A 72,089-nucleotide genomic window follows, 5' to 3' on the forward strand; every position below is an offset into this window, starting at 1 on the left:
GAATTGGACTAAGACGACGAGCGTCAAGGGGCGCATCGATTGGGACCGGGCGACATGAGTTGGCCAGAGGAGGAGGGCGACGACAAAAGCAATTCAAAGTTGCAGGAGAGAGGAAAGGGGGTTAGGGTTAGGGTTTCAACGAACGGGGGACGAATGAATGGGGTCGGTGGGCTGGCTCGGGGAGCTTGTCCAGTCTAACCAGATGGTTGACCTAACCAGCGGGCCTAGGGCATTTTTGTCTTTTCATCACTGGTTTAATTAAATAAATCCAGAAAATCCTTAAAACCCAAAAGCAAACCATAAAAATTCAATAAAGTAGGAATAATACACTAAAAATTATTTCCTATCTAAAAATAATTTTAAATGAATGTTCAATAAAAATTCTAAAAAGAAATTTAAATCTATTGAATAAGATTCATATAAAGAAATAAAAGTTTTTCCTATGAAAATTTATGAGTAATCCAAGAAAAATCTAAAATTAATAATTATTATATGTTAGATTTTTATTTTTCAAATACCATAAATACTTCAATGATATCCTAATAGTAACATTAAAACTATTTCTTACTTTTCTTAAGCAATAAGGAAAGCTACGAAAATCCTTAAATGAATTTATTTTCTAAATAGAGCAATATTTTTTTTACAGAAAGATTTCTTTAATTACTCAAAATAATTCAAGAGAAGCCTCAAATAATATTTTATAATTATTTAGAAGTGAAAATTAAGTCCTTAAACCTTAATAAATTCAAAATGTTCAATCACACTTAAATTATATGAAATTTAAAACATAAACATCACATAAGGGGGTTATACCAATCATGCATATATAATTATGAAACTTAAACTTAAACACTCAAGCATGCATTATTTGGATCTTTAACCATTCCCCTTACCGGAAAATGATGCTAATTTTCACAAATCGAGGAGCAGGGGCAGTCCAAACAATCCAATCGCACTACGTTGGAGTATCCAGGCAAGTTCATCGCTTGCTCTATGTTAATAAAATTACTTGTAAAGTATTATTCGTATTATTCTTGCATTACAAAGCGGTATTACTTTTACAATAATGACTATGACTATGTGGTGGGCCATGAAACAATGGCATGAGTTTGGTGGAGGTTCTATTGCAACTAGGTTATACCCATCGAGGATTAACAACATATGTCGTCTAGTGATTCTTGCACGCGTAACAACCATGTTAACCGTAAGCTCTGACATGGGATGGAGAAGTCAGTCCCGAGACCGCTCACACTCGCGAGAACCAGAAACAACCCAAACACAACAGACCGGTCCCGATGCCGCGCACGCCACGACCCGACGACACTTCAGTCCAACCAAAAAGGGACAAAACTAAAAAAGCACGAGAGTTCCAGAGCCGCCGCTCCAACGTCCACACAAAGCAAGCCAAAACTTGCATAGCAGAGTACCAGACCTCCAAGACATCGCCTCCAAGGGGGAGACGACGATGGCGCTGCTGATTCCCACTGTAGCAAAAGCTCAGGTTTTCACCCGAAGAGTCTGAGACTTCCCACGACAAGGGATGTGAAGGAGCTCCTCGACAATGCCTCCAACGAGGGGAGGGAAGTCCGAGGACGCTGAAACCAATCGAAATCGATGCAGTACTTTCGCTCGGAGTTCACCAAAACCCAAGTCGTTGAAGCCTATCACCAAAGGCGAAGTAGACAGGTTCGCGTCGCAACTCGCCGTCGCCGCGGTACCACGGTGATCCAAGACGCACCCCTTGGCCGACCACGCAGTCGTACACTGCCGCCCGCACGGCCAGCGCGGAGCAGCAAAAACCTCCTCGTCCCGGAGCCGCCGCTCCAGCCTTCACGCGCAGCAGCAGAGCAAACACCTCACGTTGAGTGGCGGGCGCCAGACAGCGCCCCGACCACCATAAGAGAGGCGTCGCCATGCCGCCGTCCATGAGCCATGGCACACCTCTATCATGGGCTGCAGGTGCCAGCAATAGCATCCTGCCACACGCAGTGGCCCACCGCAGCCGCCGAGTCACCGATAAATCAGGGGGCGGCCTCCACACAACCACCGCACAGTAGCACCCTCGATACCCACCGTCCTACATGTAACCGCCGCTTTGAGGCACCACCCGACCGCCAACCACAGGGCCGCCGCCCCGGCCTCCCCACCATCGCCACCGGCGCCAAGACCCTGAAGCAAGGTGGGAGAGGACCACCACGGCCCAGGACCACCGCCGGCTGCTGCACGCCGGCGAGCAAACGCCGCTGCTGCCAGCCGAGGACAGATAGGCCCCGCCTCACCAGCCGCCACCGATCTTGGCATACGCTCCCAAGATATGAGGCTGCCCCACAGTCCCGCGCAGGTATGACCTACCTACCGCCAGCATGCACCAATTGCCACCAAGTAGCAGCCAGCGTAGCTCCGCCGCTAGTCCGCCGACTAGGCATCCCCAAACTTGACTACCACCGCCACCATGACCTTTCATTGTTGGGAATGAAACCAGATAAACATCATCTGTTTGAAACTTTGCAGTTCCTCCCGCACACTTAAGAACACTACTAAACTTTTTGAACCACAACTCCAGCTCACAACAAGATGTTTTCACCTCCAGGCAACATACAGAAAATTAAAAATTATACAACTCACAACTAGATCTTTCACCTCCAGCCAACATACATAAAATTAAAACTCCTACCTCCAGGCAACATAAAGACAACTAAAAAACAGCAAACTATGTCCACCATCATGCTCTTCTTCTACTTCTTTTCTTCCCGCACACTTCGCCTAGCAAGTCTGAGCACCATCGGGCGCCCATCCCTTCTTCTTATTGAAGATTTCAGCTGCCACACGCAGTAGCATTCTTGCTCCTCTGCGTTGCAAGCCTCGTCGACCTTTGATCTGAAGAATAGCCCATGAATCCATCCAATGAGCCATTTGAGCAATTACACTAGTCGGATCATACGGACATATATTATTAAAACAGGTAGCATTTCTAGTTTTCCAAAAGTCCACATTACCGCAGTAACACTGGTTGCCACTAAACCTCTAACACTAGGCAGAAACATAAACACCCAACCAATAACGTCAGAAACTGATTTAAAATCAGTCTTGATATCAAAAGCACATTGTACAACCCCCAGGCATAATAGCCATCGAGCAGTGTACAAAAATATGATCGATACTCTCGTTCTCACTACAGAAGAGACATCTACCACTGCCCTCCTAACCTCTATGCTTCAAAACATCCCTAGTTAAAATACTTTTCTTAACAACTAACCACAAGAACACTTTAATCTTAAGAAGTACCTTAATAAACCAAAAAAATTTAAAAGGACATCTAACTTGATTAATTTTTAAAGCAGACTATAATTATTTAACCGTAAACTGATCGGATTTGTCCAACAACCATTTACATTTATCCCTCTGGTCAGTTAAAACAACCTCCCCACATAAATCCTGTAACTCCCTCCACATATTCGCAGTTTCCCCTTGCAAAGTTCTCCTGAACCTCACACAATTCCAACCTTCTTCAAAAACTTTAGTTACCCGAATACCAGCACTGAAAGTTAAATTATACAAATAGCAAAGTTTACATTAAAGGGGACTTCTCCTCCCAGAAACGAGTATTTAACCCATTGCCTACCACTTTCCTACAATATTTATAGAAAACATCTCTAACATCTAAAACACCATGGAAGAAGTGAGATTGACCAGCTTTTTTCTTAACTTCGACTAATAAACTACTTCTACAATATTTATTTAAAATCATTTTTTGGCACAAACCTTCTTCGTTTTCTAGTTTCCATAACCACTTGCTTAATAGACAAATGTTCATTACACCCAAGTCCACTATCCCTAGCCCTCCTTGACCTACAGGTTGACAAACATCTTTCCAATTAACTAAATGATATTTATTATCATCCTCCTTATCATTCCATAACATTCTTTTCCTAGGAATGTCCATCTACTCCTTTAGGTAAAGAAAACAAAGACATCATGTAAAACGGTACATTACTTAGACTACCTTTGATCAGAATCAACTTACCCCCATATGACATAAACTTCCCCCGCCATTTTTTCCTCCGCATTTTTCCAGTCTACATTTCTCAACCTAGTACTATGATCAGGTATTCCTAAATATTTCATCAGTAACGATCCTTCTACACAAGTAAAAAATGTCCTTATGCAGGTCACAATCCACCTTAGCCTGACCAAAACACAATATTTTTCTTTTATGAAAGTTAATCTTTAAACCCGGCAAATGTTAAAAGCAACACTATAGCATTTTCAAATTCCTAGCATTCTCCTCACTAGCTTAAATGAAAAAACCGTATCGTCTGCGTACTGAAGCATCATTAAACCTCCTTCTACTAAATCTAGGACCACGCCTTTTAACAGATTTCTATCCTCAACCCTCCTAATTAACACTTGTAAAACATCGACCGCAATATCAAATAAGATTGGTGAGATGGGTTCCCCTGCCTCAACACTTTCTTAGTCTTAAAATATGACACTAACACACCATTTATCATTATTGCTATTTTACTGCCACTAATTAACTCTTTAATCCAACTAATAAAATTTTCAGGAAAACCTTTGTTTTTTAACACATCTAAAAGGAAAGCCAAGTTAATATTATCATATGCCTTCTCAAAGTCAACTATTTCTTGCAAAGCTTTCTGTAAAATAATCACACCGTCTAAAATAAACCTCCCTTTTATAAAAGCGGTCGGAACTGAAGCCACTATTTTATCTGCCACTACAATACTTCTATTATTAATTACTTTGGTTATCAATTAAAAAATAACATTGCTTAAACATACTAGTCTAAACAACTGCAATTTAGAAGCATCACTAGCTTTAGGTAGCAAGGTGATGATACCATAATTTAACCCGGAGATATCTATTTTACCAAGATAAAACTCATAACAAAACTAACAAGCCATTTTTAACATGTGCCAAAAATGTTGGTAAAATTCAGCGGGAAGCCCATCTGGACCTGCCGCTTTATTATGCTTCATCTGAAATAAAGCTACTGTTATCTCATCTAAGCAAAATTCTTGTTGCAGAAAATTCCTATCTACATCTTCTAACACACAGTCTTGGCACATCAAGAGTAATATTACACACACTAGCAGCTAGACCAAAAAGAGATTTATAAAAACTAGTAGCAAAAAGCACGATATCGTTGTCTCCCTGAATTAGAACCCCATCCTGCTCTAAACTGAAAATTCTGTTTTTTCTCCGCCTACCACTAGCCTTAGCCATAAAGTAAGATGGCATGGTATCACCTTCTAATAAATCTTTTTTCTTTAGCTCGCTGAATCCACTTAATTTCTTCTTTGTTAATATAGTTCAAACGCTTCTCCATATCTCTTCTAGCCAAACATTTATCCATAACTAAACCTACCATCTCGCTTTCTCTATCAATTTTGTCTATTTCTTCTATCAAGAATTTTTTCTATTTCTTGAAAGCACTATTATAATTAATGTTCCATCCTTTTAATTTTTTTCTTAAACCTCTATCTCTATTTTGCCACATATATAAAATATTTCTACCAGGGAAAGACGTATGCCAAACTTTACTCACTACACTATTAAGATCTTCTCTCAGAAACCAAGCCAGCTCGAATCTAAAAAGACTTGGAACCTTAATGTTATCTATACATACATCCATAATCAAAGTAGTATGATCAGAAATAATTCTAGGAAATGTTCTTACTATAACCAAAGGAAATCACTCTCCCCTTTCATACTTACTAGGATCCTATCAAATTTTGCCATAATATTACTTTCTTGGTTATTAGACCAAGTAAAATTTCTACCAGATAACTCTAATTCCTTTAACTTACTGTTAATAATTGCATTAAACAAAGTAGACCATTTTGTTAACCTCCTAGGCTTATTAGTTTCACTACCTTTTCTAATGATGTTAAAGTCCCCACCAACAACATAAGGAAAAGAATTCGAATGCAGAACATGAACTAGTTCAATCAAGAAAACATGTTTATCTTTATCATGCGGTGCTCCATAAACTGACACTATGTCAACTTATATCTGACTAAGCATCTCACATAATAAATTCCACAGTCCATCTCCATAATATCGTCCAACTCATTATTTATACCAAGCAAAACTCCGCCCGCAAAACCCCTTGCCGGAGAACATCCCCAAGTAAAATAAAGATTTCCAACTAAAGAACTTAATAGAGAACTAGTGTAACTTGACTTTCTAGTTTCTTATAGACCAACAAAGCCTAGTTTATAATCTTTAACAACTTCAAAAATAGCATATTTTTTCTCCGGATCATTTAGACCCCTAGGATTCCAAAACATCCCTCACATAACAACTAAACAAATCACAATATTACCCCTAATTCTTTACCTCTACCATAATTAACATTAAATATACCTCTAGATCTACCTCTACCTCTACCTCTACCTTTACTAGCACTACTACACCCAATTCCAGCAAGAACTTTACATAGATCATCTAGATCTTCATCAGACGAATCCATACCACCACTATCTTTTCTTCCTCATTAGCATAGTCATTATCAGAGCCATTCTCCCTATCATCTATACCTTGCAGGCCCGAGACATTTTTATTTTTATTTGCCAAATACAGCTCACACCTAGCATTCTCTAGTTTTTGTATAGCAGCATTACTACTATACATCTCTATACTATCTCTACCCAAACTGACTCCAACTTTACTAGCAATACTATGAAATAAAGCAGTAGCTACATTAAGACTATTAGATTTGGAAATCATACCATTCACATGACCCAGATTTTTTTGCTTCACCAGATTCTCCGCTTTTTCCATGGTGTTCTTAGTTTCCACTTCGTCTCACAGTCTTCCAAGCTATCCCATATTTCCACCCTATCTTCTTTCTTCATTTCAGCTTCCACCGACTCATTGATTTTTCTTATAACCTGAGTACTTAAGCCTACTTTTCTGGTAAAATCATCTGGATCTTCATCATATGCATTATATGACATTTCATTCATATTACCTATTTCTCCACTACACTTATAGTCAACTTTCTCCTCCTCATCTTCCACATTTTCTATTTGCACATCATTCCTGTAGTTGCCAGCTACCTCACTAGTTTTCTTATTGTTCTGATTAGTTGCTTCAGAAGCATTTTTCCTTTGTTCTTCTTCCATCTGCCTATCAGTGTCGGCCTGACTCGAAGGGACTTCATCTATTTGCATACTATCAGGGCTTACACCGTCATAATTGACACTCCCTTGTTTGCTAGGATCTCCACTTCTTATTCTCTTATAGGTCCTTTCAAACAACTGCTCCAGGCCATCTCCACCCGACTCATCATTCTTGATAATCAACCCATCTTTCAGCAACCCACCTTCTTCGATAATTTGCTCAAGCTCGAAGTGCACATGATACTTCTAGTATTTTTTGAGGATCTCTAACAACTACTTTGATTCTAATTACCCTTGTGTGTCTCTGTACCCTTGCATATTAGCATCTAGGAAAGCACCAATCAAGCACCCCACCTTTGCAAAACCATCTCTATGTAAGAATGTTAGAGGCACTCTAGAAACCCTGACCCAAACAGTTGAAAGCTTAAGAATAGCATCAACAACTGAGCTCCACTTAGAAATCTTTATCATATTCTTGCTCCCCTTGAGACCAAAGTATGGATAGTTACTCATCTCTTCCAGCCGCTTAGGTGAGACGAACTTAACCAATAACTGCTTCTTCCCATGTTCTTTTGCTTGCCAATCCCCACCCCATGGAAACTGTCTCTTGAAAGCATCTTTCAACCGTTGAACCGTAAGCTCCCCTTCCAGCACAGTAACCAGACCCCGTTCTTCCAAAGTTTCATCCTTCTCAACTTTTTTCCCTGACTGAGCCACCAATAGTTGCAAACCCTCAGCTGCACATCCCACCAGTTTGGCAACCGGACTAGGTCTATTCACCATTGGGCATTTGTCAGACACGTGCACATTATTCTTTCCACAATGAATACAGTATAGAAACTATGTGCATTCTTTTGCAAAATGCCCAGGTTTAGCGCATCTATGGCAATCCCGAATTATCCCTCGACTAGACTCCCCAATGTTGGATCCTCTTGTAACCTAAACTGACCCTGATTGTTCACTTGCAGATTTAGACTGAACCTGTCCAGCATGCATCCTAGCTTGTGCACTTCCTGAAGAATTTGAAATTGCTGATTGACCTTTGTTAGCTTGGAACCCAACGTGACCTCTCTGATTAGCTGTTACCTGCCCTTTTTCAAGCCTTCTTCCCTCACCAGAAATCAACCCAACCCCAATCGGACGCTGCGATGACAACATCCCAAGGGGCCTTTGCTGGGGCGCACCACCAAACTGATACTACCAAGATTGAGGTGGGGGCATACCATGATTGTAGTTGTGACCCGGGAAAGGTTGATGCTGCTACCCAGCCAAACCAACGAACCCCATATGTTGTTGGTCCATGTATGTCGGCGGTTGCTCAAAACCCCCACCCCCGAATTGACCTCCACCAAACCGTCCATGCCCCATCCAGGATCCTCTGCCACCCCCAAACTCGCCTCCAGTTCCCCTTCCTTCTCCACGCCATTCACCCCGAGATCCACCTCCTCCCGCCATCACCGCCGCCGCGAAATTTTGGGGGAAACCTGTTTCTGGCACTTGTTTCCCTAACCTAGACTTGGCCACGATTCTGTGAGCGTTTCCCCAACCTTCCAGAACCCCTTCAATAACTTGTGCAGCGAAGGCCCCTGACCAAACACTTTTTGGCCCAGCAGCGGCCCACCTGACCTCGAACTTTTATCCGCGCCTTCCTTTGTGCCAGCCATGGCGGAATTCCCCGTTGGTGAAGCAAAACAAACTATCGACTGGTGTTCGAACCATGTGGTGGATCACCAAACGAGCTTGCTATACCGCCATCAGATGGTAAGATCATCGCGACTCCCGACACCCCCTGCAACATCGGAAGACGAACTGCATTCGAAGATGAAGCCCTCCCCTCTCCTGCTAGCACGGTCGGGGTGAGCGATCCAGGGCACCATCGCGATCTCCCACGCCATTCACTACCACCACCGGGAAAACTGGCCGGAGACTCTCCCCAACACCGGAGATCCCCATCGAAAACTTCTCCTTCGCTAGAGGCAAGCTGCTCCTCACCCTCTCCACCGATCCGCGAGATGATGAGCTATCACCACCCGAGAGTTGCGTCCATCCCGGCGAACCCGTGCTCGTTCCCCTCGATGACGACTGCGCCACCACGACGGGAAGTCTGCTTGCCGGAATCAGCCCTCCCCCATCGCCTCGCCTATTGCCTATTTCCCCCATCCCCCGTCGCCTCTTTCATGCTAATCAGGGCCACCACCCCCTCCTGTACTCGCCCCCATGACCTGGCCCGCCATCAAACGAGAACCGCCACCACCGCCAAGAAGGCTGGCGGCAGCAACGGCTGGGGAGGTCGGAGGAGAGAGCCCGCGCGACGCGGAGTTGCGCCCCTGCGCCGCCTGCGTTCATCTTGTGTCTAGACCTTACAATAACATTAATAAAGCACAATGTGAATTAAAATCAATTATTTTCATATAAAAATAAGTATTTATCACATCATAGAGTTGTTTGACATAATAATATGTAGACCTCATTTGAAACATTGAATATCTTTCGCATGCAAATTTTTTTTTTGATATAAACCATTATTTATGTATAAAAGCTATTTGCCACTTTGTTGAGTTGCTTAGTAGAAAAATGTAATTATAACTAACATTTTGTTAAATACTAAATACCTAGACATGGGTCATATTTTTGTTGTATACGCATATCCTGGGCGTTTAAGAAATTAATTTTAGGACCTGGTCGGGTAATATCGGTGGAGTAAAAAACGATTGAACAAAGTTCTGTTACAAAGAACCGATGGCCAGGCTCACAATCACAGCGTGTATACGGTTTTAATGTGTAGGTGTGCTGCCTTTGTATAAAGCATTTTGTTTTCTTGTTTTTAGTTAGCCTTTCTGAGCTTCTCTCAAGCTCAGTTCTGGTCTTGTTGTAAACTCATATATATAAACCCAAAATTAATATAAAAAAATACAGTGGGGAAACCTACTGTCAGCTTTTAAAAAATGTGTACAATGCCCCACGCAAATGAAACCTTGTTCGCGCGCCAGTCTACTATTTTGGATGGCTCGCACATTTCAGCCCTTTCCTATAGCTCGCTGAAGCGCCTCGCTAATCATCCCAGGTGCCACGGCGGCAGAATCGGCGTGCTGCAAATAAATCACCCGAGAACGTTACATTAGTAAACTGATATAGCCACCATGAGCGTTAACCAGATCGATCATGATTCATGACTGATGTGAGCATGCCAGACCTGAGCTCGTATCTTCAGAGCAAGAAGGCCACCCGGCGTTGACGATTGCACGGATAGAACATCGAGTCTGAGAGCCTTCAAGGCGTCGAACACTCGTGTCATCAGCAGCTCCTTCCACCGGCACCGGACCTCCAGAAGCACCTCCTTGTCCATCACAGTGACGTTCACCATGTTGCTCGACCCGTGGTCCTTCTTGGAGAGGTGCCCCTTCTCGGTGTTGGCATCGCCGAACTCTGATGCCTTCCTCTTGGATCCAGCCAAGATCTTCCCAGCAACATCGTGTCGCTTCCGGCCTGCAGTTTCTACCGGGCGCGAGAGTGCCCTGCTGAATTCTAGCTCTTCTACCCTTTGCTCCAACTGCTTGAGATAGGCTATCGTTTCTGCTAGGATGGATGCTTTGTCCACCTGCAAAAGTAGTCCATTTTTTTTCTATGAACATTCTGTAACACATACTACATAAGAAGAAGAAAATGAGCAGGGGTTACCTTGTGAATGGATGGGACCAATGATTTCAGAATCAGGAACATCTCGTTGAGCTTCTCGCGACGCCTTCTCTCCGACATGACATGCCCTTTGACATTGCTTTCCCGAGCTCTTGCCGTGCCGCCACCACCACCATTCGTCCATGCACCGCCAGCCAAAGATTTCTTCAGCAACTTCTGCGACTCTCCAGCGACCGACGCAGCCACATCTTCCAACGAGTCCGAGGACCTCTTCCATGGCGTAAAACACGACGACCGAGAAGATTGAAATGAGTAACTTAGAGTGACAACATCATCAGTGATCCGTTCTGCGTCTGACACCGACGCCGCTTCTGGAGAAGACATGACTTCGAAGGACCCGCTCATGATCCAGTTATCCTCGAGAGCGCGCACATCCAGCTCATCGCATAGGCCGTAGAGCTCGTCGATCTCCTTCGTGATCAGCTCTAGGTTGCCATCAGACAGACAGTCGATCTCCCTGGACATCATCCCCTCGACGGCGTTGTGGTCGACATCTTCGAACACGATGTTGGCTTCATCATCACCAGGTTCGTTTTCTGATGGGCTGGAGCTCGGTTCCTCCGACTCCGAGCATGTAGGAAATTGTATCTCCCAGAAGGATGTGCCGATCCGGTTCACAATGTTCGTGTCCTCCAAAACCTAGCAAAAAAAGGATCAATATCACCTTACTAGGATAAAATAACATATAGATGGATTCAGTCTTTGATGAGTGCCCATTTAATTGAACAAAAACAAACACATAATACTCGCGCGAAGTACTACAAGTGATAGCATGTTTTAATAACATGGCGCCATGTTTTTCATTAGGAGTGTCTAAAAACTAATTTTATGTGACGTCATCCAATATCTGCAATCCATGTTAATCAGGAGACCACGAATTATAAAGCAATCCAATGTTTCCAAGTCATTTTCCCGATTACAAACTCATGTGTACACTACCAATGTTGCAATACATTGCAAGCATCGAATCACCCTTAATCATGTGGCCTCAAAATCGTTTGTTTATTTACTTTTTCTAATGCTCGTGAAATATGGGGATCTCGGTCACCTAGGAAGTGAGCCTAGCTCAACTGGTTGAGGAGTGGATGTATAAACTAGCACATGAGTTCAAATCCTTACGAACACGAATTTAGGTTTTTATTTATACTTGAGGCCCTGACTGAACCTGGTACTCATGCAATTTATCTTGAGGACTAGGATTTAATATTCGTGAAGATTAAAAATCCTAGTACTCATGTTGGTGCATAGGAAGGGAAGTGAAATTCTCCCCATTTTAGCTACTCCCCAACCCTAGCCCCCGGTGGCTGCTCCTCCTCATCCCTCCTCTCCTCCTCCTCCTCCTAGATCTCGCCATCGTAGGAACACACCACTTGGCAAAGCCCGCGCAGTGTCGGCGGCGACGGGATTTTTTCTACGGGCGGCGAACTCCCTCTCCTTGCGGCGCAGGTGATGGCATCGAGTGTCGACGGCGGCGCGGTGATGCAACCTTCCAACGACGATCCTGGCGCATCGACGATGGAGGTGGAGCTCCTCCGCCTAGTCCTGGTGCCCCCATGGTGCGACGGCCGGATCCAGATCCACCCGGGGTCTTGGCACTAATAGAAAATAGCTAATCAGTGGCGCACCTATATTGGCTATCAGTGGCGCACCTGGGTGCGCCATTGCTATCTGGATTAGCAGTGGTGCACCACGTAGTGCGCCACTACTAGCTCATTGGTGCGCCACTACTATTTCGTCGAGGTGCGCCACTGCGCAAAAAAAGAGGTGCGCCACTGGTAAAAAAGTTGAAATTTAGATCTGGTTCTATATATGGAATTTTTTGATTTTTTGGGGTTTTTTCGATTTTCGTTCTAGTATGCATCTTGGCGCGTTCTCTGTGATGGGAAGCTCCACATGCAGCCGAAGAAGAGGATGAGGAAGGAAGGTTCGGCTGAGTGGAGGAGGATAGGATGAGGAAGAGGAGAAGGAGGAGATGAGGAGGAGTGGAGGAGGAGGAGGAGGAGGAGGAGGAGGAGGCTGGAATTGGAGTTGGAGGAGGAGGAGGGGCGGAGTTGGAGGAGGAGAGAGTGGAAGAGGAGGCTGGAGTGTAAGAAGGAGGCTAGAGTGGAGGAGGAGGCCGGAGTAGAGGAGGAGGAAGTGGAGGGGGAGGCCAGAGTGGAGGAGTAGGAAGGAGTGGAGGAGGAGGAAGGAGTTGGAGGAGGAGGGAGTGAGTGGAGTAGTGTGGAGGAGGGAGAGGATATGGGTAATGGTAACCGGCCATTTCAAATTTTTATGGGTGGGAAGTTAGAAGTGTCGCACCCCATGGTTTGGTGCGCCATTGCTATTTTTTTTTTTAAAAAAAATTCTGCCCGAAATGTAAAACCTGAAAAAAGTCATGCTTCCTTTTCGATTGTTGGGAGTCTAAAAATTGTCTAAATACCCGTAGGGCATTGAAATAGGATAGGAACTTTCGCATAGATACATTTTCATATAATTTTTTTTTTCATTGGAGGTCGTAGAAAGCGCACCATGTAGAGGTGTGCCACTGCTACCTCAAATAGCAGTGGTGCACCTCTATATGGTGTGCTATTGCTATGTATAGGGGTGGGTCAAACCATGGTTAAACTTAGTGTTGGCGCACTGCTCACCAGGTGCGCCACTGCTAAGTTGCCTACCGGTGGAACATCACTTTGTGGTGCGCCACTGCTATATAGCCAGAAAAGTAGTTCGCCACTGCTAACATTCTGCATCTAGGCCTTTTTCTAGTAGTGTGGGCTTTAGTGGGCCTGTGAGTCTGGTACCACGGTTATGGGCGCCGGGCTACGATGATGGATTGGCACCATGGTGATGCCGCCGTCGTTGGTCTTTGCGGTGGTGCCTCAGTCTGCTGGCTCGTGGCATACTTGCCCACTAGGAACATCACTACCCCACGTCCCACGATTCGCGGCATTTTGGTTCCGGCGTTTTAGCCAACTGCCGCTAATAATTGTTTTGCACGGCAGTTTATAACTAGTGCCGCTAATGGTCCAGTAATTACCGGTGATTTGGCACAGTGCCATTAAATTTTGATGGTCAGCGGCAGTTTACAATTGATGCCGATAATCGGGCGCTGGCGATCTGGAGAAGTGCCGCTAAAGTTTGATGCGAAAGTGCCGGTGAAGGCTGATGCGCACCCACTGTTTTGCACATAAGCCCATTCAGATTATATTAATTAATCCGCAGTCCCTGTAAAAAAATCCGCAGTCCAGATCTCCGGCAAGCACAACCACCCATTCCATTCGACGGGGAACCCTAGCTCTCCTGGCGGCGGTGGCCTAGACCGGGACGCCTCGTCCATCCTCCACCTCGCGCACACGCACCGACCTAGCACGATGCGGGCGATCTCATCGGCGGCGGGAGGCATGCTGCGGGCGCGTCTGCGCGCGGCGGCGCACGTCCGCGGCGGGCATGGCGACGGCGCGGGGCGGTGGACGGCGCCGGGGCACGAGGTGCGGCCCAAGGGGTACCCGATGAACCGCACGCCGCCGCCGCCGGGGGAGTCGCGCAAGTGGGAGGACTGGGAGATGCCCTGCTACCTCACCTCCTTCCTCACCGTCGTCATCCTCCTCAACGCCAAGCCCGATCTCACCATCGAGACCTGGGCGCACCAGAGGGCGCTCGAGCGCCTCCAGCAGCAGGAGCTCGCCGCATCCGCCAATGCCCTCGCCGAGTGATCCGCGCGCGCCACAGGTCTGGGAAGGAAGGTGGCGTGACCGCCCGCCCACCACCACCGCGGGTCCTCAGCTGACCGCATCATGATTGCCGCCCCCATCCTCTGCGCCACCTCTCCGTCGTCTTCCGGCCGCATGTGGTTGGGGCGGCCACGGGTGGAAACCGGGAGAAGGGAGCCCCCTCGTCGCGGTCCTCCGCCACCTCGCGGATCGGCCCCTTCACAGATTCGGCCATGGTGGCAGCAATACCTTGGCCCCTCGGGAGAAACTGCTCGATGGGGCCCTCTCGATGGACGCTGATCACCGGGGTAGGCGCCCGCGCGGCCACATCTTCGACGAGCCATGGTGTTTGAGGTGCGTTGGCCTTCTCCCATGGACCAGCTATGTTTAATCTACCTCCTACAGCCAAGTGTTTGGAACTGACATCAATTGTGGTATCTGGATAATTGGTGTCCAGTATGTGTTTGTGATATTGCCTATGCTGGTGAGCTTACTCAGCCCGGCATGACAACCACGACCAGACACATAGTCAAGTACCTCACTAGCAAGGCCAAGGCGTACGTGAATGAGTCACACCGACGCTTCTGCGGCGCACCATGGTGTTCAGCCACTTCAGGGCAGGGGACCTTGAACAATGGTATATCTGTGCTGAGAGGACACTGCACCAAGCTGAGCCATTCGAGGAGTATACAATTCCTTGATTATTAGTGGTAGTGCTCCAAATTTCTACATGCGGTACTTTATACGGTAATCTTACCTTGCTGTGATGGCTAGCTGAATGCTTTAGAAAGTACCTTCTCACATCCTGGCCTATACACAGTCAGGTTTCATCTAGATAGCTATACCCAGCAAGATATATTTATTTTGCAGTAAGGCATCTGTTACAGATACCACAAAATGATCGTACTAGGCTGGAGTATATAATTGATTCCTCTTGCTGGGTCAAGTGAATACTTATGCGCATGATTGTGCTTGTGTTTTTTAGCTCTGTAGGCATGCACTGGATTTTAAATTTAATAGAAATTCATCACCCCTTACATTTATTTTCTCAATATAATTTTTAGCCTATGCTTCCTTTACTACAGTTAATGGAGAAAGCGAAGTTGTCTCGTGCACCAAGAGGCTCAGCAGATTGAGTGTTACATTTTCTGCTGTACATGCAAGTGCGAGTGGTAAGCACGGATGATCCTTTAGCTTCCCTTGCCTTCTTTCATTGCACTTCTATATTTTGTATGCCTTGCATATTCTAAAGATAATTTGTGTTTCCCTTTTCTTACTCTCAATATAGTGGTAGTGGATCTATAATAGAATTGTTATTGTGCCCACGTGTAACAATCTTCCATCTATGCTCTACCATATGTATTCGTTTCATGTTTTTTTGGTTACCTAGAAATAGTCTAATTCAGTATGGTCAGGCAATGCTTTTATCTTTAAAGATCTATCTCCGACAATTATGTTTCAGTACCCCTGTCTTACAATTGGTGAGGTGTGCCAATGATTACATTGCTAGGTGAATTTTGTGTGAAATACGCAGTAGTTGCTGCACTATGTTTATACACTATTTATGTGCTTGCTATACTCCAGTTTGTGAAGTGCACTTCGTCAGGTTATTGAACATGCTGCCAAGTCATACCGGGCTGATGATAACAATTTCACATCACCCTAGTTATTTTTCCAAGCTGCCAATTGGTATATGGCTGCATCATATTATTTATATATGGGATAACCTCCTATTTTCTGTAGGAAGTAAAGCTAGGCATCAAAATCTGACAGTAAAGCACATGCAACCTTTGATAAAATTCCATTTAGCTACTATTAATAATAACTTATGACTAATCTCTTTTGCCATCTGCACATATGTAAGAGTACCCATATTTCCCTCATGGTCATTTTTGCAATATAATGACAAGTGGTAGACCTTATTTTGTGAAGGCTATTCATAATAATTAAGTAGAATATTAAAGTTGTAAGCCCAATAGAAAAGTTACTTTTAAAGGTTTAATTTAGCAGCTTTTGCAATGTATGCCATGTTTTATGCTTTCTTCTATTTACCTCTTCACATTTGTATTATGATACTTGGAAAATGAAGATATCTTATAAGTTAGTTTCTTACATATATGGGCAAACCACTTATTTAGTTGCTTGGTTTTTTCACATATATGGGCAAACCACTTATTTTGTGAGTTTTTATAGTTGTACGTACATATTTTGGGACATCTGCTTATGTTGTAGGCCTGCTTAATTAACAATTTATTCCAATAGATCAGTATGTGCCCTAAGCCACCGTGATGATTTCTAACGAGTATCCAAAATCTGGCAGAGGCATTTTCATTATTCAATTTGGCATTGGACTACATTCAAAAAACAATCTGTCTTTGTTAGTACTGCACTTGAAGGAGCATGAACTCTGCGAGAATGCATGTGTTTTCACTTATAACTATTGAACAACATTTGGGTGTAGTATTTGAACTCTGAGAGCATGCATGAGTATAATTAACAAATTGCATATGTTTTGCTGGATTAGTTGAGTACTCTGATATCCTCTCCATGTTTTCTGGTTTGGCAATGAAGTGATCCTTTATTTTGCTAGAGCACTTGAAGGTCAGCTCTGACCTGGTCAATGGAGGCTGCTGGCCCTAACGGTGTTGCGGCATGGGCATGTCGTAGCCTCGTAGGATCTTTGAACTCGACCCGTTGCTCCCTCCGTGTGCCATTTTGCGCATTTTGGTGGTTGGCTTCACGTAAGGTGTTGCTTTCATCTTCCTGGGTACAGAGGCTGGGTTGTACACAGTTGAGCTCAGTTGAGGCTGAAGCAAGAATGTAGGACATAGATTCTTCGTGAAAGCCATACCCTACACGAGCTTCTACACTGGAGGTACGAGGTACATACTAGCCTCGTTACTGCTTCTCAAACATGCACATGCCGTTCTTGCCATATACACCATTGAAAAAATATTTCAGTCACTATTCTTAGAGGCTGCACTTGGTTTATATTATGGAAAAGTAAACAAACCTGACAGGCTAAAGGTGATCATTGTATTGCTTACTACTTAGGGACATGTTACAGTTACACAATTAAACATGAATTGGATTTATTGTGTTCTCAGCTACTCAGCTTACCTCTAATTCTGAACATACATTCTGTAGGCTCTTTTACTTCTTGCACGCTCCATTGAGGCAGATCCAAGCACAGTTATCCTGTGGGTGTTTTATCTTCATATTTACTATCAAAAGGATGAAGGACTTGGAACATTTTCCTGCTCGACGAGGAAGAGGGCTTGGTGTCGGGGACGGGAACCTGACTGCGGCGTCGGATGCATGGCGCAGCTGGCGCAGCTTCCTCTGGCCGCACGAGGAGGCATCTGGCCGCGCGGCGAGGCAGGGCCCAAACTCCATGACAACTTTCTTCCTCGGCGGCAAATGAACCCTGTTGTGTATTTTATCTAATGGTTGCAAACCATGTTTGAACACTGTTGGTCATGGAAGTTAGATGCATGGATTGTGAATCCTTGAATGTTTCAAAATGTTGGTTTCAAACCTAGATTGCTTGGAAATATTGGTTTTAAACATTGCTTGACTTCTTGAGTGTGATGTATTCTTGATTGTAGATTGCTTGAAGGTTTGCAGGCAGTATAGCAACCTTAAAAGTGCGTAAGAAAATAATCAGCGGCACCAGAATTAAAAGCCTGAAAAAGTAATTGTAGGCATCCTTTAAAAGTGCCGGCAAAAAGTTTAGATGGTACTCTAGAAAAGTGCCAGTAAGAAGATTTTGTGACATTTTTCGAAAAGTGCCGGCAAAAAGATTCTATGGCATTTTCGGAAAGTGCCAGCAAAAAGATTCCGTGGCATCTTTCAAAAGTGCCGGCGATACTAACTAGCGGCATTTTTGGAAGTGCCTTAAAATACAATTAACGGTGCTTTTCTAAAAATGCCGGCAAAGACCTACCTCGACTGGAATAAACGCAGCACTTTTTTTTGTGCCTTGAAAAATCTTTGCCGGCACTTTTGATGCCTTTGCCGGCACTTTTTTGTGCCTGCAATCTGGGTACATGACTTAGTGCGTGCTGATGACATGGGGCTGTTGGCTCGGCTTGAATAAAGGAGGCGGCCCTAGGATCCCTCTCACGCCCTAGCGAAGAATTGCTTGTTGCTCGCCTTCATTTTTCTGGACAGAGTGTCGAGATTCGGAAGGCTCGGCTAGCAAACTCCAGTGGACGACATGTCGGAGATTGCTAGATTTGATGGTATTCGGTCACTTGCAACCATGTTTTTTCAGACCGCTTGGTTTTAGAGGGAGCGATACGATGCTCTGCAGTTTGTTGCCATCGTGGAACATTTTTTTAGCATCTTGTGTCGAGATCAATGCAAAAACTTTCACTTTTTTGCATCTCCTACGAAATGTGAAACCAAAAACTTTACACGCCAATAATATACTGGAACTAAGTTGTCTAAAAAAAATTCAGACTTTTTGTGCATGAAAAATATGTAAAATGAAAAGTTTACGGGTTAATTTTATTAATTTAAGTTTATGATATCCACAAAAATTATGAATATATTTTTCATCAACTATGTTTCCAACATAAGGCTAACGTGAAAAGTTTCAAGTTTTAATTTTTTTTCGCTAGGGAGAAAAAAAGAGAAAGATTGTGCACGGATCTTAGAGCGAAATGGATTGGATGGATAGGGAGTGTGCACCTAACATGGTGCTTGGAAAATCCACTTGGACTCCGACGAACTCACCTTCTCAGCCGTCCCCAGCTCAAGCACACCGCCCATGAATGGGATACAAAGAACTGTCTGAAAAATGTGTCCAAAGAAAGCCGTGCAGTTGGGTCAGAAATCTGAAAAGTAAACTAGTGACATGCAGTGCTAACTGTAATAAATGTGATGGAAGCCTGAAGTGCACTTGCCTGAATAGACGCGGTCTGAATTAGCCAGCAGATAGTATGACCATGCATAGACAGAGGAAATCGTGATATATCAGTTAGTATACATAAATGTTAATTAAGGAGAGAAACCTTTTTATGCCGTATATTAAAGAGTGAGAACTGAAGATGTGCACACGCAGACATACCTTGGCTAAGAGCGCGCGTTGGAAGCTTTTGGTGTCTGCGAGCTGAGCGTTGCAGAGCCAAACATGTTGATTGCTCACAAAGCTTTTGCCAGGCAACCTGATAGTGCGTTTACAGCAGAACGCCAAACACTTCAGTCTTGAGTATTCAGTACAGTAGATCTTATGATGATAAGATGCTAGCTACTGTCAGGGTGGAGTTGTGCTTTGGCGAAGTGCATACGTACCCTTGGCCAGGCCGGAAGCCGTAGGTCATGCAGACGGTGTAGTACCATTCGGCATCACCAAGATCCTCCGGCGACAGGGTGGCGGCGGGACGTCTGGCCCGGTGGTCGCACTCGCCGGAGAGTAGCGACTGGTAGAGCTCCCTCAGCTGCTCGCTCCTATCCAGGACGAGCTGGTCGGCGGTAAGGTCCGTCGAGTTGGCGATCTTCCTCGTCTTTATCTCGCCGTTATAGAACCCGTCCTTCCACGTCAGGAATCTGCAAAACAAACGGAACCGGCCAGCCGGTATCGTGTAAGAGGAAAGGAACAGGCCGGTGTTCGTCACTAGCTTAGCTTGAGCATTATATTACCCTGGGCGGCTGGTTGAGATGGACCAGAATATGGCGTAAGTCCAGTTGATGCTCCTCACGACGGCAGCGAGCTGGTTCCTGAATTGCTTCCCCGACGACGCCAGATGGGTGGGTTCTTCCTGGCTCGGAGGTGCTGATTGTGCCATTTTGCATCCACACTAATTCCTGCATATGCATGCAGAATTCACAAGGTGAAGCTAGAGCAAACAAAGTTGCAAGTAAATATGAAAGACGTGGTTGTGTTGTGTAGAAGCATCATCTTTAATTAATTTAAGTTCATGCTGTAACCTCTTTACTCACTTCGTGCTAAGGAACTTCTGGAGAGATTAATTTCTCAACGAAGTAGAGAGAGCAATTAAGGTAGAAGTAGAAGCACAAAGAGACACTAAAACTAACTAAGCTAGACAACAACGGACGAAAGAGTTCCAACCAAAAGGGATTTGAGCTTTGGTTGAGATCCGGCCGGAGAAGAAGCCGCTAAAAAGCTAGGTGCATTTGCACATACTACGGCACTACGCTATTGGCAACCTGTCGTAGAGAGAGATGTAGCTACTATATATATGCAAATGTACCAAGAATCCAAGTCATGTTATACAGATCTTGCAGCAGACGAGCAACGACTGCCACACAAGTACAGAACAGCAAAGTACTGTATGTCCAAACACTATTACACCAACATACATTTAATGCTGTCACTTTCTAGGTAATTTAGTATGCCAGCCTACTTGATTTTCTCACTGTTAGTAAAAGTGGAGTAACACGTACGATGTCCTCACCACTGTGTATTTGACAGTGTGTTTGACGGGGACACGTCACGCATAGGGTGCACTATATATAGCACCTTGCTCATACTAGGTACCTAATTCTAGTTTACTAGGTCATCAGAAGCACATCTTACGGTTAAAATTACGGAAATAAGTCAAGGCACAAATACAGTGCAGACCTAATGTCCGAATGTTTCACATTCAAATTATTCTGCAAAGCTTATGAATCAAACTAAATGACATACGAGACTATAGACAATGGCAAAGCCTTGCGCTCCCCGGGGAAGGTGGCGGCGGGGCGGTTCCTCTTCCTCTCCTCGATGCGAGTGGAGTTTCTTCCGGCCGAGCGCGACGGCGACGGAGCAGCGGTGGTGTGCGGCGGCGCGGGAGGCTGCTCGTGAGGCTGCTGGGTCGCGGCGGAGGGGTGCTGCGTGACGGCGCGTCTGGGGGCTCCTGGCGGAACGGATGGCGCGCGGCTGGTCCGGATCTGGGCCATGCTGGCCTGTTCGGGGCGGGACGGCCTGAGGCGTGGCGCGGTGGAGGCACGCCGGCGCCGGCGTGTGATGGTCAGGACGGGCTGCGGCGCAGGCGTGGCGGTGCCGGCGGTGGTGCAGCGGCGCAGGCGCTCCGGCGCGCGCTCGGGCCAGCGGTGGCGGAGCTGCTTCGGGTGATCGCGACGGCAGTGCTTCTTCGGTTGGTCACGGCGACGGACTGTAGCGGGAGGCCGCGACGAAGGAGGCCGTGGCGGAGGTTCCTGAGGGTGGCCCCGGCGGAGGGGGCCGCGGCAGAGGAGCCTGCCGGAGGCCATGGCGGCGGTGCTGCTTCGGGAGGCTGCGGCGATGGGCGGGCCCCGATCTGGGCCTGTCGGGCCATGCGGGCCGCTGTTGCCGTTGGCGGCGTTTCCGTCTTGGCGATAGGGTGGCCTGGTGCTGGCCATGGCTTTGGGCCGGGTTGGCAGTGCGGTGGCGGCTTCGGGTGGTGCGAGGAGTTCATGTCTGCGGTCTTCGGCGTTCGTCCTCGAGCCCCGTGTCGGTGTTGATCGGCGTCCGCTCTATGCGGCGTTCCGGCGGCGCCCACGGGGATCTTAAGCGGTACTCCGTTGGCTTCAGGCTGTGCTGCCCTCTGCGCGTCGGTTGGCCGGGAGGTTGCTCAGCGATTGCAGGTGGTGGTTTATGCTGGTCCTTGTTGGCGGGCACGAGGTCTTGGAACTCTTCGCTGCGCGAAAGCTCTGTCTTGGCGGCTGGCCAGGACCGACGACGGTGACGCCTGTGGGCGCCGAAGGCGTCGTCAAAGCGGGTGTTTCTTGTTCTCCGCTCGGGCTCTTCAGGGGAAACCCTAGATCCCTCGCGGGATCGGGCGTGGGCAGCGCTCTTGCGTCGCTTTGCCTCTTGGGGCCTCGCTTTGGATGTCCACCAGGCAAAGGGTCTTATGGTGTGTTTTGGTGGTTTCGGCGGAGGCGGGTTCGTCTTCGGCCAGGCGGGGCGCGGACTCGGGGCAGGCGTGGTAGTTGGAGCTGTGGCTTCGGTCTTTCACCTCCGCCTGTTGCGTTGAGGTGTGGTGTCGACCTGGCTGGTCGTCGACCCGTGTGGAGCGCAGCCTCGGGGCTTGTGTGTGGTGTCGTGTTGTACGGTTTTTCGGCCAGATTTCCTCATAAACGGCCAACTCTTTTCTACTATATCAATGAAAGGCAAAGCTTTTGCCCCGTTTCAAAAAAAAATTCAGACCTGTAGCGAATAATATCGCACCTGTACTGCTACCAGTTTCACTCCCTTCATACGGTTTATAACTTCTACGCGTGTACCTAGGTAGACAATTTAGCTTATATAATATAAACTATATGATAGAAAAAATTATCCCATTAAAAAATATAACATCTGAAGTTTCTAGTGCTATTTCTTTTGTTGTATATAGTTACTATTAAATTGTTTAAATTAACAACCTAGGGCTACGCGTACGACTAATAAACGGATACGGATGGAGTATTTGGCAACTCTTTTCTTGAATTGTGAGGCGGTTTTGGATTTGAAACATTCAATACATGATCTACCCGTAAAGAAGGCATGTCTTTTCTTATCCCACATCATCTAGAGAAAGTATAATGCATTATATCTTGTTTTCATACCTACAATTAATGAGAATCAATTAAACTTTAGTAAGATAATGATTTGCTAAGGGAGGAAATATGTACAACGGAGAAATTATCATTTTCTTATTTTTTAAGAGATCATTCCTTATCCATTAGCTAAGGGAAGTCAACCATCTTTGTATTATGTTTCTCTCTTTCGAATCAGAAAAATCATACGTGAAATCTGACGTCACCCCATTTTACATGCCCTAAGGGAATCTCCAACGAGACGACACAAACAGACCAAACGTCTATTTGCGTCTGCACAGATAAAAAACGCGCTGCAGCGGCTAGACGTAAAATGACCACAGCGTCCATCCTAACGTAAACGCGGACCAAATTTGCTCCAAAAATGTGTACGTTTTGGCCCCTCTCTCTCCCCTTGTTTAATGCATGCATGGCCATGTGCTGGCAACTTCTAGCCACCCAAAAGTCATCTTTTTTCTCTCTCTTCCATAATTAATTCATGGCAGGTTCCTTGCGGTCAAAAAATGCATCTCTGCCGCTGGGGCAGACGCATGCGAACATGTGACCAATTTTCTTGTCCACGCCTGATCCAAACGGACATAAATTGTGTCAGGGCATCTCCAATAGGGCGTCGTATTTCGGACGCCCAAAATATATGCGCACGTTCTTTTGCGTCAGCCCAAATGGTGGAAATCGTCGCGCGTCCATTTGCGGGGGGGGTGGCTCCAGCGGCACGACGTTTTTTTTTTCAATTTTGCATTTTTCAACATATATACATAATTTACATAGTAAAGAAAGGAAAATAAAAATATAAAATCTAATGCCCGCGGACTCGTCATCGTCGACCACGACGAAATCCGGTACCGGCCACAGCTAGTTGGCAACCGGCGGAACATACGTTGGTGCCACCGGCGGTGGCGGAGGTGGAAGCAACGGTTGTGGTTGCGGGGCCGAGTCCTCGACCGCACGTTGTAGGGCCTCTTCCTCCATGACGCCCGGCGGCACGATGCCGGTGGCGTACCAGGGCAGCGGCGGCTGCACCGGTCGGTCCACCTCCGAGCCGAGGACGCCGAGCCTCTCGATCTCGTTGTCCGTCATCGTCACCGGGAACTTGAACTTACGGCCCTCCGCCATGGCCGCCTTCCATTCATTGAAAATGACGGCGATGAAGTCGTCGCTATCGTCCTTGGCCTCCTCGTTGTGGTAGGCTAGCGCGTCGCTGTCCTCGTCGTCGTCATCCTGTGGAGGCGCCGGCGGCTACCGTGCTCGACGATGAGGCGGCGGTGGCCAGTCAAACGGGAAGTCCCTGTCGCTGAGGAAGCCCACCTGCCTCCTCGGATCGTCCTTGATCTTGCACCAAGTGTCGGAGTCGACGGCGAAGGCGGGATCGGTGCGGAGGTCCGCCGGCAGGTACCGCCGCCTGCGTCGGATCTCGGTGCTCCTGTCTGGCTCGCGCAAAGGCACGGCGGAACAGGTACCCAGAGGTGGCTGAGCCGCCAGCCCCCGCCTGGCAGGTGGACGTCCCGCCAGCCGTCGCACGGTGTCCAGTTCTTATGCATGAGCCACGCCACCTAGACGGGCAGCGGCACCCTGTTCGTCTGCTCCGCCTTCTTGGTGCCGCTGCCGGATGCCTCGGAGTCGTGCTTCTTTTTTTCCATGGTTATGCGGTGGCGCGTGGCTGTGAGGGGTGGGAGTGGAGGTGTCGGTGGTGTGGGCAATGGCAGAGACGATGCCGGTCTACTTTTAAGGCCGAGCGCGCGTGGGAAACGATGCCATTGGTGACAGCGCAGAAGCCTGGCCGCTACCCGCCAGTGCGCGTGCAGAAGAGGCACCCGCGATATTGATGGCGAAGGCTGCGACGCAGACGCAGACGTGGAAGAGATGACCGACGATGTGGCGGCCGCGGAAGTGATGCACTCCATACAGCCCTATGGCTCGCTACCAGGCAGGCCCGGTGGAAAACGAGTGGTCACTTGGCGCGTCCATGCAGCGTCCGCCGTGACGCATCCCATGCGCAAATATGCGTCGTGTTTGCGTCTCCATGGACGACCCGATCATTATGCGTCGGGCCGTTAGACCTGCTTCCAGACACATTTTAGGACCGCGTGGACGCAAACACTCAGCGTCCTTTGCTTCGCCCCGTTGAAGATATCCTAAGGCACGGAATAAAGAGATTGGACAACACAAATTAAATCGAAGGGGACTTAAAAAACTACCACTATTGTACTCGACAAGTTCCTTAGGCTGGTAATAGAGAGTAACTCAGACTAGTTAGTTGTAAAAAGAAACTAATATGCATGGATAACAAATACACTAATGGTGAGTCATCAAATAATGAGTGTACGGTGGGAGCAGCCAAGCAGGAACGGCTCGATACCCTTGTATCGATGTGAACATTTCCACGTCACAATCGTCTGCTAGCTACTTTTTTTTGCGGTGAAAGAAACTGATATTAACTTGGCAATATTACAGAAAGGTCCACAACGACAAAAAAATACAACCAAGCCCTTTTCCAAGTCGACCATGCCGGCACCACAAAGCCGCCGGTGGCGCGCCGTCGCAGCTGCTTATCTTGTCGCATTGGAACGGAAGCAGACCCCCAGCGAACGGGAAGTCGCCGAGCGCCGGTCCCAGAGGACCTACGCCGGAAGTCGTCGTCATCAACGAGCGAAGCAACACCATCTTCTTCTTCATCTTCATACGCCGGATCCGTCGCCCGAAATCCGGCCAGGGGAGAGCACGCCCGGCAGCTCCAAGGAGCTGCGGACACGGGGAGAGCGACCGCTCCACGTCGGAGCTCCAGAGAACGCCTCCGTCGAAGGGGCTAAGCGCCGCCACCAAACACCACACCGTCCGCGCCACCGCCTCCAAAGTGCCGCCGGCAGAGGTCCTAACAAACCCTACACTATATACACACCGAGATCTAGCGTTCCCCACCCTCCCGCTGCCGGAGCAGCTGGCGGAGGAGGAACCACCGGATCTACGGCGGCGAGGTGGGTTGGCTGGGGAGGTTTCAGAAAATCACCCTGTCATGTAGACGAAGGAGAGGGAACGGTCCAAGGTCCATCTGCTTGTATTCGTCTGCTAGCTACTTTTGTTGGAGATATGCCCAAGAGGCAATAATAAAGTGGTTATTATAATATATCTTTCTGTTTATGATAAATGTTTGCATACCATGCTATAATTGTATTAACCGAAACATTGATACATGTGTGTTATGTAAACAACAAGGAGTCCCTAGTAAGCCTCTTGTATAACTAGCTTGTTGATTAATAGATGAGCATGGTTTCGTGATCATGAACATTGGATGTTATTAATAACAAGGTTATGTCATTGGATGAATGATATAATGGACACACACCCAAATAAGCGTAGCATAAGATCGAGTCATTAAGTTCAATTTGCTATTAGCTTTCGATACATAGTTACCTAGTCCTTCGACCATGAGATGATGTAAATCACTTACATCGGAAGGATGCTTTGATTACATCAAACGCCATTGCGTAAATGGGTGGTTATAAAGATGGGATTAAGTATTCGGAAAGTGTGAGTTGATGCATATGGATCAACAGTGGGATTTGTCCATCCCGATGACGGATAGATACACTCTGGGCCCTCTCGGTGGAATGTTGTCTGATTAGCTTGCAAGCATGTGACTAGGTCACAAGAGATGACATACCACGGTACGAGTAAAGAGTACTTGTCGGTAACGAGGTTGAACTAGGTATGGAGATACCGATGATCGAACCTCGGACAAGTAAAGTGTCGCGTGACAAAGGGAATCAGTATTGTATGTAAATGGTTCAATCGATCACTAAGTTACCGTTGAATATGTGGGAGCCATTATGGATCTCCAGATCCTGCTATTGGTTATTGCTCGGAGAGGAGTCTCGACCATGTCTGCATAGTTCACGAACCGTAGGGTGACGCGCTTAAGGTTCGATGTCGCATAAGTAGATTCGGAATATGAGATGGAGACCGAAGTTTGTTCGGAGTCTCGGATGGGATCCAGGGCATCACGAGGAGGTCCGGAGAATAAGATTCATATAAGGGAAGTTGATTTCTAGGTTTCGGAAAAGTTCGGGATTTTTTCGGTGAAAGACCGGAAGGTTCTAGAAGGTTCCGGAGGGGTACACCATGGGGCCCACGAACTAGGGGGGCCAGCATGGGCCGAGGGGATGCTGCCTAGCGCTAATGGGCCAGGCGCACCAAGCCCCAAAGGCCCAGGCCGGCCACCCCATAGGGTTTCCCCAAAACCCTAGGGGGATCAACTTGGGGGGCAAGTCTCCCCCTTTTCACATCTTGGCCGCCGGCCATAGGGCTTGGAGGAGGGGCCAAGGCAGCCCTGGCCGCACCCCCCTATATATAAAGAGGGGAGGGGGCAGGGGCGCAACCCTTCCTTCATCCCTTGTCCTCTGGCCGCCTCTCTCTCACACCGATACGTTGCTCCGGCTTAGGCGAAACCCTGCAGCTTTTCTCCTCCACCACCACCACCACGTTGTCGTGCTGCTGGGATTCCGAGGAGATCTACCACACCTCCGCTGCCCGCTGGAACGGGGAGAGGACGGACTTCATCGACACCGTACGCACGACCGAGTATGGAAGTGCTGCCGGATTGCAGCACGAACGATCGACTGCATCAACAACGAGATCTAATCTCGTAGGCTTTGAAATCTTCGAGGGTTAGTCTCGCAATCTCCTCGTTGCTTCGATCTTGGTAGATTAGATCTTGCTTCTTCCTAGATTGGATCTTGGTTTTTGTTCATGTTCACGATAGAAATTTTTTGTTTTCCATGCAACGAACCCATCAGTGGTATGAGAGCCGTGTCTATGCATAGATCTGTTGCACGAGTAGAACACATTGGTTTTGTGGGCATTGATGCTTTTGTTGTTTTTAGTTAGTGTACTTTGCATCTTGCGGGATGGTGGGATGAAGCGGCCCGGGCTAACTTTACATGACCGCGTCTCATGAGACTTGCTCCACGCTTGACATGCAACTTGTATTGCATGAGTGGCTTTGCGGGTGTCTGTCTCTCCCACCATAGTGAAGATTCAATTTGCTCTTTCTATTGACAACACTAGTATCACCGTTATGGTTCATGTTCGTAGGTAGATTGGATCTTACTCGAAAACCCTAAACCACGTAAAATATGCAAACCAAATTAGAGGCGTCTAACTTGTTTTTGCAGGGTTTGGTGATGTGATATGGCCATGTGATGATGATTATACTTGATGTATGTGATGTTCATTATTGTATTATGGCAACCGGCAGGAGCCTAATGGTTGTTTTTAATTTTTGTTAAAGATCTGCGTGTCTATTCATCATGTAATAGCTTTATTTCAAGTAGTTGTTATAGTAGCTATAAGTGATGGACAACCATGAAGCGGCGCCACTGACCTTGACGCCATGCTGGTGATGATGGAGATCATGTCCGTGCTTTGGAGATGGAGATCAAAAGCACAAGAAGAAAGGTCATATCATATCACACATTATGAATTGCATGTGATGTTAATCCTTTATGCATCTTATTTTTCTTAGATCGCGACGGTAGCATTATAAGATGATCCCTCTCACTAAATATCAAGATAATAAAGTGTTTATCCTTAGTATGCGCCGTTGCTATGACTTGTCGTTTCGAAGCATCACGTGATGATCGGGTGTGATAGATTCTGCATGTGCATACAACGGGTGCAAGCCAGATTTGCACACGCGGATACTAAGGTTGCCTTGATGAGCCTAGCACGTACATACATGGTCTCGGAACACGGGATACCGAAAGGTAGAGCATGAGTCATATGAATGATATGATGAACACTTTGAGTGTTCGCCTTTGAAGCTACATCTTTTCTCGTGAAGATCGGACTTGGTGTAGTGGATTTGGTTTGTGTGATCACTAAGACAATGCGAGGGATGTTGTTTTGAGTGGGAGTTCACCTAGTTAATTTAATAATTAAAATTGAACTCAATTTATCATAAACTTAGTCTAAACTCTTCGCAAATATGTTGTAGATCATGGCGTCCCCCTCCATCAGTTTTAACCAGTTCCTAGAGAAAGAAAAGCTTAAAACCAATGGTAGCAACTTCACCGACTGGTTCCGTCATGTGAGGATTTTCCTCAATGGTGGAAATCTGCAATATGTGCTCGAAGCACCGCTAGGTCCCACACCACCACCTGCAGTATCTGAGGACGTAAAGAATGTTTACGAGACTCGGGTAATTCAGTACTCTCAAGTTCAGTGTGCCATCCTGTGCAGCCTAGAAGCGGAGCTCCAAAAGCGGTTTGAGCACCACGATCCTTATGAGCTGGTCCATGAGCTAAAAGCTATCTTTGAAACTCATGCGGCCGTGGAAAGCTATGAGGCCTCGAAACACTTCTTTGGTTGTATGATGGAAGAGGGTAGCTCCGTTAGTGAGCACGTGCTCGCTATGTCCGGGCACGCGAAGAAGCTTAGTGACTTGGGAATTGTGATTCCTAACCAGCTGGGTATTCATCGTGTCCTCCAATCACTGCCACCTAGTTACAAGAACTTCGTGATGAACTACAACATGCAGAACATGAACAAAGAGTTACCTGAACTCTTCTCCATGCTGAAATCTGATGAAGTTGAGATACGGAAAGAGCACCAAGTGTTGATGGTCAACAATACCACCAATTTCAAGAAACAGGGCAAGCCTAACAATCAAGAAGGGCGGCAAGAAAGCTGATGCGCCTCCTGAGAAGCCTAAGGCTCGCCCTAAGCCTGATACAGTGTGCTATTACTGCAAGGAGAAGGGGCACTGGAAGCGGAATTGCCCCAAATACTTGGCTTATCTGAAGAACGGCCTCATCAAGAAGAAAGGTATATTTGATATACATGTTATTGATGTCTATCTTACTGGTTCTCGTAGTAGTGTCTGGGTATTTGATACTGGTTCGGTTGCTCACATTTGTAACTCGAAACAGGAGCTGCGGAATAAACGAAACCTGGCGAGGGACGAGGTGACGATGCGCGTTGGAAATGGATCCAAGGTCGATGTGATCGCCGTCGGCACGCTCCCTCTACATCTACCTTCGGGATTAGTTTTAAACCTTAATAATTGTCATTTGGTGCCTGCGTTGAGCATGCACATTATATCTGGATCTTGTTTAATGCGAGATAGTTATTCGTTTAAATCAGAGAATAATGGTTGTTCTATTTATATGAATAATATCTTTTATGGTCATGCGCCTGAGATGAATGGTTTATTCTTGTTAAATCTCGATAGTAGTGATACACATGTTCATAACATTGATGCTAAGTGAATTAAATTGAATGATAATTCTACTTATATGTGGCACTGTCGTCTTGGTCATATTGGAGTGAAGCGCATGAAGAAACTCCATTCCGATGGACTTCTTGAGTCACTTGACTTTGTGTCACTTGATAGATGCAAAGCATGTCTAATGGGAAAAATGACTAAGACTCCATTCTCTGGTACAATGGAGCGAGCTATAGACTTGTTGGAAATCATACATACCGATGTGTGCGGACCAATGAGTGTGGCATCGCGCGGTGGTTATCATTATGTTCTAACCTTCACGGATGGTCTGAGTAGATATGGGTATATTTACTTTATGAAACATAAGTCCGAAACTTTCGAGAAGTTTAAGGAATTCCAATGTGAATTAGAAAATCAACGTAACAAGAAGATTAAGTTTCTGCGTTCTGATCGTGGAGGCGAATATCTGAGTTATGAGTTTGGCATGCATTTAAAGAAATGCGGAATACTTTCACAGTTGACACCGCCGGGAACACCACAGCGTAATGGTGTGTCCGAACGTCGTAATCGAACTCTCTTGGATATGGTTCGATCTATGATTTCTCTTACTGATTTGCCATTATCATTTTGGGGTTATGCATTAGAGACAGTCGCATTCACTTTAAATAGGGCACCATCGAAATCTGTTGAAACGACACCATATGAATTATGGTTTGGAAAGAAACCTAAGCTGTCGTTCCTTGAAGTTTGGGGTTGCGAAGCTTATGTAAATAAGTTACAACCTAACAAGCTAGAACCGAAAATCTAGAAATGTGTCTTCATAGGATACCCTAAAGAAACAATTGGGTACACTTTCTATCACAGATCCGAAGGCAAAATCTTTTTTGCCAAGAACGGATCCTTTCTTGAGAAGGAGTTTCTCACTAAAGAAGTGACTGGAAGGAAAGTATAACTCGACGAGGTTAATGAACCTTCTCTCATAGATCAGAGTAGCGCAGTGCCGGAAGATGTTCCTGTACAGCCTGCACCGATAGGAGAGGAAGCAAATGATGATGATCATGAAACTTCGAACCTCGCAGATCGACGAGGGAACGTACCACTCTTGATTGGTATGATCCCTGTCTAAATGTCTTGATTGTGGACAACAATGATGAAGACCCTGCGACGTATGAAGAAGCAATGATGAGCCCAGATTCCAACAAATGGCAAGAAGCCATGAAATCCGAAATGGGATCCATGTATGATAACCAAGTATGGACTTTGGTAGACTTACCTGATAGCCGCAAGGTGATACGTCCAAAACGTATCTACTTTCCCGAACACTTTTGCTATTGTTTGGCCTCTAATTCGTGTATTTTGGATGCAACTAACACGGACTAACGCTGTTTTCAGCAAACCGCTCTCAGTGTCTCGTTTTTGTGCAGAAATCCAACTTTCGGGAAAAACCTCGGAATTTATGCAGAAGGCCCTATTTTCCCAGGAAACTAACGGAGCCAGAAGGGCAATTGAAGTGGAGGCCCGAGGGCCCCACACCATAGGGCGGCGCGGCCCGGGGGGGCCCGCGCGGCCCTGTGGTGTGGCCCCCTCGGCCGGCCTCCGACGCCCTCCTTCGGACTACTTATTCGCCTCGACCTAAAAACGCACGGAGAGAAGTCGAAGTCGCCGAGAAACCCTCCGTAACGCCGCCACATCGCGAAACTCCGTCGCGGGAGCCAGAAGTCTCCGTTTTGGCACTCCGCCGGGACGGGGAATTGGAGGAGATCATCGCCGCCATCACCGCCAACGCCTCTCCATCAACCAGCAATGTTTCCCCCATCCATGTGTGAGTAATTCCCCCGCTGTAGGCCGAAGGGGATGGTAGGGATTGGATGAGATTGGTCATGTAATAGCATAAGATTGTTAGGGCATAGTGCCTAGTGTCCGTAGATGGTACTTTTATGATATTGTTGCAACTTGTTATGCTTAATGCTTGTCACTAGGGCCCGAGTGCCATGATCTCAGATCTGAACATGTTATTATTTCATCATGATATTCGTTGTTTATGATCTTACCCGCAAGTTGTATACACATGTCGCTGTTCGGAACCAATGGCCCCGAAGTGACGTAAATCGGGACAACCGGAGGGAATGGCGGTGATGTGAGGATCACATGTGTTCACGGAGTGTTAATGCTTTGCTCCGGTACTCTATTAAAAGGAGTACCTTAATATCCAAGTAGTTTCCCTTGAGGCCCGGCTGCCACCGGCTGGTAGGACAAAAGATGTTGTGCAAGTTTCTCATTGCGAGCACGTACGACTATAATTGGAACACATGCCTATTGATTGATTAGTACTTGGATACCGTTTTATTATTATCCGCAAATGCCCTGCTATGATTGTTACATGAGTTTCTCTCATCCATGCAACGCCCGTTAATCCGTCCCCGTGCCTACAATATTTTAATCCTGCTGTTTACTATAATCACTACTGCTGTCTTTGTTACTCTGCTGCTGTTATTTCACTACTGCTACTGCTATAAAACTGTTACTACTGATAAACTCTTGCGAGCAAGTCCGTTTCCAGGTGCAGCTGAATTGACAACTCCGCTGTTAAGGCTTTCAAGTATTCTTTGTCTCCCCTTGTGTCGAATCAATAAATTGGGTAATACTTCCCTCGAAGACTGTTGCGATCCCCTATACTTGTGGGTCATCAAGACTATTTTCTGGCGCCGTTGCCGGGGAGCATAGCTTTATTTGGAAGTTCACTTGGATTAATATTGTTCGCTGCAAATTCTCCATCATGGGTAAACCTCGCGATACTAAGATCGCCATATTACCATCCACTACAAGAAAATGTACAATTCTGAGTACCTCCGCTACACTTGATTCACCATCTGTGATTGATAAACTTGATTCACCGCCACATGCTTCGCATGCGGGTACATCTGCTGAATCTGAACACTCTCATAATACTAATAATGTTTCTGCTGTGCTTGATGATAGTGGTTCATTGGGAACTTTTCTAGATGCTTCCATTGCTAGGTCTAGACAAATTGAAAATGCTGAAATTCCTGATGTTACTACACCTGTTAATTCACCTGAACTTGAATACTCTAGTGATGATCTTGATGAAGATTATGTGGAACTTGATGATGATTTTATTGAAAAATGCCATGGTACTACTGATGCAAGAAAAATTAAAAAGTTGCTTGCGTAACATACTCGTTAGATGTAAACTGTCTCCTGATCCTAAATTTGCCACATCTCCTATAAACATTAGGGATAAAGATTATGATTTTTCTCTTGATCTATCTCATATAGCTATTGTTGAGAAAACACCTTTTTGTGGTACTCGAAAAAGAAAGTGCTCGTTGAACACATGACCGAGTTATCTACTTTGAGTAGCTTGTTTTCTGATGATGTTAAGAAGCGTACTTACTTTGTTGCTAAAATATTTCCATTCTCATTGAAGGATGACGCTAAAACTTGGTATAATAATTTGCCACCTAATTCTATTAAAAGTCCGAAAGAATTGCTTGATGTTTTCTTCCGCAAATACTTCCCTGCTAGTGCTCAACATGCTGCTTTGCAGAGAGTTTATAATTTTGATCAAGGAGATGAAGAGAAATTGCCTGAGGCTTGGGCGAGATTTTGCTCTCTTATTAGAGCTTTGCCTGACCATGATTTAGAAAAGCATGATTTACTTGATATATTTTATAGTGGACTAACCATTGAGTCTAGGGCATACCTGGATAGTTGTGTCTGGTTGTGTTTTCGGGAAAAGAACTCCGAAGACGCTCGAAGAATTATTGGCTAAAATAGGCCGGAATTATGATGATTGGAATACGCCTGAACCAACTCCAACGCCAATAGTGAAGAAGAGGGGTTTAATTAAATTGAATGATGAAGATATGAGGGAAGCCAAGAAGTCTCTCAAGGAGAAAGGTATTAAATCTGAAGATGTGAAGAATCTACCTCCTATAGAAGATATATGTGAGATAATTCCCCCTTCATCCATGATTGAGGTAAATTCCCTTCAACGCTTTACTAGGGAAGATATTCCGTATTCAAAACCTCCTGCGCAATGCTTAGATGAGTTTGATAATTATATTGTTAAGCAAGAAAATTTTAATATGAGAGTAGAGAATCATCTAATGGAAAATTCTCAAGCTATTAGTCAATTGCATGATATTGTGGAAAGAACCTCCAATGATGGTAAGATGCTTGTTAAACATTTTCATATGATTCAAACTCAAATTGATCAACTCACTAAAGTGCAAAATGACTTGTTAGGAAATAATGCTAAAGAAAAACATGCATATGAAGTAACAACTAGAGGTGGTGTCTCTACCCAGGATCCTCTATATCCTGAAGGGCATCCCAAAAGAATTGAACAAGATTCTCAACGCATTGAACCTAGTGCTCATTCTAAGAAGAAAAAGAAAAAGAAACATAAAAATGTTGTAGAATCCTCTGAACCTCGTTAATGATCCTAATAGTATTTCTATTTCGATGCTGAAACTGAAAGTGGTAATGAACATGATAATGATAAAGATAATGATAAGAATGATACTCCTGATAAAGAAGAGGTTGAAGAAGAACCTGAAAAGCATGCTAAAAATAAAAAGTATACTAAAGAAGATTTTATTACTGAAAAACATGGTAATGAAAGAGAACCTTGGGTGCAAAAGCCAATGCCTTTTCCCTGCTAAGAAACTAAAATCAAAGGAAGAAGAACACTATAATAAATTTTGTGATTGGATGAAACCTTTATTCTTGCAAATCCCTTTGACCGATGCTATTAAATTGCCTCCTTATTCAAAGTATATGAAAGATATTGTTACTAACAAAAGGAAAATCCCCAATGAGGAAATTTCCACTATGCTTGCTAATTACTCTTTCAATGGTAAAGTTCCAAAGAAGTTGGGCGACCCGGTATACCTACTATTCCTTGTTCTATTAAGAATAATTATGTTAAAACTGCTCTATGTGACTTGGGAGCCGGTGTTAGTGTTATGCCTTTTTCTCTATACAAGAGACTTTACTTAGATAAGTTGATACCTACTGATATATCTTTGCAAATGGCTGATAAATCTACTGCTATTCCTGTTGGTATATGTGAGGATGTTCCTGTTCAAGTTACTAATAACTGCTTGATATTAACCGATTTTGTTGTGTTGGAAATGCCTGAAGATGATAATATGTCTATTATTCTTGGGAGACCTTTTCTTAACACCGCAGGGGCTATTATTGATTGCAATAAAGGAAAGGTTACTTTCAATGTTGATGACAAGGAACACACCGTCTATTTCCCCAAGAGGATTGAAAAAGCGTGCGGAGTTAATACTATTTCTGATGTGAGAACTATCAAAGTGGGAACCATCGATTGTCCTATATATGAGCCTAAAGAAGAATATCAAACTCTTGTGATTGGATCCATATCAATACAATTCAAGGTAACATGATTGATTTGAGGTTTATTTCTTCTTATGCTATGTAAAATTTATTTGGTGGCAAGACTTGATCAACCTTGTTAACAAATACCTTTTATATGCATAGAGGAGGTAAACAACATCTCTTTCTTCCTCCACTTGCTTTAGTTGCTGTAGCACTTTTAATTTGCAAAGTTTCTTAGTTGATTTGAGATTTCAAAAATTTTCCTGGCCAGTAATAATAAACTTAATACCCAGAAAATGTGCGTTTTTCAAAGTTTTCAAAAATTCACAAAAATTATACCGTTGGTCCTATTTTTCGACGAGGCACCTGGGAGCACCAGAGGATGACCTGTGGGGCACCGGAGGGCGCCACACCACCGGCCGGCGCGGCCAAGGAGGTGGCCGCGCCACCATGTGGTGTGGGCTCCCCTCTGCCCCACTTTGTCATCTCTTCCTCCCAAGCACCTTCTCTCTCCCGAAAAAACTCGTACCAAGTTCATCTCTCTCGCGTTTTTGCTCCAGAGCTCCAGATTTCTCGATCTCTTTGCTCAGCCCAGATTTACGTCCGAAATTTGGCACATTTGCTCTTCGGTATGTGACTCCTCCACCCATCCAAGTAGAATTTCGTTTGGTTGAGTATATCTTGAATATTTTGCTGCTGTAGGTAACATGTTTGGTGAGCTTGCATGCTTGTTCTAATTGGTAGAAATTAGTTTTGATGCATGATTAGTACTCTAGCAAGTTCCTATGGTAGTTTCCCTCAATTATATGTCACCAAATCAAGTTTTATATTGTTTGTTGAAAATTTCAGAAAATGAAGAAGTTCAAATTGGGAGAGTTGTTCAAGAAGGGGACAACCAGCACCGGGAGGCCTTCTAGGGCCGCCACCCGGATTAGGCAATCATACAATGAAGACATCCTCGCGCCTAGCTTCGCACCTGAAGAGGACAACGGTCCTCCTAATGCTTCTACTTTTCCATGTTATGATTTTCTAAGGAATGCAGGGATACTGGAGGATTTCTTAACCCTTGTCAACAGGGCAGGGTTAACCACTTATATGGGCGATGAAAGGGAGCAATACTACTTGCTCACCAAAATTTTCGTCGAGAGTTTCCAGTTCGACAACAAACACTATGAGCCAACGGTTGCATTCAGGATTTATGGTAATACTGTGACTATGCCATTGAAGGATTTTTGTTGTGCCTTGGATATTGCCCCTGTAGGTACAGCAAGTAGGATTGATGACAACCCCCGGGACTTGCTGGAGCTCTACCGAGGGATCACCGATGATGACTGTCGCAGCATTCGAGCGGGGCAAGATAAGGAACATCCAACTTCCCGCCATTAAGTATTTTGCATACTACATTGCTACTAGCATTCTTGGTAGGGAGAACACTAGTAATATCTCTAGCTACCATCTTGCTTTTCTGAATATTGCACTTACTGGTCAAACCTCCTATCACCTCGGTGCTCTTATTGCTCGCCGCCTGACTACCGGGGGGCCTATTTTTGGAGGAACCATTGCACTGCGTGTTTTAACATTTCTTAATCTTCCTATTGATCCTAATGATGTGCCATTGGCCCCTAGGAGACTCGATATTAGTGCTATGAAGAGTCATCATTTTGTTACAACTGACTCTACTTTAGAAAATATGGTGTATAGAATGTTGTTTTCTGACGGGGAGGAGAAGGAAATCCCTCTTCCCCAACCTGGTTTGTTAAGTATTGACAGGCAATCATGGTCGTGCACCAAGGAGGAAGTGGATGAACATATGAAGATACAAGAGTTCCACCAGCAACATGACTCCGAGGACGTCGGGACCTCCTACGACCACACCGTCACATATCCGGGTGCTTCTTCTAGCACATACCCGGAATACGACCCATCTTCATATTACGGAGATACTACTTCATGGGATCGATGGGATTGAACTCCACTTAGGCCAAAAGCCTAAGCTTGGGGGGAGGTATACCAGCATCACTCATTCTTTGCATATTATGGTTGCTGGATACTTGCACATACTTGCTTTGTTCGTTTGAGTGGTTTTCCAATAAGAGGAAGATGATATTTGGGGAAGTGCTGCCTGAAAACAGATTCTGGGCTGTTACCGTAAAAATTCGTGTGCCCAGCCAGAACAGTATTTTGAGTTGAAATTTTTTTTGCATGTTCCCCAGGTTGTTATCTAACTTTCATTAGTTGAACACTTTTCGAACTGAGCAACGTAAGATTTTTGTAAAAATCGATTTCTGTACTGCTGTCAGGTTTTGGCAGATTTCTGCCATCTCGCTTTTCTGTGTTTCTTTTAGTTTGCTATTTCTTGTTTTTGCTTTGTTCCTTTCCAAAACACAAAAAGACCAAAAATATTTCTGTTGTTTCTCTTCACCATTTGTTTGCTTTGGTTTCTTGCATTTTTTCGCTTTATTTGCTATTGCTAGTTTGCTATAAGAAAACCCAAAAAGATTTTGCTTTGTTTGCTTGTTTCCTTTTGTTCTTGTTCTCAAATTCGAAAACACCAAAAATATTTGCTGTTCTTCTTTGGTTTGTAAATTTCATCATGAGTTCAATGGTCCTCGGTGGCTGGAGCGTGGTTTTCATTTCATATTATCCAAGCTACACAAGTGAAAAGGCAATAATGACGATCTACGACAATCTGATTGTGGTGAGAGGCTGGTATGAACTCTATTTGTTTTCATTTTTGTACATATACTCATCCATGTGAGCATGCTTAGTTGGTTCATGTGAGGTATGGATGTTTGCTTGCATTGTTTTATTCATAAGTAAGTATGGCATTGTGGTATCCTCCTCTGAATAATTCGTTTATATCGACTTGGCACATGCTCACGCATGCATATGACTGAACAAAAGTCAATTAAGCCTCAATGATTTACATTGCTTCAGAGTTCTTGTATCACTTTTATGCCTCAGTTAATTTATTTTGCCGCAAGCATGATTATGACGATTCTTGCTCTCTTGATTTGTCGCTCCCTAGTCTTTTTGCTAGCCTTCACTTGTACTCGAGCGGGAACGCTGCTCGTGCCTCCAAACACATGAAAACCAAGTCATTCCAGAGTGTCCACCATAAATACCTATTCATGGCATTTCAAACCATTCCAAGTAAATTCTCATGCGCTACCTTTAAAACCTTCAAAATGCTTCTTAATTTGTGTTAATGTTTCATAGCTCATGAGGAAGTATGTGGTGTTTAGCTTTCAACCTTGTCATTTACTTTTGACGGACTCTCATATGGAATAGTGGCACATCCGCTTATCCAATAATTTTGCAAAAAGAGGCTGGCAATGGGATTCCCGAGTCCCGAATTAATTAACTTAAATAGACACTCCTCCATGGTTTGTGATTGTTGGACGGCACCCGAAGGATTCGGTTAGCCATGGCTTGTGTAAGCAAAGGTTGGGGGGAGTGTCATCATCATAATAAAACTAAAATAAAAAGGCACTCCTTCATGGTATGAGATTGTTGGCAGGCACCCGAGGATTCGGTTAGCCATGGTTTGTGTAAGAAAGGTTGGAAGGAGTGCCACATAAAAATGCAAATAATTCATGGGAGCCGCTCTTGAAAGTCCGGTTGGCAAGGTAGTTAGTGTACCCATTACCATTCGTTGACAACAACAAACACCTCTCAAAACAATTTTACTCCTGATTTATAAAAATGAAAAGCTCTAGCGCATGTTAATCCCTGCTTCCCTCTGCGAAGGGTCAATCTTTTACTTTTATGTTGTGTCTCCATTATTTCTTTGAGCACTTTCTTGAGAGCACAACTGTCATTCTTAGTATAATATTCTTGTCTCAAAATATGATTGATTGTGGTATAACTTTGATGCTTTTATCTTTGACAATCACTACTTCTAGTCTTTCTATGAACTCCAGAGGTGCCCGGGCATTTATGTTTTGCCAATCAAATACAAGCAAGCGAGATACCACTTTATCATACTCTCTTATGAACATTGCAATCTTGCTTATGTACATGATTCTTGATGCTTATTATTAATTGTTGGTACCTCTCCATGATTGACATAGCTGTTAGATGATCTTATTTGCATGTGTCTCATTATGAACTGCTTAAGTATTAGCCATAACATGAGAATATATACATCATATGAGCAAATGTGTTCGTGAAAGTTCTTTTATCGCTCGGTTGTTAATCGAATTGCTTGAGGACAAGCAATAAGCTAAGCTTGGGGGAGTTGATACGTCCAAAACGTATCTACTTTCCCGAACACTTTTGCTATTGTTTGGCCTCTAATTCGTGTATTTTGGATGCAACTAACACGGACTAACGCTGTTTTCAGCAGAACCGCTCCGGTGTCTCGTTTTTGTGCGGAAATCCAACTTTCGGGAAAAACCTCGGAATTTATGCGAAGGCCCTATTTTCCCAGGAAACTAACGGAGCCGGAAGGGCAATTGAAGTGGAGGCCCGAGGGCCCCACACCATAGGGCGGCGCGGCCCGGGGGGCCCGCGCGGCCCTGTGGTGTGGCCCCTCGGCCGGCCTCCGACGCCCTCCTTCGGACTACTTATTCGCCTCGACCTAAAAACGCACGGAGAGAAGTCGAAGTCGCCGTAAACCCTCCGAACGCCGCCACATCGCGAAACTCCGTCGCGAGAGCCGAAGTCTCCGTTCTGGCACTCCGCCGGGACGGGGAATTGGAGGAGATCATCGCCGCCATCACCGCCAACGCCTCTCCATCAACCAGCAATGTTTCCCCCATCCATGTGTGAGTAATTCCCCCGCTGTAGGCCGAAGGGGATGGTAGGGATTGGATGAGATTGGTCATGTAATAGCATAAGATTGTTAGGGCATAGTGCCTAGTGTCCGTAGATGGTACTTTTATGATATTGTTGCAACTTGTTATGCTTAATGCTTGTCACTAGGGCCCGAGTGCCATGATCTCAGATCTGAACATGTTATTATTTCATCATGATATTCGTTGTTTATGATCTTACCCGCAAGTTGTATACACATGTCGCTGTCCGGAACCAATGGCCCCGAAGTGACGAAATCGGGACAACCGGAGGGAATGGCAGTGATGTGAGGATCACATGTGTTCACGGAGTGTTAATGCTTTGCTCCGGTACTCTATTAAAAGGAGTACCTTAATATCCAGATAGTTTCCCTTGAGGCCCGGCTGCCACCGGCTGGTAGGACAAAAGATGTTGTGCAAGTTTCTCATTGCGAGCACGTACGACTATAATTGGAACACATGCCTATTGATTGATTAGTACTTGGATACCGTTTTATTATTATCTGCAAATTCCCTGCTATGATTGTTACATGAGTTTCTCTCATCCATGCAACGCCCGTTAATCCATCCCCGTGCCTACAGTATTTTAATCCTGCTGTTTACTATAATCACTACTGCTGTCTTTGTTACTCTGTTGCTGTTATTTCACTACCGCTACTGCTATAAAACTGTTACTACTGATAAACTCTTGCGAGCAAGTCTGTTTCCAGGTGCAGCTGAATTGACAACTCCGCTGTTAAGGCTTTCAAGTATTCTTTGTCTCCCCTTGTGTCGAATCAATAAATTGGGTAATACTTCCCTCGAAGACTGTTGCGATCCCCTATACTTGTGGGTCATCACAAGGCTGTCGAGAATAAATGGATCTTCAAGAGAAAAACAAATATTGATGGTAATATTATTGTCTATGAAGCTCGACTTGTCACGAAGGGGTTCCGACAAATTCAAGGTGTTGACTACATGAGACTTTCTCACCTGTAGCGAAGCTAAAGTCTGTGAGGATTTTGTTAGCAATAGCTGCATTTTTCGATTATGAGATTTGGCAGATGGATGTCAAAACGGTGTTCCTTAATGGCGACATTGAGGAAGAGTTGTATATGGTACAACCCAAAGGTTTTGTCGATCCTAAAAATGCTGACAAGGTATGCGAACTTCAGCGTTCCATTTCTGGACTGAAGCAAGCATCTCGGAGTTGGAACCGACGCTTTGATAGTGTGATCAAAGACTTCGGGTTTATACGGACTCATGGTGAGGCATGTATTTACAAGAAAGTGAGTGAGAGCTCTGTAGCGTTCCTGATATTATATGTAGATGACATATTATTGATTGTGAATGATATAGAACTACTAAGCAGTGTTAAAGGTTATTTGAATAAGTGTTTTTCAATGAAAGACCTTGGTGAAGCAGCGTACATTTTAGGCATCAAGATTTATAGAGATAGATCAAGACGCCTAATAGGGCTTTCACGCAGTACATACTCGGACAAGATTCTAAAGAAGTTTAGAATGGATGAAAGCAAGAAAGGGTTCTTGCCTATGTTGCCAGGTAAGGTCTTGTGTAAAACTCAAGGTTCGACTACGGCAGAAGAAAGAGAGAGGATGAACAAGATCCCCTATGCCTCGGAAGTAGGCTCTATCATGTATGTCATGCTGTGTACTAGACCGGATATCGCACATGATGTTAGTTTGACCAGCAGATATCAGAGTGATCTAGGAATGGAACACTGGACAGCGGTCAAGAATATCCTGAAGTACTTGAAAAGGACTAAGGATATGTTTCTTTGTTATGGCGGTGACCAAGAGCTCGTTGTAACCAGTTACACCGATGCAAGTTGGAACACTGATCCTGATGACTCTAAGTCTCAGTCTGGGTACGTGTTTATATTGAATGGTGTTGCAGTAAGCTGGATGAGTTCCAAGCAATGCACGGTGGCGAAGTCTTCAACTGAATCTGAATACATAGCGGCTTCAGAGACTTCATCGCAAGCGGTATGGATGAAGAGGTTCATTGTTGAGCTTGGTGTGGTTCCTAGTGCACTGGAGCCATTAGTCATCTATTGTGACAACATGGGTGCCATCGCTAATGCACAAGAACCAAGGTCACACAAGAAACTAAAGCATATCAAGCTGCGTTTTCATTCGATTAGCGAGTACATCGAAGATGGTGAAGTAAAGATTTGCAAACTACACACAGATCTGAATGTAGCAGATCCGTTGACTAAAGCTCTCCCTAGGGAAAAGCATGACCAACACCAGAATGCCATGGGTGTTAGGTACCTTACAATGTAATCTAGATAATTGACTCTAGTGCAAGTGGGAGACTGTTGGAGATATGCCCAAGAGGCAATAATAAAGTGGTTATTATAATATATCTTTGTGTTTATGATAAATTTTTGCATATCATGCTATAATTGTATTAACCGAAACATTGATACATTTGTGTTATGTAAACAACGAGGAGTCCCTAGTAAGCCTCTTGTATAACTAGCTTGTTGATTAATAGATGATCGACGTTTGTGTGATCATGAACATTGGATGTTATTAATAACAAGGTTATGTCATTGGATGAATGATATAATGGACACATGCCCAAATGAGCGTAGCATAAGATCAAGTCATTAAGTTCAATTTGCTATTAGCTTTCGATACATAGTTACCTAGTCCTTCGACCATGAGATCATGTAAATCATTTACACCGGAAGGATGCTTTGATTACATCAAACGCCATTGCGTAAATGGGTGGTTATAAAGATGGGATTAAGTATTCGGAAAGTGCGAGTTGAGGCATATGGATCAACAGTGAGATTTGTCCATCCCGATGACGGATAGATACACTCTGGGCCCTCTCAGTGGAATGTCATCTGATTAGCTTGCAAGCATGTGACTAGGTCACAAGAGATGACATACCACGGTACGAGTAAAGAGTACTTGTCGGTAACGAGGTTGAACTAGGTATGGAGATACCGATGATCGAACCTCGGACAAGTAAAGTGTCGCGTGACAAAGGGAATCGGTATTGTATGTAAATGGTTCAATCGATCACTAAGTTATCATTGAATATGTTGGAGCCATTATGGATCTCCAGATCCCGCTATTGGTTATTGCTCGGAGAGGAGTCTCGACCATGTTTGCATAGTTCACGAACCGTAGGGTGACGCGCTTAAGGTTCGATGTCGCATAAGTAGATTCGTAATATGAGATGGAGACCGAAGTTTGTTCGGAGTCTCGAATGGGATCCAGGACATCACGAGGAGGTCTGGAATGGTCCGGAGAATAAGATTCATATAAGGGAAGTTGATTTCTAGGTTTCGGAAAAGTTCGGGATTTTTCCGGTGAAAGACCAGAAGGTTCTAGAAGGTTCCGGAGGGATCCACCATGGGGCCCACGACCTAGGGGGGCCAACATGGGCCGAGGGGGTGCTACCTAGCCCTAATGGGCCAGGCGCACCAAGCCCCAAAGGCCCAGGCCGGCCACCCCATAGGGTTTCCCCAAAACCCTAGGGGGATCAACTTGGGGGGCAAGTCTCCCCCCTTTTCCCATCTTGGCCGCCGGCCATAGGGCTTGGAGGAGGGGCCAAGGCAGCCCTGACCACACCCCCCCCCTATATAAAGAGGGGAGGGGGCAGGGGGCGCAGCCCTTCCTTCATCCCTTGTCCTCTGGCCGCCTCTCTCTCCCACCGATACGTTGCTCCGGCTTAGGCGAAGCCCTGCAGCTTTTCTCCTCCACCACCACCACCATGCCGTCGTGCTGCTGGGATTCCGAGGAGATCTACGACACCTCCGCTGCTCGCTGGAACGGGGAGAGGACGGGCTTCATCGACACCGTACGCACGACCGAGTACGGAAGTGCTGCCGGATTGCAGCACGGACGATCGACTACATCAACAACGAGATCTAATCTCGTAGGCTTTGGAATCTTCGAGGGTTACTCTCGCAATCTCCTCGTTGCTTCGATCTTGGTAGATTAGATCTTGCTTCTTACTAGATTGGATCTTGGTTTTTGTTCATGTTTACAGTAGAAATTTTTTGTTTAACCCATCAACTTTGGCTTCAACAGAAATAGTTTATGATGTCGTGTTTATGGCATTACAGGAAAATCGCTGTTCAAAAATATGGGTCCGAACTCATTTTCCTTGGGCGAAGTTATTTGCGACATACTTTCTGTTACTAATACATTAATTTTCCTTAGGTCTTCGTCCTGACGCCGCTTTTACTCGGTGGTTATTTGATGTAATTTACAATTGCATGCTAGTGTCTAGTATAATGAGTGTGTGGATACGGCAGATAGGTCCACGAAAGTAACCGGACATGCCTGGATTTATGACACCCGAGCTAAACGCAGCTAGTATTTATGCCTGGCACTACCGAAAAAATATGCGTCGCCGTGCAGCATTTCTTTGCCGTGTGTCCCCGCACGGCAAAGAAATCTTTGCCGTGCGCACAGATAAAAACGCACGGCAAAGACCTTGGTCACGGAAAAGATAGACACAAGCGCACGACAAAGATACGATTCACTGCAAAGATGGAAGAGGCCGCACGACAAAGAAAGGTGCACGGCAATGGTCCAACACACCGCACGGCAAAGACTTGGTGCACGGCAAAGGCGTTGGGCATTGCCGTGCCTCATCTTTTGCCGTGCGCGCAGCTGGGTTGCACGGCAAAGCAGCCTTTGCCTAGTGTTTTTGAAAAAACGCACGGCAAAGAAGCCTTTGCCTAGTGTAAGCGCACGGCAAAGATGTAGAAACTGGATTTTTTCTCATCTCAAAAGGCATGACATGGTATAGTTATCAACAAACGAATACATAGCTTAGTGGCAAGGTTGCACGCTTTCCCTACTCTGTGTACTAGGTTCGATTCCCAGACCAGCCAGTTGGGGCCTTTTTTTAGATAAAACATGTTAGGCACACGGCAAAGAAGCGACCTTTGCCGTGCGGTGTCACACGGCAAAGCCTTTGCCGTGCAACGTTGGCGAGTCACACGGCCTTTTGAGATGAGAAAAAATCCAGTTTCTACATTCTCGCAAAAAAAAAATATGTAGATGTTCTCGGAAAAAAAGACGTTATATTTTAGACTAAAAAAGAACAAATTTGTAGATGTACGAAGTAATGGTACCGGCTCCCCCCAAATCCGAAAATTCTTTTCTTAGCCCAAAATACTGCATATTTTAGCAGTGTTTGGCTCTTTTGGGTTGCATATGATCCCTTTATTTAAGATATATTTTAAACCTATTTTCAAATGTTAAAAAATCCAAAATGATATGTTGAGTACGCATATTTACAACCCATGTACGTTTCACGAACCGTCGACATTTTCTTTGGTCTATTTAAAAATACAAATTTTAGTGGTAAAATAAAGGTTTGCACAATTCTTTTTTATCTTTTTACACACATCACAAGAATTGTCGGGTTTTCACGATTTTATTTTGTAGGCGAAGATTTTTATTTTTTGTATTTTTTAAATGTATTTTTGGTTAAAGGTAGCATATATACATGAGATCAAAAGTGAAATTCCGCATGCCGCCCTATGCCTTTAGTCGTCCGTGATAGTGAAATGGTTATTACAAAAAAAAAACACCTCTCTAAGTAATTTGAGAAATCCAGTTTTATGAAAAACAAACATTTCATAGCTTATTTAATTTGAACATACGATCCGCACCGTTTAGCAAATTTCTCAATACATTAGCAACAATGCATAGTGTGTGTAAAACGTAGGAGGTACTTTGATAACCGAACATATAGATCCAACAATTTTGCACTAGAAGAAGAAGTGTTTTATTGTCTCATCATGATGATAGAATACACACTTTGTAGTTCTGTGCCAACTGCTTTGCAAGGTTCTCTTTGTTGGTATTACTCCTCTACGAAGATACCACACGTATTTTTTATCATCTTAAATTTAGCAGGATCTTCATTTTCCAAAGAAATTTATATTATCAACTGACACCTTTGACATAATTATTGCTTTATCCAAGGGGCCTACGGAGAATTTACGACTCGCATGTACTCCAAGGTCATGAAATCCTAGACCTCCTTTATCTTTAGTCAGCAAAATAACTTTCATTTAGCTGGTCGATATTTCTTTTCTTTGTTGTCTTCTTCTAAAAGAATTTTGATCGGAAATATCTGCAATACTTCTCTAGGTAGTTGGAAGAATATTGCTTTGTCACGAATTATTGAGAACTAATTTTGTGCCAAGAGATGGTTATTTTCTTTTCAACTTCTAAATCTTTTTCGTAGTTTTTCTTGGAAGTTTTTCGTTCATCATTGTAGGTCCCTGTTAGTGAATCGGAATAGCCATGTCTCTGGCACATCAATTATCATTGGAAATAGCTGGCCACGCCTGCCGCATGGCTACTCACGAGTCACGACAGGCTACATGCCCTTATCTGGCTCCGTCCTCTTTTGGCAGGCGACGTACGCCGTACACTCCCTATCTATATCCTTCGTGCGTTGCCGGGACAGTACTGGGCGTCCCCCGGGGATTTGATTTCCCAGCTCCCGGGTTCCCATGCTGACACGTGTCCTTCTTGCTGCCGGGTAGCAAAAAAATCTCGATTTTGCTTCAGTGTAGCAAAAAACGGTTCACCCATAAAATAAAACAAAAAAAGGTTGAGCTTGCCAGACACACACCGGAGACTCGCCGGAGACATCGCCGGAAAGCTTGTAGCAAACAAAATATGCTATTGTAGCGAAAAAAAGATATCGTCGGAGACATCAAGGGGGCACTCGTCGGAGAACTCACCGGACATCTCTCCATATACCCCATAGCAAACATATTGTGCACATGTAGCAAAACCGCAAATAAATTGTAGCAAATTTGTTTATTCATATGTTGCAAATCCTATAAAACATCAACGAAGACCTCGCATGTAGCAGACAAACAGCGCCGTCTGATGTTCCAGGCTTGCAGCAACTCCATCCGCCCAAGATTGCAAAACCAAAAACCGCTAGTAGAAACGCCCTACGCCTAGGGTAGCAAAGTAGGCCTCCGCCGGTAGCAAAAATTTTCCCTCCCCCCGTAGCAATGCCGGAGACCTCAGATAGCAAAACCGGTATCCGCAGGTAGCAACAACACAAGCCTAAAGCAGCAAAACTCCTAACGAATCAGAGGAGTACCACCTTGTTAGCAAAACTCCTTCCGCCCCGACTTGTAGCACTGCCGTGCCACCTTGTCGACAGCGTGCACTATTGCAGCACCACCATGCACCGCCGGTAGCAACACCGGCCTACCCCTGGCAGCACCTCGCCACACCACTGGCAGGAGATGGTCGAGGAAGGAGCTAGGTGTCACCGACATCGGACGGAGGTGGGGACGGCCGGAGCTGCGCGGTGAGGTCGGACCTCCCCACGGCATGGACGCGGAGAAGGGCGGCGACTTCCACGCGGCGAGGTGGGCGAGCTCCGGTCTCAGCTCCCTCGCCTGGGGGTTCCGCCTCAGCTCCCTCGCCGGCCGCGCCCTCCGCTCCCCGCTCCCGGCCTCGCGCCGCCGCTCCCCCCAGCCTCCTCCTCGCGCCGTAGCCGGCGCGTGCGCGCCTTCGTCGGCGTCGAGACCGTCGAGGGCGCGGGGATTGGTGGTCGCCGGACCTGAGGAGGCTCACGGCGGGCCTCCGTCGCCGTCGAGACCGTCGAGGGCGCGGGGATTGGTGGTCGCCGGACCTGAGGAGGCTCACGGCGGGCCTCCGTCGCCGTCGAGACCGTGGAGGGCGCGGGGATTGGTGGTTGCCGGATCTGAGGTGTCTCACAGCACGGGATGGGAGGGAGAAGTGAGGAGCGGCCGCCGGGAGAGAGACGAGGGGATAAGGTCGTGGTGGGGGGCCCACCGATAACGTGTCTTGCTGGGACAACAGCGCGTGCGCGTGCGATGGCTTTCATCCGACGGCCACGGAGCCGGAGGTTGCGGAGCGTCTTATCCCCCGGGGGGATTAGATCATTTTCCATTTCCATATGTGTACCAGGAGTAGATTTCCATGTATAGGTACATCCTGTCGGTTGCGTGGCGCCGTGGCCGAAATGCATGGTACACTCTAACGGCATCTCCAGCGGGGCGCCGCATTTCGGACGCCCAAAAGTGATCGCGAGCGTCCGTTTACGTCGTCCCGCGGACCTATTTTGTCCAAGTATTCGTTTGCGTCTGGGTGTGCGTCCACCGGGACGACCCTTTTTTACATTAGCAACGTATTTAAAAATATAGAAAGTAATGCATTTTAATGCATAAAAACTATACAATGTAGATCTAGAAGATTAGACTACTTGCTTCCGGACGGGTCGGCACCATCGTTGCGTCGCTCCATCGCCTGCTTCTCCGCCGCCTCCCGTGCGGCTGCTATGGCTCGGTGCGCCGTCGCGTCCTATTGCAGGCACTGTTCCAGCCTCGCGCTTGCGGCGTCGTCCTTGAGCGTCTCGAAAGACTCGACGATAGCCCCCTGCTCCGCCGCCCCCTCCTCCGGCGTAGGCGCATCAGGGTCATCGGAAGACCAAGATATCTCGGAGTCGGAGTCCTCTGCGGCCGCGGCGGTCGCCAGCCTGCGCTGCTCCAGCTCGGCGTCCAACGCCGCGTGGCCCGCCAGCTCCTCCTCTGCTTCCTGCGCCGCGAGTGCTAAGGCCTTGGCGTCCCTGACCGGGTCGAGGAGGTCGCCCGTGCTATCGTCGGAGTCGAACTCCTCGGAGCTCGAGGAGGCCGGGGGAGGTGGAGCAGGAGGTGAAGGTGGAGGCTGAGCGGAAGCAGCCTGGCCGCGTCCGGCGCTGCTCATGGTGGATCTGGTGGAGGCTGAGCGGAAGCGGCAGCTAGGGTTTAGTGGGGAGGAGATGAGATGAGATGCTCGCGCCCCTGTTTATATAGTTCGGAGGCAGGGCGACGGCCGCACCACGCGTGGCATCGCCATTACTACGTGCGCAGAGGTAGGCGACGGCCGCGCGCCCCGCGAGGCATCGCCATTTACGCGGCTGCAGACTACCGAAGCGACGCATCGGCGCCAGTACTGGCGGAGAAGACGCATCGACGCTGCGTCACTGCCTGGTGGGCCAGATAAAACATCCGCCAGACGTGAGCGGACACTTTCCGTGTTCGCGGAGACGCATCCCGGGCGCATATTTGGGCCAGGTTTGCGTCTCCGCGGATGGCCCAGTCACTTTGCGTCGCCCCGCTGGAGGTGGTGCCAGACGCATTTCCGGTCACGGCGTCGCGCCGCTGGAGATGCCCTAACACTGATATGAATTTCTTATTGTTGTTGTGAGGCATCTCCAACGAGGCGCACGCTGAGCGACCGCTTGCGTACGCGTGGTCAAAAAATGCGTTCGGGACTAGACCCAACGGCCTGACGCATAGTGTTCGGGTTATCTGCGAAGACGTAAATCTGGCCCAAATATGCGTCTCTGCAGACGCGCCGAGTGTTCGCTCGTGTCTGTCAGACGTTTAGTCAGACCCGCATGGCACTGAACTAGGCTCGATGCGTCTTCTCAGGTACGCCAGTGATTGGCGCCGAGACGTGATACGTCTCAAACGTATCTATAATTTTTGATGCTCCATGTTTGATTTACACCAATTCATATGTGTTTTGTTCATACTTCGTTGTACTTTTACATGATTTCCGGCACTAACCTATTAACAAGATGCCACAGTATCAGTTCCATGTTTTCTTTTGTTTTTGTATTTCATAAAAGTTGTACATGAAATATTTTTGGAATTGAACAAAACAAAAGTAAATATTTTACCGAAACGAAGACAAAGTCCGGAGGGGGAATGAAGAGGCGCACCAGGGCGCCGAGACCACCCCTAGGCGCGGCCTGGGCCTGGCCCGCGCCTAGGGTAGGTGTGGGGCCACCAGGCGCCACACCGACCTCAATCCTCCGCATATTTATACATCTTCTCGGGAAAACCCTGGATACCCGATCCTCCATCCACGAAAAGTTCCGTCACGGCCGCCATCGCAGAACCCATCTTGGGGGGTTCTCAAGCTCTTCCCGGCACCCTACCGAAGGGGGAAATCATCGCCGGAGGCAGCTACATCGCCATGCCCACCTCCGAAGTGATGCGTGAGTAGTTCATCCCTGGACTATGGGTCCATAGCAGTAGCTAGATGGTTGTCTTCTCTACTTTGTGCTTCATGTATCGATCTTGTGAGCTGCCCTGCATGATCAAGATTATCTTTATGTAATCCTATATGTTTGGTTTGCTGGGATCCGATGAATATTGAATACTATGTTGAGGTTGATTATATATTCATGCCATATGTTATTTGTGATCTTGCATGCTCTCCGTTGCTAGTAGAAACTCTGGCCAAGTGGACACTTGTGACTGCAAAAGGGGTTATTTATGCTCGATACACTACAAGAAAAGTTCTGATACTCAACGTCCAATTTTCGTCAGGTATGGCCCCTTTTTTGTCGCCTATGGGCCTAAACCGACGAGATGGGTTCTGTGGTCCAAACTGTGTGAGGCAAAGGTCTACCACAGATTTTTCGGTGTGTCGCGTTTGGGCGCCTTCCGGCCACGAAAAGTCGGACCGTTGCAGACGTGTTTCCGGGAGACCGTTGACTGCTGACGTCATGCAAACTGCCACATGGCAGACGCCGTTAACTGTTAGTTAACGCCGTTAACCGACTGAAACCCCGTGGTAGATGGTAGGCCCACGCAAGGCCTGCCACGCCTTAAGCGGGCCGGCCCATTTAGTTTGCGGGCCGGGCCAGCTGACTTAGTTTGACCGGTCAACTATATAACTGGGCTGGTCTATTAGGTACGTGGGCTGGGCCTAACCTCTAAGGTTGACTGGTCAAAATTTAAATAGGCCGACCCACTAAGCACGTGGGCCGGGTCGAATGCCTTCGTTTGACCGGTCAATAGGATGCCAGGGCCAGTCCACTGAACAAGTGGGCCGGCCGAATGTCTTCATTTGACCAGTCAACAGGCAAACTGGGCCGGCCCAATAAGAATGTGGGTCGGGCCAAATGTTTTTATTTGACTGGTCAACAGACAAACGGGCCAGTGATACGTCTCAAACATATCTATAATTTCTTATGTTCCATGCTACTTTTATGATGATACTCACATGTTTTATACACATTATATGTCATTATTATGCATTTTCTGGCACTAACCTATTGACGAGATGCTGAAGAGCCGATTCTTTGTTTTCTGCTGTTTTTGGTTTCAGAAATCCTACAAAGGAAATATTCTCGGAATTGGACGAAATCAACGCCCAGGGTCCTATTTTTCCACGAAGCTTCCAGAAGACCGAAGGAGATACGAAGTGGGGCCACGAGGTGGTGACACAGCAGGGCGGCGCGGCCCACGTCTTGGCCGTGCGGCCCTGGTGTGTGGGCCCCTCGTGACGCCTCCGACTCCGCCCTTCCGCCTACTTAAAGCCTTCGTCGCGAATACCCCAGTACCGACAGCCACGATACGGAAAACCTTCCAGAGACGCCGCCGCCGCCAATCCCATCTCGGAGGATTCAGGAGATCGCCTCCGGCACCCTGCCGGAGAGGGAAATCATATCCCGGAGGGCTCTTCATCGCCATGATCGCCTCCGGATCGATGTGTGAGTAGTTCAACCCTGGACTATGGGTCCATAGCAGTAGCTAGATGGTTGTCTTCTCCTCATTGTGCTATCATGTTAGATCTTGTGAGCTGCATATCATGATCAAGGTCATCTATCTGTAATGCTACATGTTGTGTTTGTTGGGATCCGATGAATATTGAATACTATGTCAAGTTGATTATCAATCTATCATATATGTTGTTTATGTTCTTGCATGCTCTCCGTTGCTAGTAGAGGCTCTGGCCAAGTTGATACTTGTGACTCCAAGAGGGAGTATTTATGCTCGATAGTGGGTACATGCCTCCATTGAATCTGGAACAGTGACAGAAAGTTCTAAGGTTGTGGATGTGCTGTTGCCACTAGGGATAAAACATGGATGCTTTTTCTAAGGATATTTGTGTTGATTACATTACGCACCATACTTAATGTAATTGTCTGTTGTTTGCAACTTAATACTGGAAGGGGTTCGGATGATAACCTGAAGGTGGACTTTTTAGGCATAGATGCATGCTGGATAGCGGTCTATGTACTTTGTCGTAATGCCCTGATTAAATCTCATAGTACTCATCATGATATATGTATGTGCATTGTTATGCCTTCTTTATTTTTCAATTGCCCAACTGTAATTTGTTCACCCAACATGTGTTTATCTTAAGGGAGAGACACCACTAGTGAACTGTGGACCCCGGTCCAATTCTTTACATCTGAAATACAATCTACTTCAATTGTTCTTTACTGTTCTTCGCAAACAAACATCATCATCCACACTATACATCTAATCCTTTGTTTACAGCAAGCCGGTGAGATTGACAACCTCACTGTTACGTTGGGGCAAAGTACTTTGATTGTGTTGTGCAGGTTCCACGTTGGCCCCGGAATCCCTGGTGTTGCGCCGCACTACACTCCGCCACCAACAACCTTCACGTGCTTCCTTGACTCCTACTGGTTCGATAACCTTGGTTTCTTACTGAGGAAAACTTACTGCTGTGCTCATCACACCTTCCTCTTGGGGTTCCCAACGGACGTGTCAACTACACGCCAGCAAGTAAATTTCTGGCGCCGTTGCCGGGGAGATCAAGGCACGCTGCAAGGGGAGTCTCCCACATCCAATCTCTTTACTTTGTTTTTGTCTTGCTTTGTTGTACTTTATTTACTGCTTTGTTTGCTTCTTATATCAAAAACACAAAAAAATTAGTTGCTAGCTTTACTTTATTTTGCTGTCTTGTTCTCCATATTAAAAACACAAAAAATTAGTTACTTGCATTTACTTTACTTTACTTACTACTGCTAAAAATGAGTAATCCGGAAGTTGAAGTTCGTTCATTTAAGCAACAAGGGGGAGAAAGTTTTAAAGATGCTTGGTATAGAATTAGTGATGCTCATCATAGGTGCATTAAGAAACACTCCACTATTATACTACTTAGGAACTTTTATGTTGGTATCTCTAGCTGGAATAGGTATGTTCTTGATACTCTTGCGGGAGGTAATTTCCTAGGCACTCCCGCTTTAGAAGCTAGTTGCATTATTGAGAGTCTAGTTGGAATACCACCTGTTAATGAAGCTAAAATTGAAATCTCTCTTGAAGATGTCATGAAAAAGTTGGAGGCCATAGAGAAAGATCTTCCAAGTATTGAGACTAAATTAGGAATATTACTTAATAGCACTGATAAACTTGATAAATCTCTAGGTGGAATTAATGAGAGAATTGTTGTTTTAGAAACTTGTGCCACTCATGATAATCGAACCCATAGGATTAGTGAACTTGAAGAAGCTATGGGAACCTTGGGTTCAACTTTTTCTTCTCTTAAGTTTAAGGAGAAAGCTTATGTGGGTAAGGAGCAAAAGTTTCTGTATGTCTCTAAAGTGCCTAAGCCAAAAAATTATTATAGGCCTAAAATTGACAAATCCCTTAGCACCACTACTGATGGGGGAGCATCTAAGATACTTATTGATGTTGATGCTTCGTCTCTCGATGTTACTTGATTCACACTTTCTGCGCCTAGCTGAAAGGCGTTAAAGAAAAGCACTTATGGGAGACAACCCATTATTTTACTTCTGCACTTTGTTTTATATTTGAGTCTTGGAAGTTGTTACTACTGTAGCAAACTATCCTTATCTTTATTTTATTGCATTGTTGTGCCAAGTAAAGTTTTTGATAGTAAAGTCAATACTAGATTTGGATTACTGCGCAGGAACAGATTTCTTGCTGTCACGAAATTGAGCTGCCCCTGCTGTAGAAAATTTATAAAAATCTGCCAATTTACGTGCGTGATCCTCTAATGAGATTATGCACTAACCCTCTAATGAGATTATGTCACCTCTGAATATATGAATTTTCAATTATGCACTAACCCTCTAATGAGATTGTTTTGAGTTTGGTGTGGAGGAAGTTTTCAAGGGTCAAGAGAGGAGGATGATACAATATGATCAAGAAGAGTGAAAAGTCTAAGCTTGGGGATGCCCCGTGGTTCATCCCCGCATATTTTAAGAAGACTCAAGCATCTAAGCTTGGGGATGCCCAAGGCATCCCTTCTTCATCGACAACTTATTAGGTCACCTCTAGTGAAACTATATTTTTATTCCGTCACATCTTATGTGCTTTACTTGGAGCGTCTGTTTGTTTTTATTTTTGTTTTTGTTTGAATAAATTCGGATCCTAGCATTCTTTGTTTGGGAGAGAGACACGCTCCGTTGTTTCGTATGAACACATATGTTCTTAGCTTTATTCTTAATGTTCATTGCGAAAGTTGAACTACTTCATTCATTGTTATATGGTTGGAAACGGAAAATGCCGCATGTGGTAAATGGTATAATGTCTTGAATAATTTGATACTTGGCAATCGTTGTGCTCATATAGATCATGTTTAAGCTCTTGCATCATGTAGTTTGCACCTATTAATGAAGAACTACATAGAGCTTGTTAAAATTTCGTTTGCATGATTGGTCTCTAGAGTCTAGATATTTTCTGGTTAAGGTGTTTGAACAACAAGGAGATAATGTAAAGTATTATAATGCTTACAATATGTTCATATGTGAGTCTTGTTGCACCATTTTATACTTGAGTTTGCTTCAAACAACCTTGCTAGCCTAGTTGTATTGAGAGGAATTCTTCTTGTGCATCCAAATCCTTGAGCCAACAACCATGCCATTTGTGTCCGCCATACCTACCTACTACATGGTATTTCTCCGCCATTCCAAAGTAAATTACTTGAGTGCTACCTTTAAAAATTTGATCCTTTGTCTTTGCAATATGCTCATGGGAAAATAGCCTTAAAAACTATTGTGGTGAAGAATATGTATTTATGTGTTTTATTTCTTAATAAGTTGCTTGTTGAGCGGTAACCATGTTTTTGGGGACGCCATCAACTTTTACCTTTGTTGAATATCATGTGAGTTGCTATGCATGTTCGTCTTGTCTGAAGTAAGGGTGATTTTCATGATCAAATGGTTTGAGTATGCATATTGTTAGAGAAGAACATTGGGCCGCTAACTAAAGCCATGATTCATGGTGGAAGTTTCAGTTTGGACAATTAATCCTCAATCTCTTATGAGAATTTTAATCGTTGTTGTATGCTTATGCATTAAAGAGGAATCCATTATCTCGTTGTCTATGTTGTCCCGGTATGGATGTCTAAGTTGAGAATAATCAAAAGCGAGAAATCCAATGCGAACTTTCTCCTTAGACCTTTGTACAGGCGGCATAGAGGTACCCCTTTGTGACACTTGGTTGAAACATATGCTATGCAATAATAATCCATGTTAATCCAAGCTAATTAGGACAAGGTGCGAGCACTATTGGTATACTATGCATGAGGCTTGCAACTTATAGGATATCTTATACATAACACATATGCTTTATTAGGATATCTTATACATAACACATATGCTTTATTACTACCGTTGACAAAATTGTTTCTTGTTTTCAAAATGAAAAGCTCTAGCACAAATATAGTAATCCATGCTTCCTCTCGCGAAGGGCCAATCTTCTACTTTATTGTTGAGTCAGTTTACCTATTCTCTCCATCTTAGAAGCAAACACTTGTATCAACTGTGTGCATTGATTCTTACATGTTTACCTATTGCACTTGTTATATTACTTTGTGTTGACAATTATCCATGAGATAAATATGTTGAAATTGAAAGCAACTGCTGAAACTTATATCTTCCTTTGTGTTGCTTCAATGCCTTTACTTTGAATCTATTGCTTTATGAGTAACTCTTATGCAAGTCTTATTGATGCTTGTCTTGAAAGTATTATTCATGAAAAGTTTTTGCTATATGATTCATTTGTTTACTCATTATCTTTGCCATTGCTTCGAATCGCTGCATTCATCTCATATGCTTTACAATAGTATGTTCAAGATTATGATAGCATGTCACTTCAGAAATTATCTTTGTTATCGTTTACCTACTCGAGGGCGAGTAGGAACTAAGCTTGGGGATGCTTGATACGTCTCAAACGTATCTATAATTTCTTATGTTCCATGCTACTTTTATGATGATACTCACATGTTTTATACACATTATATGTCATTATTATGCATTTTCCGGCACTAAGCTATTGACGAGATTCCGAAGAGCCAGTTGTTGTTTTCTGCTGTTTTTGGTTTCAGAAATCCTACAAAGGAAATATTCTCGAATTGGACGAAATCAACGCCCAGGGTCCTATTTTTTCACGAAGCTTCCAGAAGACCGAAGGAGATACGAAGTGGGGCCACGAGGTGGCGACACAGCAGGGCGGCGCGGCCCAGGTCTTGGCCACGTGGCCCTGGTGTGTGGGCCCCTCGTGACGCCTCCGACTCCGCCCTTCCGCCTACTTAAAGCCTTCGTCGCGAATACCCCAGTACCGAGAGCCACGATACGAAAAACCTTCCAGAGACGCTGCCGCCGCTAATCCCATCTCGGGGGATTCAGGAGATCGCCTCCGGCACCCTGCCGGAGAGGGGAATCATCTCTCGGAGGGCTCTTCATCGCCATGATCACCTCCGGATCGATGTGTGAGTAGTTCACCCCTGGACTATGGGTCCATAGCAGTAGCTAGATGGTTGTCTTCTCCTCATTGTGCTATCATGTTAGATCTTGTGAGCTGCCTATCATGATCAAGATCATCTATCTGTAATGCTACATGTTGTGTTTGTTGGGTTCCGATGAATATTGAATACTATGTCAAGTTGATTATCAATCTATCATATATGTTGTTTATGTTCTTGCATGCTCTCCGTTGCTAGTAGAGGCTCTGGCCAAGTTGATACTTGTGACTCAGAGAGGGAGTATTTATGCTCGATAGTGGGTTCATGCCTCCATTGAATCTGGGACAGTGACAGAAAGTTCTAAGGTTGTGGATGTGCTGTTGCCACTAGAGATAAAACATCGATGCTTTCTCTAAGGATATTTGTGTTGATTACATTACGCACCATACTTAATGCAATTGTCTCGTTGTTTGCAACTTAATACCGGAAGGGGTTCGGATGATAACCCGAAGGTGGAATTTTTAGGCATAGATGCATGCTCGGATAGCGGTCTATGTACTTTGTCGTAATGCCCCGATTAAATCTCATAGTACTCATCATGATATATGTATGTGCATTGTTATGCCTTCTTTATTTGTCAATTGCCCAACCGTAATTTGTTCACCCAACATCTCGTTTATCTTATGGGAGAGACACCACTAGTGAACTGTGGACCCCGGTCCAATTCTTTACATCTGAAATACAATCTACCGCAATTGTTCTTTCATCGTTCTTCGCAAACAAACATCATCATCCACACTATACATTTAATCCTTTGTTTACAGCAAGCCGGTGAGATTGACAACCTCACTGTTACGTTGGGGCAAAGTACTTTGATTGTGGTTTGCAGGTTCCACGTTGGCGCCGAAATCCCTGGTGTTGCGCCGCACTACACTCCGCCACCAACAACCTTCACGTGCTTCCTTGACTCCTACTGGTTCGATAACCTTGGTTTCTTACCAAGGGAAACTTACTGTTGTGCTCATCACACCTTCCTCTTGGGGTTCCCAACGGACGTGTCAACTACACGCCAGCAAGTAAATTTCTGGCGCCGTTGCCGGGGAGATCAAGACACGCTGGAAGGGGAGTCTCCCACATCCAGTCTCTTTACTTTGTTTTTTTCTTGCTTTGTTTTACTTTATTTACTGCTTTGTTTGCTTCTTATATCAAAAACACAAAAAAAATAGTTGCTAGCTTTACTTTATTTTGCTGTCTTGTTCTCCATATTAAAAACACAAAAAAATTAGTTACTTGCATTTACTTTACTTTACTTACTACTGCTAAAAATGAGTAATCCGGAAGTTGAAGTTCGTTCATTTAAGCAACAAGGGGGAGAAAATTTTAAAGATGCTTGGTATAGAATTAGTGATGCTCATCATAGGTGCATTAAGAAACACTCCACTATTATACTACTTAGGAACTTTTATGTTGGTATCTCTAGCTGGAATAGGTATGTTCTTGATACTCTTGCGGGAGGTAATTTCCTAGGCACTCCTGCTTTAGAAGCTAGTTGCATTATTGAGAGTCTAGTTGGAATACCACCTGTTAATGAAGCTAAAATTGAAATCTCTCTTGAAGATGTCATGAAAAAGTTGGAGGCCATAGAGAAAGATCTTCCAAGTATTGAGACTAAATTAGGAATATTACTTAATAGCACTGATAAACTTGATAAATCTCTAGGTGGAATTAATGAGAGAATTGCTGTTTTAGAAACTTGTACCACTCATGATAATCGAACCCATAGGATTAGTGAACTTGAAGAAGCTATGGGAACCTTGGGTTCAACTTTTTATTCTCTTAAGTTTAAGGAGAAAGCTTATGTGGGTAAGGAGCAAAAGTTTATGTATGTCTCTAAAGTGCCTAAGCCAAAAAATTATTATAGGCCTAAAATTGACAAAGCCCTTAGCACCACTACTGATGGGGGAGCATCTAAGATACCTATTGATGTTGATGCTTCGTCTCTCGATGTTACTTGATTCACACTTTCTGCGCCTAGCTGAAAGGCGTTAAAGAAAAGCGCTTATGGGAGACAATCCATTATTTTACTTCTGCACTTTGTTTTATATTTGAGTCTTGGAAGTTGTTACTACTGTAGCAACCTCTCCTTATCTTTATTTTATTGCATTGTTGTGCCAAGTAAAGTCTTTGATAGTAAAGTCAATACTAGATTTGGATTACTGCGCAGGAACATATTTCTTGCTGTCACGAAATTGAGCCGCCCCTGCTGTAGAAAATTTATACAAATTTGCCAATTTACGTGCGTGATCCTCAGATGTGTACGCAACTTTCATTCAATTTGGGCATTTTCATCTGAGAAAGTCTGGTGCCTCTAAAAAATTCTTCTTTATGGACTGTTCTGTTTTGACAGATTCTGCCTTTTATTTCGCATTGCCTATTTTGCTATGTTTGATGGATTTCTTTGTTCCATTAACTTTCAGTAGCTTCGTGCAATGTCCAGAAGTGTTAAGAATGATTATGTCACCTCTGAATATATGAATTTTCACTTATGCACTAACCCTCTAATGAGATTGTTTTGAGTTTGGTGTGGAGTAAGTTTTCAAGGGTCAAGAGAGGAGGATGATACAATATGATCAAGAAGAGTGAAAAGTCTAAGCTTGGGGATGCCCCCGTGGTTCATCCCTGCATATTTTAAGAAGACTCAAGCATCTAAGCTTGGGGATGCCCAAGGCATCCCTTCTTCATCGACAACTTATTAGGTCACCTCTAGTGAAACTATATTTTTATTCCGTCACATCTTATGTGCTTTACTTGGAGCGTCTCGTTTGTTTTTATTTTTGTTTTTGTTTGAATAAATTCGGATCCTAGCATTCTTTGTTTGGGAGAGAGACACGCTCCGTTGTTTCGTATGAACACATATGTTCTTAGCTTTATTCTTAATGTTCATTGCGAAAGTTGAACTACTTCATTCATTGTTATATGGTTGGAAACGGAAAATGCCGCATGTGGTAAATGGTATAATGTCTTGAATAATTTGATACTTGGCAATCGTTGTGCTCATCTAGATCATGTTTAAGCTCTTGCATCATGTACTTTGCACCTATTAATGAAGAACTACATAGAGCTTGTTAAAATTTCGTTTGCATGATTGGTCTCTAGAGTCTAGATATTTTCTGGTTAAGGTGTTTGAACAACAAGGAGATAATGTAAAGTCTTATAATGCTTACAATATGTTCATATGTGAGTCTTGCTGCACCATTTTATACTTGAGTTTTCTTCAAACAACCTTGCTAGCCTAGCCTTGTATTGAGAGGAATTCTTCTCGTGCATCCAAATCCTTGAGCCAACAACCATGCCATTTGTGTCCACCATACCTACCTACTACATGGTATTTCTCCGCCATTCCAAAGTAAATTACTTGAGTGCTACAATTAAAAATTCGATCCTTTGTCTTTGCAATATATAGCTCATGGGAAAATAGCTTTAAAAACTATTGTGGTGAAGAATATGTACTTATGTGTTTTATTTCTTAATAAGTTGCTTGTTGAGCGGTAACCATGTTTCGGGGACGCCATCAACTTTTACCTTTGTTGAATATCATGTGAGTTGTTATGCATGTTCGTCTTGTCTCGAAGTAAGGGTGATTTTCATGATCAAATGGTTTGAGTATGCATATTGTTAGAGAAGAACATTGGGCCGCTAACTAAAGCCATGATTCATGGTGGAAGTTTCAGTTTGGACAATTAATCCTCAATCTCTTATGAGAATTTTAACTGTTGTTGTATGCTTATGCATTAAAGAGGAGTCCATTATCTGTTGTCTATGTTGTCCCGGTATGGATGTCTAAGTTGAGAATAATCAAAAGCGAGAAATCCAATGCGAACTTTCTCCTTAGACCTTTGTACAGGCGGCATAGAGGTACCCCTTTGTGACACTTGGTTGAAACATATGCTATGCAATGATAATCCATGTTAATCCAAGCTAATTAGGACAAGGTGCGAGCACTATTGGTATACTATGCATGAGGCTTGCAACTTATAGGATATCTTATACATAACACATATGCTTTATTACTACCGTTGACAAAATTGTTTCTTGTTTTCAAAATGAAAAGCTCTAGCACAAATATAGTAATCCATACTTCCCTCTGCGAAGGGCCAATCTTCTACTTTATTGTTCAGTCAGTTTACCTATTCTCTCCATCTTAGAAGCAAACACTTGTATCAATTGTGTGCATTGATTCTTACATGTTTACCTATTGCACTTGTTATATTACTTTGTGTTGACAATTATCCATGAGATAAATATGTTGAAGTTGAAAGCAACTGCTGAAACATATATCTTCCTTTGTGTTGCTTCAATGCCTTTACTTTGAATCTATTGCTTTATGAGTAACTCTTATGCAAGTCTTATTGATGCTTGTCTTGAAAGTATTATTTATGAAAAGTCTTTGCTATAGGATTCATTTGTTTACTCATTATCTTTGCCATTGCTTCGAATCGCTGCATTCATCTCATATGATTTACAATAGTATGATCAAGATTATGATAGCATGTCACTTCAGAAATTATCTTTGTTATCGTTTACCTACTCGAGGGCGAGTAGGAACTAAGCTTGGGGATGCTTGATACGTCTCAAACATATCTATAAGTTCTTATGTTCCATGCTACTTTTATGATGATACGCACATGTTTTATACACATTATATGTCATTATTATGCATTTTTCGGCACTAACCTATTGACGAGATGCCGAAGAGCCATTGCTGTTGTTTTCGCTGTTTTTGGTTTCGTAAATCCTACAAAGGAAATATTCTCGGAATTGGACGAAATCAACGCCCAGGGTCCTATTTTTCCACGAAGCTTCCAGAAGACCGAAGGAGATACGAAGTGGGGCCACGAGGTGGCGACACAGCAGGGCGGCGCGACCTAGGTCTTGGCCGCGCGGCCCTAGTGTGTGGGCCCCTCGTGACGCCTCCGACTCCGCCCTTCCGCCTACTTAAAGCCTTCGCCGCGAATACCCCAGTACCGAGAGCCACGATACGGAAAACCTTCCAGAGACGCCGCCGCCGCCAATCCCATCTCGGGGGATTCGAGAGATCACCTCCGGCACCTGCCGGAGAGGGGAATCATCTCCCGGAGGGCTCTTCATCGCCATGATCGCCTCCGGATCGATGTGTGAGTAGTTCACCCCTGGACTATGGGTCCATAGTAGTAGCTAGATGGTTGTCTTCTCCTCATTGTGCTATCATGTTAGATCTTGTGAGCTGCCTATCATGATCAAGATCATCTATCTGTAATGCTACATGTTGTGTTTGTTGGGATCCGATGAATATTGAATACTATGTCAAGTCGATTATCAATCTATCATATATGTTGTTTATGTTCTTGCATGCTCTCCGTTGCTAGTAGACGCTCTGGCCAAGTTGATACTTGTGACTCCAAGAGGGAGTATTTATGCTCGATAGTGGGTTCATGCCTCCATTGAATCTGGGACGGTGACAGAAAGTTCTAAGGTTGTGGATGTGTTGTTGCCACTCGGGATAAAACATCGATGCTTTGTCTAAGGATATTTGTGTTGATTACATTACGCACCATATTTAATGCAATTGTCTGTTGTTTGCAACTTAATAGTGGAAGAGGTTCGGATGATAACCTGAAGGTGGACTTTTTAGGCATAGATGCATGCTGGATAGCGGTCTATGTACTTTGTCGTAATGCCCTGATTAAATCTCATAGTACTCATCATGATATATGTATGTGCATTGTTATGCCTTCTTTATTTGTCAATTGCCCAACTGTAATTTGTTCACCCAACATCTCGTTTATCTTATGGGAGAGACACCACTAGTGAATTGTGGACCCCGGTCCAATTCTTTACATCCGAAATACAATCTACCGCAATTGTTCTTTCATCGTTCTTCGCAAACAAACATCATCATCCACACTATACATCTAATCCTTTGTTTACAAGAAGACGGTGAGATTGACAACATCATCGTTATGTTGGGGCAAAGTACTTTGATTGTGTTGTGCAGGTTCCACGTTGGCGCGGAATCCCCGGTGTTGCGCCGCACTACACTCCGCCACCAACAACCTTCACGTGCTTCCTTGACTCCTACCGGTTCGATAACCTTGGTTTCTTACCGAGGGAAACTTACTGTTGTGCTCATCACACCTTCCTCTTGGGGTTCCCAACGGACGTGTCAACTACACGCCAGCAGCCGGCCCAATAAGCATGTGTGCCCCACTTTCCTGTTATCGGGTCGGCCTAGTTAGTAAGTGGGGTCCACCTTAAAGCAACTGGGCTGGCCCAATAAGCTAGTGGGCCAGCCCAAAATAAAAGTGGGGCCCTCTTTCTTGTTATCGGGCCGGCCCGGTTAGTAAGTGGGGTCCACCTGAAAGCAAATGTGCTGGCCCAATAAGCACGTGGGGCCCACTTTCTATTATCGGGTCGGCCCAGTTAGTAAGTGGGGTCCACCTTAAAGCAAGTGGGCTGGCCCAATAAGTAAATGGGTCGGCCCAAAATAAAAGTGGGTCCTACACTACAGTAAGTGTGCCGGCCCAGTAAGTAGTAGGGCAATGGACGTTTGACTAGTCAACTTGCAATCTGGGCTGGTGTGGTGACCCAACATACCACTGCATGGTGTAGTATGCAAGTCTGACATAACACAAATGAAACACCGTTCCACTAGTATTATATCGCTCGGAGTGGTACAAATTAAACATATGCGGGTCCAAGGCATGTCTATAGAATTACAATACAAACTCTTTACAAAAGATCAGCATAGCCTCCTACTTTACAATGAGGTAAAACTGCAAATAAACTCCAGAAGAACGACTCGTAGTCTAATCTTGTCATTAACTCTATCTATAGAGGATTTGACTAACTATAGAGGTTATGACTAGATTCTAGCCAAATAGGAGCTAGGATTAGGGAGCTAGTTCCCTTCTACTGCTAATCTAGGTTTTCTCCATGTTGGATGTGGTATTTGACTCTTCTGACATAGTCATGTCCCTTGAAGTAGTTGTTGATTCCTCGGCCTTCGAGTTGCACTGTAGATGCTCCTTCGATGCCTTCATATCTAAGCAGGGGATTTAAGGTGGGATGAGTACGAGCGTATTCAACAAGTTCATTATAGGAAAGAGGTGTTTAATGCACTAGCTACAACCATGGACCAGAAAGTCCAAGGAAATGCAGTTTTTGTAATCATTTCTTCAAAAGGTTGTTTTTATTCTAAAGAGCTATGTCCGTCAGCCTTCACCGGGTGTCTAGAACTTCATGGAGTTCCTTTCCGGCCGCGTTCGCAGTTCCATAACCCGGAACAGGGAGTGACAAGTCACGATTTGATACACTCTGCAGAGGTGTGTTGCTTTACCCATAAGAGATCTTAACCTTGGTGCCAACCGGGCGCGCAACCGGTCCACACTTCCGTGGTCTGAGGCCCGGTATAAGGTCCTAGTCAAATTGTATTCCTTCGCGACCTCGCACACCCACCCTCTGTTGCAATTCTGACCTTGGGTCCTCGCTGGTCAGCCTACTGATACGTCTCAAACGTATCTATAATTTCTAATGTTCCATGCTACTTTTATGATGATACTCACATGTTTTATACACATTATATGTCGTTATTATGCATTTTCCGGCACTAACCTATTGACGAGATGCCGAAGAGCTAGTTGCTGTTTTCTGCTGTTTTTGGTTTCAGAAATCCTAGTAAGGAAATATTCTCGGAATTGGACGAAATCAACGCCCAGGGTCCTATTTTTCCACGAAGCTTCTAGAAGACCGAGGGAGAAACGAAGTGGGGCCACGGGCGACGCCACACTAGGGCGGCGCGGCCCAGGCCCTGGCCGCGCGGCCCTAGCGTGTGGGGCCCCCGTGCCTCCTCCGACTCTGCCCTTCCGCCTACTTAAAGCCTTCGTCGCGAATACCCCAGTACCGAGAGCCACGATACGGAAAACCTTCCAGAGACGCCGCCGCCGCCAATCCCATCTCGGGGATTCGGGAGATCGCCTCCGGCACCCTGCCGGAGAGGGGAATCATCTCCTGGAGGGCTCTTCGTCGCCATGATTGCCTCCGGATCGATGTGTGAGTAGTTCACCCCTGGACTATGGGTCCATAGTAGTAGCTAGATGGTTGTCTTCTCCTCATTGTGCTATCATGTTAGATCTTGTGAGCTGCCTATCATGATCAAGATCATCTATTTGTAATCCTACAAAGGAAATATTCTCGAATTGGACGAAATCAACGCCCAGGGTCCTGTTTTTCCACGAAGCTTCCAGAAGACCGAAGGAGATACGAAGTGGGGCCACGAGGTGGCGACACAGCAGGGCGGCGCGGCCCAGGTCTTGGCCACGTGGCCCTGGTGTGTGGGCCCCTCGTGACGCCTCCGACTCCGCCCTTCCGCCTACTTAAAGCCTTCGTCGCGAATACCCCAGTACCGAGAGCCACGATACGAAAAACCTTCCAGAGACGCCGCCGCCGCTAATCCCATATCGGGGGATTCAGGAGATCGCCTCCGGCACCCTGCCGAGAGGGGAATCATCTCCCGGAGGGCTCTTCATCGCCATGATCACCTCCGGATCGATGTGTGAGTAGTTCACCCCTGGACTATGGGCCCATAGCAGTAGCTAGATGGTTGTCTTCTCCTCATTGTGCTATCATGTTAGATCTTGTGAGCTGCCTATCATGATCAAGATCATCTATCTGTAATGCTACATGTTGTGTTTGTTGGGTTCCGATGAATATTGAATACTATGTCAAGTTGATTATCAATCTATCATATATGTTGTTTATGTTCTTGCATGCTCTCCGTTGCTAGTAGAGGCTCTGGCCAAGTTGATACTTGTGACTCAGAGAGGGAGTATTTATGCTCGATAGTGGGTTCATGCCTCCATTGAATCTGGGACGATGACGTGAAAGTTCTAAGGTTGTGGATGTGATGTTGCCACTAGAGATAAAACATCGATGCTTTCTCTAAGGATATTTGTGTTGATTACATTACGCACCATACTTAATGCAATTGTCTCGTTGTTTGCAACTTAATACTGGAAGGGGTTCGGATGATAACCTCGAAGGTGGACTTTTTAGGCATAGATGCATGTCTGGATAGCGGTCTATGTACTTTGTCGTAATGCCCCGATTAAATCTCATAGTACTCATCATGATATATGTATGTGCATTGTTATGCCTTCTTTATTTGTCAATTGCCCAACCGTAATTTGTTCACCCAACATCTGTTTATCTTATGGGAGAGACACCACTATCGAACTGTGGACCCCGGTCCAATTCTTTACATCCGAAATACAATCTACTGCAATTGTTCTTTACTGTTCTTCGCAAACAAACATCATCATCCACACTATACATCTAATCCTTTGTTTACAGCAAGCCGGTGAGATTGACAACCTCACTGTTACGTTGGGGCAAAGTACTTTGATTGTGGTTTGCAGGTTCCACGTTGGCGCCGAAATCCTCGGTGTTGCGCCGCACTACACTCCGCCACCAACAACCTTCACGTGCTTCCTTGACTCCTACTGGTTCGATAACCTTGGTTTCTTACCAAGGGAAACTTACTGTTGTGCTCATCACACCTTCCTCTTGGGGTTCCCAACGGACGTGTCAACTACACGCCAGCAAGTAAATTTCTGGCGCCGTTGCCGGGGAGATCAAGACACGCTGCAAGGGGAGTCTCCCACATCCAGTCTCTTTACTTTGTTTTTTTCTTGCTTTGTTTTACTTTATTTACTGCTTTGTTTGCTTCTTATATCAAAAACACAAAAAAATTAGTTGCTAGCTTTACTTTATTTTGCTGTCTTGTTCTCCATATTAAAAACACAAAAAAATTAGTTACTTGCATTTACTTTACTTTACTTACTATCGCTAAAAATGAGTAATCCGGAAGTTGAAGTTCGTTCATTTAAGCAACAAGGGGGAGAAAATTTTAAAGATGCTTGGTATAGAATTAGTGATGCTCATCATAGGTGCATTAAGAAACACTTCACTATTATACTACTTAGGAACTTTTATGTTGGTATCTCTAGCTGGAATAGGTATGTTCTTGATACTCTTACGGGAGGTAATTTCCTAGGCACTCCTGCTTTAGAAGCTAGTTGCATTATTGAGAGTCTAGTTGGAATACCACCTGTTAATGAAGCTAAAATTGAAATCTCTCTTGAAGATGTCATGAAAAAGTTGGAGGCCATAGAGAAAGATCTTCCAAGTATTGAGACTAAATTAGGAATATTACTTAATAGCACTGATAAACTTGATAAATCTCTAGGTGGAATTAATGAGAGAATTGCTGTTTTAGAAACTTGTACCACTCATGATAATCGAACCCATAGGATTAGTGAACTTGAAGAAGCTATGGGAACCTTGGGTTCAACTTTTTCTTCTCTTAAGTTTAAGGAGAAAGCTTATGTGGGTAAGGAGCAAAAGTTTATGTATGTCTCTAAAGTGCCTAAGCCAAAAAATTATTATAGGCCTAAAATTGACAAAGCCCTTAGCACCACTACTGATGGGGGAGCATCTAAGATACCTATTGATGTTGATGCTTCGTCTCTCGATGTTACTTGATTCACACTTTCTGCGCCTAGCTGAAAGGCGTTAAAGAAAAGCGCTTATGGGAGACAATCCATTATTTTACTTCTGCACTTTGTTTTATATTTGAGTCTTGGAAGTTGTTACTACTGTAGCAACCTCTCCTTATCTTTATTTTATTGCATTGTTGTGCCAAGTAAAGTCTTTGATAGTAAAGTCAATACTAGATTTGGATTACTGCGCAGGAACATATTTCTTGTCTGTCACGAAATTGAGCCGCCTCTGCTGTAGAAAATTTATACAAATTTGCCAATTTACGTGCGTGATCCTCGGATGTGTACGCAACTTTCATTCAATTTGGGCATTTTCATCCGAGAAAGTCTCGGTGCCTCTAAAAAATTCTTCTTTATGGACCTGTTCTGTTTTGACAGATTCTGCCTTTTATTTCGCATTGCCTATTTTGCTATGTTTGATGGATTTCTTTGTTCCATTAACTTTCAGTAGCTTCGTGCAATGTCCAGAAGTGTTAAGAATGATTATGTCACCTCTGAATATATGAATTTTCACTTATGCACTAACCCTCTAATGAGATTGTTTTGAGTTTGGTGTGGAGTAAGTTTTCAAGGGTCAAGAGAGGAGGATGATACAATATGATCAAGAAGAGTGAAAAGTCTAAGCTTGGGGATGCCCCGTGGTTCATCCCTGCATATTTTAAGAAGACTCAAGCATCTAAGCTTGGGGATGCCCAAGGCATCCCTTCTTCATCGACAACTTATTAGGTCACCTCTAGTGAAACTATATTTTTATTCCGTCACATCTTATGTGCTTTACTTGGAGCGTCTGTTTGTTTTTATTTTTGTTTTTGTTTGAATAAATTCGGATCCTAGCATTCTTTGTTTGGGAGAGAGACACGCTCCGCTGTTTCGTATGAACACATATGTTCTTAGCTTTATTCTTAATGTTCATTGCGAAAGTTGAACTACTTCATTCATTGTTATATGGTTGGAAACGGAAAATGCCGCATGTGGTAAATGGTATAATGTCTTGAATAATTTGATACTTGGCAATCGTTTTGCTCATCTAGATCATGTTTAAGCTCTTGCATCATGTACTTTGCACCTATTAATGAAGAACTACATAGAGCTTGTTAAAATTTCGTTTGCATGATTGGTCTCTAGAGTCTAGATATTTTCTGGTTAAGGTGTTTGAACAACAAGGAGATAATGTAAAGTCTTATAATGCTTACAATATGTTCATATGTGAGTCTTGCTGCACCATTTTATACTTGAGTTTTCTTCAAACAACCTTGCTAGCCTAGCCTTGTATTGAGAGGAATTCTTCTCGTGCATCCAAATCCTTGAGCCAACAACCATGCCATTTGTGTCCACCATACCTACCTACTACATGGTATTTCTCCGCCATTCCAAAGTAAATTACTTGAGTTCTACAATTAAAAATTCGATCCTTTGTCTTTGCAATATATAGCTCATGGGAAAATAGCTTTAAAAACTATTGTGGTGAAGAATATGTACTTATGTGTTTTATTTCTTAATAAGTTGCTTGTTGAGCGGTAACCATGTTTATGGGGACGCCATCAACTTTTACCTTTGTTGAATATCATGTGAGTTGTTATGCATGTTCGTCTTGTCTGAAGTAAGGGTGATTTTCATGATCAAATGGTTTGAGTATGCATATTGTTAGAGAAGAACATTGGGCCGCTAACTAAAGCCATGATTCATGGTGGAAGTTTCAGTTTGGACAATTAATCCTCAATCTCTTATGAGAATTTTAACTCGTTGTTGTATGCTTATGCATTAAAGAGGAGTCCATTATCTCGTTGTCTATGTTGTCCCGGTATGGATGTCTAAGTTGAGAATAATCAAAAGCGAGAAATCCAATGCGAACTTTCTCCTTAGACCTTTGTACGAGCGGCATAGAGGTACCCCTTTGTGACACTTGGTTGAAACATATGCTATGCAATGATAATCCATGTTAATCCAAGCTAATTTGGACAAGGTGCGAGCACTATTGGTATACTATGCATGAGGCTTGCAACTGATAGGATATCTTATACATAACACATATGCTTTATTACTACCGTTGACAAAATTGTTTCTTGTTTTCAAAATGAAAAGCTCTAGCACAAATATAGTAATCCATACTTCCTCTCGCGAAGGGCCAATCTTCTACTTTATTGTTCAGTCAGTTTACCTATTCTCTCCATCTTAGAAGCAAACACTTGTATCAATTGTGTGCATTGATTCTTACATGTTTACCTATTGCACTTGTTATATTACTTTGTGTTGACAATTATCCATGAGATAAATATGTTGAAGTTGAAAGCAACTGCTGAAACATATATCTTCCTTTGTGTTGCTTCAATGCCTTTACTTTGAATCTATTGCTTTATGAGTAACTCTTATGCAAGTCTTATTGATGCTTGTCTTGAAAGTATTATTCATGAAAAGTCTTTGCTATATGATTCATTTGTTTACTCATTATCTTTGCCATTGCTTCGAATCGCTGCATTCATCTCATATGATTTACAATAGTATGATCAAGATTATGATAGCATGTCACTTCAGAAATTATCTTTGTTATCGTTTACCTACTCGAGGGCGAGTAGGAACTAAGCTTGGGGATGCTTGATACGTCTCAAACATATCTATAAGTTCTTATGTTCCATGCTACTTTTATGATGATACGCACATGTTTTATACACATTATATGTCATTATTATGCATTTTTCGGCACTAACCTATTGACGAGATGCCGAAGAGCCAGTTGCTGTTTTCTGCTGTTTTTGGTTTCAGAAATCCTACAAAGGAAATATTCTCGGAATTGGACGAAATCAACTCCCAGGGTCCTATTTTTCCACGAAGCTTCCAGAAGACCGAAGGAGATACGAAGTGGGGCCACGAGGTGGCGACACAGCAGGGCGGCGCGGCCTAGGTCTTGGCCGCGCGGCCCTAGTGTGTGGGCCCCTCGTGACGCCTCCGACTCCGCCCTTCCGCCTACTTAAAGCCTTCGTCGCGAATACCCCCAGTACCGAGAGCCACGATACGGAAAACCTTCCAGAGACGCCGCCGCCGCCAATCCCATCTCGGGGGATTCAGGAGATCGCCTCCGGCACCCTGCCGGAGAGGGGAATCATCTCCCGGAGGGCTCTTCATCGCCATGATCGCCTCCGGATCGATGTGTGAGTAGTTCACCCCTGGACTATGGGTCCATAGTAGTAGCTAGATGGTTGTCTTCTCCTCATTGTGCTATCATGTTAGATCTTGTGAGCTGCCTATCATGATCAAGATCATCTATCCGTAATGCTACATGTTGTGTTTGTTGGGATCCGATGAATATTGAATACTATGTCAAGTTGATTATCAATCTATCATATATGTTGTTTATGTTCTTGCATGCTCTCCGTTGCTAGTAGACGCTCCGGCCAAGTTGATACTTGTGACTCCAAGAGGGAGTATTTATGCTCGATAGTGGGTTCATGCCTCCATTGAATCTCGGGACGGTGACGGAAAGTTCTAAGGTTGTGGATGTGTTGTTGCCACTCGGGATAAAACATCGATGCTTTGTCTAAGGATATTTGTGTTGATTACATTACGCACCATATTTAATGCAATTGTCTGTTGTTTGCAACTTAATACTGGAAGAGGTTTGGATGATAACCTGAAGGTGGACTTTTTAGGCATAGATGCATGCTGGATAGCGGTCTATGTACTTTGTCGTAATGCCCTGATTAAATCTCATAGTACTCATCATGATATATGTATGTGCATTGTTATGCCTTCTTTATTTGTCAATTGCCCAACTGTAATTTGTTCACCCAACATCTGTTTATCTTATGGGAGAGACACCACTAGTGAATTGTGGACCCCGGTCCAATTCTTTACATCTGAAATACAATCTACTGCAATTGTTCTTTACTGTTCTTCGCAAACAAACATCATCATCCACACTATACATCTAATCCTTTTTTTACAGCAAGACGGTGAGATTGACAACCTCACTGTTACGTTGGGGCAAAGTACTTTGATTGTGTTGTGCAGGTTCCACGTTGGCGCCGGAATCCCTGGTGTTGCGCCGCACTACACTCCGCCACCAACAACCTTCACGTGCTTCCTTGACTCCTACTGGTTCGATAACCTTGGTTTCTTACTGAGGGAAACTTACTGTTGTGCTCATCACACCTTCCTCTTGGGGTTCCCAACGGACGTGTCAACTACACGCCAGCAGCCGGCCCAATAAGCATGTGTGGCCCACTTTCCTGTTATCGGGTCGGCCTAGTTAGTAAGTGGGGTCCACCTTAAAGCAACTGGGCTGGCCCAATAAGCCAGTGGGCCAGCCCAAAATAAAAGTGGGGCCCTCTTTCTTGTTATCGGGCCGGCCCGGTTAGTAAGTGGGGTCCACCTGAAAGCAAATGTGCTGGCCCAATAAGCACATGGGGCCCACTTTCTATTATCGGGTCGGCCCAGTTAGTAAGTGGGGTCCACCTTAAAGCAAGTGGGCTGGCCCAATAAGTAAATGGGTCGGCCCAAAATAAAAGTGGTTCCTACACTACAGTAAGTGTGCCGGCCCGTAAGTAGTAGGGCAAT

The 72,089-nt window shown here is 44.7% G+C and overlaps 2 protein-coding genes across 2 annotated transcripts; one reads left to right on the top strand and one right to left on the bottom strand.

The window, feature by feature from the left end:
- Positions 1-10,165: 10,165 nt before the first annotated feature.
- Positions 10,166-20,325, bottom strand: LOC124671651 (anthocyanin regulatory R-S protein-like). The gene is made up of 8 exons (XM_047208000.1): positions 20,180-20,325; positions 19,832-20,086; positions 19,608-19,704; positions 19,444-19,458; positions 19,274-19,330; positions 10,827-11,483; positions 10,342-10,746; positions 10,166-10,237 (listed from the first exon to the last, which is right to left on the bottom strand). The coding sequence occupies exons 1-8, from the start codon at positions 20,323-20,325 to the stop codon at positions 10,166-10,168; spliced, it is 1,704 nt and encodes a 567-aa protein (XP_047063956.1).
- LOC124675822 lies at positions 14,195-14,536 on the top strand. The gene has a single exon (XM_047211896.1). It carries the CDS (start codon positions 14,195-14,197, stop codon positions 14,534-14,536), a length of 342 nt encoding a protein of 113 aa, XP_047067852.1.
- Positions 20,326-72,089: the final 51,764 nt, after the last annotated feature.

Source organism: Lolium rigidum, chromosome 7 (genome assembly GCF_022539505.1).
Source record: "Lolium rigidum isolate FL_2022 chromosome 7, APGP_CSIRO_Lrig_0.1, whole genome shotgun sequence".
Taxonomy (NCBI): Eukaryota; Viridiplantae; Streptophyta; class Magnoliopsida; order Poales; family Poaceae; genus Lolium; species Lolium rigidum.

What these genes read in the sequence shown, in the direction of transcription:
- LOC124675822 (XM_047211896.1), top strand. Translation starts at nt 14,195, where the DNA reads ATGCGGGCGATCTCATCGGCGGCGGGAGGCATGCTGCGGGCGCGTCTG.
- LOC124671651 (XM_047208000.1), bottom strand. Translation starts at nt 20,325, where the DNA reads ATGGCACAATCAGCACCTCCGAGCCAGGAAGAACCCACCCATCTGGCG. An exon ending in GGCTTCCGGCCTGGCCAAGG is followed by an intron (nt 19,705 to 19,831) that starts GTACGTATGCAC and finishes ACGCACTATCAG; the next exon opens with GTTGCCTGGCAAAAGCTTTG. An exon ending in AGCTGGGGACGGCTGAGAAG is followed by an intron (nt 11,484 to 19,273) that starts GTGAGTTCGTCG and finishes TTTTTTTGCTAG; the next exon opens with GTTTTGGAGGACACGAACAT.